Raw genomic sequence first — 72,089 nt, forward strand, 5'->3', positions numbered from 1 at the left:
CAATCACCATTTGTCCCATAGATAAATAAGAGAATAACATTTCATCATTAGAGTAGGAATAAATCCGCCACGTCCATTAGTACAGGAGTAATGGTGTCCCCTCTCCCAGGCCAGAGGGAAGTGTCTGTGAGGGCAAAGTCTGACAGAGAAGGACTTGAAAGGGTATGTGTACATAGGGGAGCTTCCAGTGGATCTGTCCTTAAGAAAGAGCCAAAGGTTAAAAAATAGAAGTCATCAATGAGCCACCCGAATTGAAAGAGCTGAGCAAATGTGGGCACAAAATAAAAAACAATAAAGGATGGTGGACATGGGAAATTAAAGCAGGTAGATTAATTGGGATTCAGGACATGAATTACAAAGGGCTTTATGGATGGCCCACCACAACTCTTTGGACTGAGGAAAAGTCTTAAGTAAAGTTGCAGGATAAAATATGTCCCAGATATTCCATGGGATACTGTGCCTCAAATATTCCATGTGATAAACTTACACTGAAAAAATGCTTCATTGTTTTTCCTGAAACTGGAAAATCTAACTGGGCATCTTACATTTTTATTTGCCAAATCTGGCAACCGAGTTTAAAGGAACAACCAGGATGGAAAAAGGGCTGGGCAGATCTGGTGGGATGAGATTATGGAAAGTTAAATCCCTTGAGGCTTCATGTGGCAAATTTATTCCAACTTTATTATTAAATAATCAAGAAGCCTCTCAAAAGACAAGGATGGATTTACTAAGATAATAATAACATGAGTCTCAAGTGATAGCAAGCGTTGTTGGGGTTTCTCCCCCTTTCTGAGTCTTTCACACCTGTGCCTATGGTCACCAGACCTTATAAACATCCCACCTGTGGCTTCTGTCCAGGAGCCAGTCACCAGATTCTACCCTCCAGAGGCTCAGAGGAAAGAAAATCTTTCCTCTACCTTCCCTGGGAGAAAAAAGGGACTGAACAAGTTTTCCACATGGTAGGGTGGGTTTACCTTAGGGGAAATCTTACACAGGCATTTGTTTTTCTTTACATAACAAGTCATTTGGAGGTGGGATGCTGTTGGCATTGGTTTAGTTGCTTAGCAACATCAAGACCACATAACTGAAATGCTCTCAGTTTCTGCCTCATAGTTACAAGATGGCTGCTGCAGCATCAGCCACCGCTGTCCTGTTTAAGGAAGGAAGGAGAAGAGGATGAGGTCATTCAACTGTTTCTGATCTTATTCTTCTCTCCTTAAGAAAATAAATGGCTTCCTGAACCCTGCCCACCTCAGCAGACTTTTGCTTCTATCTCACAAAAGACTTTTGAGTTTCTTTAGTGAGATAACTAGGAAGAAGAAAGTAGAGTGGCTATTGGGTGGTTGAGAAACAGTTGAAAGGAGTCTAGCCTGACCAGCCCTCTAGAAGGAACATCTCCAGGAAATACTGAAAAGAATCCAGACTCTGGAATCCAACAAACCTTGGTTTGGATGCAGGCTCTACCACTCACTAATCGTGTTTCCCGGAGCAAGGCACTTAACATTTCTTTTTTTTTTTTTTTTTTTTTTTTTTTTAGTTTTTTAATGTTTATTTATTTTTGAGACAGAGACAGAGACAGCATGAGCAGGGTAGGGACAGAGAGAAAGAGGGAGACACAAAATCCGAAGCAGGCTCCAGGCTCTGAGCTGTCAGCACAGGGCCAGATGTGGGTCTCGAACTCACGGAGTGGGAGATCATGACCTGAGCCAAAGTCAGATGCTTAACCGACTTAGTCACCCAGGCACCCCAAGGCACTTAACATTTCTGAAGAGCCATTTCCTCATTTGAAGCATGAGGGTAGTAATGGCGACCTCAAAGCAGGGCAGGAAGTGAAGGCCAGAGATAACATATGTAGGCACCTGGTATTATATGTGACAGGAGGTACAAAATGAAGAGCAGCCATTCTTGTTTGGAGACACCAGCCAATTAAGCATGAGGGGTTTTTTTTCCTATTTGGTTAAGTACATATTTTCGTTAAGTTCCAGATTATGTATATTTTAACTCTGCAACGTGTTTGTAATTCAACAAAACATAATTAAAACAGTGACTCGGGGTGATCATTTACACATTCATGTCATTAGGAAAAATCAGAACGTATTACAAAAAGATAACTTCTGTCGACATTCAGGTTTGGGGCACTGCCCTGATAGTTGCAAGTTGTTGTTTCTTTCTTAAATTACATGAAAAGAATGTTTAATTTGACGGATATTTAGTCCTTACATGAAATGGGTAAGTACCATCTTGAAAACCCTTCATTTTAAAATATATTTTCTAGGGGCGCCTGGGTGGCGCAGTCGGTTAAGCGTCCGACTTCAGCCAGGTCACGATCTCTCGGTCCGGGAGTTCGAGCCCCGCGTCAGGCTATGGGCTGATGGCTCAGGGCCTGGAGCCTGTTTCCGATTCTGTGTCTCCCTCTCTCTCTGCCCCTCCCCCGTTCATGCTCTGTCTCTCTCTGTCCCAAAAATAAATAAATGTTGAAAAAAAAATTAAAAATATATATATATATTTTCTATTCAGATTCCCATTGGAAGAAGACTGTAGAACTCAGGGTAATCAAAATGGCTTCAGGAGCCAAACAATAAGGCTTATGGACTCGCTGTGATGATCATCCATAAAAGGTCCTCAAAGACTATCAACATGTACCCTATTTGACAGTTGAAACCCAATGAACCCCTCATAAGGATGAAAGAGAATCATATAAGTTATTGGACTATTTGGACATTCAAAAGTCTAAGTATGGGATAGAGAAATTAGGACAAACTTATTACACACACAGATGTTTAAAATTTACTGGTAATGAGCTCTCCTTGGCATAAGAAAATGAAAGAAGAAATGGCATTAGAATTCTTTATTATTTGTGAAAACGTCTTCTAGGCAAGCCAGTTTAATACATACAGTGCAAATAGCAATGACTTGTCCAAGGAAATATTGAAATCCATTAGGGTTGCACGTGCATAATCTGATTCAACAAGTCGGTATATTTCTCTCAAAAACATAATATCTTTTCTGCATTGTGTGAGATGAAGGTTAGATTGCATTTCTTGCCTGTGCAATAATTCCCACATCATAAATTCTGATGAAATTACATCAATATATAAAGCAAATGGATGTCTGACCTACCATCATTTTCTACTTCTCAGCGAGAGAGGCTGCCATACAAGCAAATCCCCAGCTGCTTGGAGCTATGCTTACTACAGCATGCCTTTGCCTGGGAACTGTTATTAACTATCCTGACCAGGAGCGGCTGCTCGAGTCTGCGGTTTCTGCTCTGAATATTAAACTTGGGCATACAAGAGTCCTTATTGTGGGGAGCACTTGGAAATGGTAATACAAAATTGCTTTATATTTGCGGGATTTGATTGCTTTAGATGATACAGCCCTAGCTGGTGGGCCTCTCTTGCTGCTTGTATTTCCAGATTATAAATCATTCCTTTGACAGGGTATCTGCCACAACCAGGTCTCAGTTTCCGTGGTATCATTTTTTATATTACAGCTGGCAACTGCTCTTCGGGCTGTTCATAGAAGTGACACATTTTGCATAATTTATGAGAAGGGGGTCAAAATCAAAGCTAATAAAAGCCCTCCCCAACTTTTCTTGTACATGTCAAAGTGTCTCGGGTTTGGGGTTTTAAGAGGACGGGGTCATGGACGGAGGGTGTTTTTCTTTGGTGTTGGTAGGCACTGTATTTACCAATACCGAAATTCAGTGTTGCCAAAGTCAACATGAAGCAAAGCTGCACCCACGTGAGCCAATCGGTTACTGATAGTCAACCTTCAAGAGAAAAGTAGTATCTCCTTAAAATTTATGTAAAGAGACAAAAGCATTTAATGCATCTTCACACAGAAAAGGTAGCTAGAAGTGAGTGCCTCGTTTTCCTCTTCTGAAACTAAGAGCGTTTAAGAAGATGGTCTCCAGGCTTCCTTCCGGTTCTGACATTTTGGTGAGGCTGCCACGTTTCCTGGTGGAATCAAAGCACAGCGAACCCAGATGGTGGTCAAAAACCTATGCTGCTTCTCTGCTGCAAACGAGTTTGGATTCAGTCTTAGATTTAAGAACCAGAAGGTGTCTCTCGTTCCTGAAACCATGCAGATATACCAGCTATATGCCAGCTGCATAGCAGAACCCATATTCCAAAAGTTATACATTTTTAACTCCCGGATCACAGCTGACTCGCGGTTGTACCCAAGATGCCCTGGTTTTTCTCGATGTGAATCTAGGGAGACATTAACTTGAAAGAAGATACCCACTAAGCACAATGAAATCCAAGCAAGAGTGTGAGGTGCCTTCCAATTTATGCTCTTATGAATTTATGAATGAAGGAAATCAATAGTTTAAAAGACTGGAAAGCACCTCGACCGAGAAATAAGAAGCTCTCAGTCACTCCCCACAAGAAGCCCGGCTTACTCTGGGTCTCCTTGGTTGCTCTTATTAGATCAACGCTTCTTTGACATTCCATTAGTCATAATACAAAGCAGGAACTGTGAGTGGCCCAACGCCCGACATTAGCTGGAAGTGGTTTCCAAATTAAGCAAATTCAGCATTTCCTGAGCAATTAGGTGCCCTTCCTCATCCACCCTCCTCCACCATCCAAAGGAGGATTTGTATATATTTTCAAATACAGCCAAAACATAATTGTAGTGTAACCAGAGAAATCTAGTACGAAACTTCTGCTGGAAACCCACAGATGTTGTCCCCGAGCTAAGTTAATCTACTGAAGTAGCTTCCATCCTGATGGGCTGTGTATATGGACTGTGTTCCGTCCTGATGGATATACATGGTCTGCACATTTCAGAGCTCTTTGGGAAGTCATATCTTTCCAAAATGTGGAAGACAGAGCTTATCTATGCAGAATAATTTTTTTGTGTGATAATTGTTGAATGCTGAGATAGATTCCTTCGAGAATCTTCATGTCATCATTGGATTTTAGAACTGAGAAGACTTCATAGACAATTTCATTTTTCGGTTGAGAAACTGAGACCCAGAAGAGGAAAAGGTCTTGCCCAAGTTCATAGAGACAGCAGCAGAATCAGGACTAGAACCTGAGGACTCCTGACTCCTATACAGAGACGGTAACTTTCATGCTTTCTTGACCATGAACTGCTGTACGCAATGTATTTCTCGTTACGATCCAGTCAAATTGACATCCAAGCAACTGCAACAACATTTCAAGAAATGGTTCTTACCCTTATTATGTGTGTGACGTGCTCTGATCCATTCTGTTTTGTTCCTTTTCACTTACTTTTTTTGAACACTGGTCAGGAACGGCTTAGAGTCATAACCTACAGTTTTTAAAACCATGTTCTAGACTGTGTTTGCTCCGAAATGGCATATTAGATTTCCTTTAATAAAGACTTCCTACAAATAAAGCTCCTATTTTCCTCCCCGTCTGAGAAATAGAGTAGGACGGCATTCCTCACCCAAGCCCAGGATTCCACAGACCTGCTTGCATTTGATAGAAACAAAATTGACTCCGACAAGTTATATTCTTCCTTAATATTAGTGACTAGAAAAGCTTAAATGTCTGGAAAAAGACAACCCAAATAACAGAAGATCCAAAAGCAATCAAACGCAACGACCCTAGTAAAATACGAGTCGTTCAGCCAATAGGAGGACACTGCTCCGCAGAGATGCTTATGCAGGCTCTTGGCTGAGTTTAGGGCTATTGGCCTTGGAATAAATGGCTTTTGTTAATAACTGCTCCATAAAACTCAGTGTTGTGTTCAGTTCATTTGGGTGACAGTAAACACCCAAATTTATGAGTCCAGTTTCACTAGTACAGGGAAGGGTGTTTTTTTGCTAAGAAGCTAAGCCCAGGCTGCTAGTCTACCAAAACAATGAGGAGAGGAGATCTCTTCTGGGTGGTTCTTACATATTCACTTGCAGGTTTTCCAATGATGCTCTCAGGTAATCAGTACCTCCAATCTTCTCTCTAGCAAAGCGCATGAAATCCCAGTTTCAACATATCCATCGTGTAACGTGGCGAGTATTCCTTCCTCGCCAGGGTAAAGCACAGAGCCAGCGAATCGGAGTGGCAGTTGAAAACTACAAGTCCCCCAGATGCCAGCAACAGGAAACGTGGAAGCAGGTCTCAGAAGACAGACACTCAACACGGGCCAAGCTCCTGGCCCGTGTTGATCTGCATGCTCCCCATCCGAAGTGGCTGCAGGCCAGGTGCGTGACCACAACAAGCAAGAACTCCTTTTGTCCACTTCCTCCACGGGACAAGGCACGGACCTGTATCTCATCAGTTCACAGAATGTGCTGGATTCCAACGCTGGGTTCGTCCTTACAGACCGGGGATGGAACAGCTTAACTCCTTTTGCTGGAAACCCCCGCGCCCCCATCCTATGGTAATACGGAGCCAGCCAAACCTTGTTCCTCACTCGGGGCCGATTTCTGGCACCACTCCCACTGCAGGACTCCAGCACTGACAGAGGTTAATGGGTACCATTTAGCCACTCTCGGCAGCATTGGTTTGATCTTCTTGGCTCTGATACTCTTCCTCTTCTTGGCACAAGAAAATTCAGCTTTTGCCCTTTATCTTGTTATCCAAGAGCCTGAATGCCCATGACAGCCAGGGATGAAGATGCTGCCCCTTCTAAGTCCTTGGCAGAGCGGGAGAATTCAGCCCAATGCAGGCAATGTGCACTGAGCTCTTTCTTTCGAACCTCAACAGCCAGCTGGCCTGTTGCGGAAACCAAGGCCAATCGGAAAAGACACACACGCATATGTGGCTGTGTTTTCTCCTCCACCACAAAAGACAGAGGAGCAGACATGGGCCGGAGGAAGGAGTTTCTCACTCTCAGTAAGCAAAGATGATTAAACCTGCCCTGATTCCGAAGAACCCTCGGCCATCCTGAGTTCCTAAGTCCTCAGAGGTGCATCAGCCCACAGAGTTACACGTGAACGTGACTTTGGAAGAAAAACATCAACGTCAACATGACTGCTTCTCGGCAAACGAGTGCACATGGGCTCCAATCACAAACAATGGATCACTCCCTCCTGGAACACCGACTACTTTTTTAAATCCACTCAGAAGGCTCCTGACCCAGCCTCAGACTCAGCAGAGAAGTAGGAATGAGAGGGGCACAGAGAGGTTGGGGCCTGCAGTCATCATGGACCGTATAGATAGAGTCAAGTCCTATTATTCCCAAAGATGCCTTAAGTCACAATAGAGCACAGCACTGTATCGAACCTCTACTGAGTGCACACGAGCTTATCAGTGCATTGAGTGGAAGCAGTTTCTCTTATAGCACTGGAACAGATAGCTGTGACTTTGGTTGAGCACCAAATAAAGGAGTTGGTTTGTATTTAGGAACACAAAATGCATATCTTTTCACCCAAGACTCACACTCAAAGAGGAACTTCAGTGGGACCCACTGAGGACACGTGTCCCTCTGGAAGATGCCATGAATGGAGTGGCACACGGGACTGCTGAAGCAGGCAAACACATACGTGACTCAGTTTCCCTAGCAGCACGCTCCTGCCACCCTCCTCTCTTCCGCCCTTTCTCTCCAAGCATGGAGCTAAATTTGCCCATCTTTGGGAATGAATCTTTAGTCCCAAATATAGCTGGGAAGATGGCTCAACTTCCGATTTAGAATTCCTGTCCTTTTCACCACCGTGAAGATTCCAGAATTTTTCCTGAATAACTCCCATTTCTACCTACATGTTAATTCCAAAAGTTCCAAAAAAGTTTGGATGAGGATATTCAGAAATCAAAATTGTATTCATGAAATGCACAGGGGTGGACTGAGAGTGAACGGCTTCACAGGCAGCTCAGGGCCTCAGTTTAACAGCTCTGAAATGGGCGTAGTAGCACCCTTCTCTGTGGAAAGGGTGGGATCAGGTTAATTAATTGGCTTCCTCAGAGCAGAAGATGTGTCAACCTCTTCAAACCCTTAAGATGAAAGCTGTGAAACGGTGTCATTGTTTCATAAATTGCTACATCAAACATGGGACGCCCTATAAACTTGCAACACGTAATTATCATAAAAATAGCACACTGTTAAAACTTCCAGAAGAACACGGCATATTTGATGGAAAAGAAATACGTGTGGTCCTGAGCAAAGAGCCCCACCTCCAATCCATCTCCCGGGACCCACCCACTACTCCCTCTCCTCGAATTTCTGTGACAGCCTCCCAGAGACTCTGTCTCCACTTTGCCCTCAGTGATACTGTGATTTATAATATGAAATGTATATTTGGTCTTTATCTCCATTTGTGATGCAGAGCTCCTAAAACTCTTGCAATTTCCTAAGTGAGGAGAGCGGCAGAGATGACTTTTGTTATGCTCAGGAGGTGACTTTCGGACAGAGACTAAAGGTGGGGGCTGGTTGACTAATAAGAACAAACCAGGAGATTAGAGGGTAGGAACTTTCAGTCCCATATCCCAGGCTCTGGAGGTTGAATCAATCACCAATGGCCAATGACTTAATCAATTGTGCTTACATAACGAGGCCTCCATAAAAACCGAGAAAGACAGGTTGGAGAGCTTCCAGGTTGGTGAGCACGTGGAGACTGACAAGAGTGGCATGCTTGGAGAGGACGTAGAGGCTCTGTACATCTTTTCCATCTGGCCAGTCCTGAGTTATATCTTTTTATGACAAATGGGTGGTCTAATAAGTAATACGTTTCTCTACATTCTGTGACCTGCTCTAGCAAATTTATCGAACCCAAGGAGGGGGTCATGGGAACCTCAGGTCTAGAGCAGGTTGGTTGGGTCAGGAGCCTGGGTGACAACATGGACGTGTGATTAATGTCTAAAGAGGGAAGACGGTCGTGTGGGACTGAGCCCTTGACCTGTGGGATCTGACCCTGTTTCCAGGTAGATAGTGTCCAAATTGATTTGAATGTAGGACACCCATCTGCTGTTGGAGAATTGCTTGGTGTGGGAAACCCTGCACGCAGATTTTTTCATGACTTGTTCCTTCTCCTCCTCTGGGTCTGTGCTCAAGTGCTGCTTTCTCAGTGACACCTTCCCTGATCATCTTATTTAAAACTGTAACCCTCACCCCACACATAATCTCCTTACCCCTTTCCTGGTTTATTGCTCCCCATAATTCTTATCCACCTGACCTACTATTTTTTGTTTATTTTCTGCTTCCCACAGGACAAAGCCAACTCTCCTGAGGCCGGGATTTTGTTCTGGTTTACTCACTGCTACCTCCCCAGCACCTAGATCAGTGCCCGGCACATGAAGGTGCTCGATAAATATTTGTTGGATGAATAAATGAATGACAATTCTTCCACTTTTTTCACTTCCCATAAGATTATCCATAATCATACCTTCTTATAATTTCTGCAGCTGCCCTTTTGACTATTTTTAGATGTTCACAGCTGCCTTAGAGGGAATTATCTGGTAGAGACAGGAAGAGACAGAAAGACAACGTCATGGATAAGACTTGATTTGTTTCCCAAAAGTGGGAGCTATGCCTTCTATTCTTTTATGTTCCTTTTTTTTTTTTAATCTGATACAGTCCTGGGTGCTCATTAAGAGTTTCTCTGATAAACAAATGAGTCAACAAGTGAGAAGTTAGACTCTGTCTTTCCACCACTTTGTGTTGAGATCTAATGGACCCCTTTTGTGAAGATGGCATTGGGAGAGAACACCCATCTGTGTGTCTTCTTAAAAACCTTTCAGTTGCAAGTAGCAAAAATCCATTCCAGCTGGCTAAAGCAATTGAGTGGGTTTTACAGGAAAAACACAGGGATAGCTCAATGAACCTTAAAAAAGGAAGGACTCATGGGTGATTGAAATCATAAACTGGAACGCCAACATAAACAGTGTTTATTTTCTGGTTCCAGTCCCATGGTCTCTCCTCACAGCTGGTTTTTTGCACCTGTTTCATGCACCTCTCTGTCTCTCTGCGCACATGAGTGAGACATTGCTGCTCCAGGTTACTTTATGGTCCTTTCGGGTCAAGTGCCCTCCACACCCCACCCGAGGCCACAGTCCCTATTCCTAACTGCAGTGAGAGAAAATCAGCTGGCTTGGGAAGGAAATTCACCTGCTATAATTTTCAATGGTGATAGGGGTGAAGTCTTTTACAGATTTGTAATTCCTTATCTGAAATATATGGGTCCAAAAGTGCTTCGGATTTTATAGCTTTTCATATTTTAAAATAGTGATGTATACTGTACATTACATAACATCATCACTGGGTCTGAGGCCACATCCTAAAATTGAAAACATGAACACTTCTGACGGGAAATGGATGAATATTCATAATAAATGGAAAAAATTAAAAGTGCTCACAGTGCCGAGTCAGACCAGGTCAGCGTTTGCTATCAAGTGAGTTCAGATAGGGTTTGATATGGACCCAAATGAGTTGGAAAATCTTTCCATTTTCAGAGTCATTTGGATTTCTAATTGAGGATAAGTATGGTAATCATACAATTTATTGTGCAAACTTCACTTCTGAGAATAAAGGGGTTGCTGTTAAGGATTTAATTGGGAGGGAATGCTGAGGATACGCATGTGGCAATGTCATTTCCTAATCTCTCCAACCCTCCTATATTTATACACAGAGCCAGCAAGACAGTAAAACCAAAACCCATGAACAGCATCTACTAAAAAACAAAACAAAACAAAAAACAAACAAACAAGCAAACCCTAAGTGACAGGTATCCCCATAAACTCCAAAAGCCATTAAGTATTTAAGAGCTACCATATCCATACAGCATCTGTGTAGGAAGAAGCACAAGGAAACTCTGGGGCCTCGAATGGCCTGACTTGAGAACAGAAGAAACCACAAATCCCCATGAAGTCTGTACTGGAAATGGGGCAGGTCAGTTTGAAACAACAACTGAATCTGAGACTTTTCCACTGTCAAATTCTTGGGTGAATGCAAAGGTTTATGAAAATATCTTAAGGGACTGCATTAGCCTGGGCCCTAGGAACATCTCCCCCTTTATCCTGAAAGGAAGTTTTGCTTCCTTTCGGGATAAAGCTCCTCCCTAGGAGTAGAATCCAGAGGAGGACAGGGACAGCAAAAATAATGATCAAGATAAAACTGAGGGCGGGCATTACAGGGGCAGTTCTCTGAATTATAAAACCATATTTTTTTTAATCACTTTGTAAAGAAACAAACAAAACAGAAGTAAGAGCTCTAGAACCATGAAGCTAGAAAAAAATATTCTAAAAAATATTCCCCACCCAAAAGTGAGGGAAAACTAACTTTGCATGATAATAACCAAAAAAATATGATCACAGTCAAATCCTACACAGTTATCATTTTTAAAAAAGAGAATAAGGAAGAGAATAAGTGGCATGTCAGTACAACACACACACACAATACATAAGAAATGCAACCAATATTTCAAAATAAGCTAAAAGAAATAAAGATGATATAAAATTATGGAAAATAAGACAGAAAATTGTAAGTTGGGATTTTTTAAATTCAGACACAAAGTTAGAGAGCCAAGGAAAAATTTAGAAATAAAATAATAAATCATAAGTGAAGACCCAACTGTAAGAAATAAATAAGTCAACAACCTATAATATAAAGGCAAAAAAGCCAAAAATCCTTAAACTAGAAAGAAAGAGACAAAAAGGAATAAAAATAAAATGGTAGATGGAGGAGAGAAGTCAAAAAGAAAAAGAAGAAGCAACATATGTATAATAGGAGGTCCCCTCCATGTCAAAGGAGGAAACTAAAGTAGGAGAGCACAACAAATACTGAAAACTAGAATTTAAGAAAAATTCCCTGAAATAAAAAGTTGCTTGTAATAACAGTTGATCCTTGAACAACATGGGTTGGAACCACGAAGGCCCACTTGTATGTGAATTTCTTACAGTACAGTGCTTTAAATGTATTTTGTCTTCCTCATAATTTTGTTAATGACATTTTCTTTTCTCTAGCTTACTTTATTGTCATTTATTATTTTTGTATGATATACCAAATATGTGTTAATCGACTATTATGTTATCAATAAGGCTTCTGGTCAACAGTAGGCTATTAGCAGGTAAATATTTAGGGGAGTCAAACATTATTTGCAAATTTTCAACTGCATGTGGGGTTGGTGCCCAAACCCCCATGGTGTACAAGGTTTAACTGTATATATTAAAGGGACATATCATAGACCATAGAAACACACATACACAAGGACCAACATTGAAATGTCGTCTTAAAAAACAACTGGGCTTCAAGAAAAAGAAAAAGAAAATCCTATGGGCATCCAAGAAAGACCAAATCACTTAGAAGGAAATGAAGATTATCATCAGATTGCTCAATAGCAATGCTTTATGCCAGAAGAAAATGGACCATCATTGACATAATCAAGGGAAAATGTATTTTATATTTTTTTATCCAGTCAAATCAACATTAAAGTCTAAATACTGCAGGTAAACAATTATAACCATGCAAGAACTCCAAATATTTTTCTCAGGAGCTCTTCCTGAGGAATTTACTAGATGATAAGCTTCGTGTGATCAAAATGGCAGGAGGCATTGCCATGAGGACTAGCAACCCAGTGTTCCTGGCAGGAGAAAATGGAGACACAAAAGTACAAAAATAAGAGAAAAGTTTTAAGTAAAAATCCTGTAATCCTGAACTTGAATTGAAAGCATCAGCATAAACTCATGATATGTTTCATTTTTAAATTTCTCTCAGCTGTATACACTGAAAAGGCCTAGAAACATGACCAAATGGTAGAAATGAGCACACCAGTGCCCCAAATGTGCCCTCTAACTACCATGTCCTGCTGAAAGGCAACAGGGCTTCTCAGAGCCATGGCTGGTTCCAGCATTGCAGCAGGAGGTGTGTGAGTTGAACACAGCTCCTCTTGTTATATTAGAAGCAAGTTATCAAAAACTATTGAGATTTTGTCAAAGAACACAAGGGCCAACATGAAGACATTCCCACTGACCAAATAAGAGACAATTTGAGTACGAACAAGGATAAGCACTGTAATGAATTAAAACATTTAAAATACAGGGCACCTGGGTGGTTCAGTCTGTTGAGTATCCACCTCTTGGTTTCAGCTCAGGTCATGATCTCATGGTTCGGGGGATCGAGCCCCATGTCAGGCTCTGTGCTGTAAGCACAGAGCCTGCTTGGGATTCTCTCTCTCTCTTCTCTCTGTGCCCCTCCCCTGCTCATGCATACTCTCTCTCAAAATAAAGAAATAAACTTTAAAAACAAACATAAAATATACTTAAATCCATGAATTAATAATGGTGCCAAAATAACCAATTGAAGAAAAAGGCTAGAGAGGAAACCTACAACGGAAGGAAACTCAAAAGACTCATGAAAATATCACAGTGCGTGTCCTTGTTTGCATCTTAGTTTGAACAAACAAAAAGCTTTAAAAAACCCACATACACATTCATAACATTGACAAGAAAAGTAGAAAGCTTAACACTGCCTTGACATGTGATCATATTAGGGAAGGACAGGTCATTATTTCAGGTGTGATGATGTCATGGTGATGTTTTTGGTGAAGTTTTTACCTTTTACAATTACAGTGACTGGGACTCGTTTAAAAATCGTATGAGAGAGAAAATGGGGACACCTGGACCTTTATTATTCTATTCTGTGTAATTCTGTCTATTTTGGAAGTTTTCCATAAGAAAAGTTGCTATTTTGTTTTCATTTTACAACAGGATAACAGACCAAATTGGGACCGGTCCAGGCAAAACAAGCTATAGTTAACCCTCTGGATAAAGGATTACAAATATATGGTCCAGATATGGCTACAGGGACCCAGAGATCTGCTGACAGGCCTATCAAACACCCCAAAAGGTGTTCAGCATGATTATTTTCGGATCACTTAGCATTTTTTATGTCATCAGCTAATCTATTTTTGTTTTCATTTTTACCTGCATTAACCCACACTTTATGTGTGTAATAACAATTTCTTATTCGAGCAATTCTGCCATGTGCTTTTTTTTTTTTTTTTTTTTTTTTTACTGGCTCAGTTTCTCCAAAAGAGCCTCTAGCAAACAGGCCACTAAAATTTGGCAGCTTTATTGTTGAATGCATTCTATTATCATTTTTTAAGTCTAGCACCGCATTCCTTTAATGATTTAGGACCTTGCACGGTTTTAAATGTCTCCCAAAGCTTTCATTGTAAATTGTGTTAAACATCAAAGGAGGTAAGTGATGCCCAGATGCTGTTTACCTCCTGTGAAATTCTTCGCACTAAATAGGACGGGTAACGCTCAGCAGATTCAGAATTAGGGATGGGCAGGCAAAAATAACCTTCAATTGGGGGATGCTAATCCAAAGCCTGGCACTGAGTATGAAAAACCGCATTAGAGAATCTTTTTAAAAATCAGCCTTCTGCAAAGATCCCTCTGCTCTTATTCCCAGTCTCATCAAGAAACACAGTGACAATTCACATGTCCACAGGGGCAAGGGGGTCCCATGAGGCTGCAAGCTGACTTAGGGTTAGTATTACGGGTTGTCAACGGCATTTGTTTAAACAGGGCTCTTAAGCCAGAAGCCTTGAAAACTGCTCCTTATTCCTTAAGAACAGTTTTAAAACAAAAGCAAAACAGCATCTCGACACGTCCCTGCTCTCCTTTCTGCAATGTCCTGCCGGGGAGATACTGTTCCATGACACATTCTATTCCTGATGCTTCCACTTACCATCGTTTGATGTTGTTGGGATATTTTTGTAATTTTAAGAGGGCATGTGTGTGTGTGTGTGTGTGTGTGTGTGTGTGTGTGTGTGTGTCTTTTATGCTCCCAGGCCATATTTTTTTTAAGGAAAAACAAAGCAATTTCTGCTCATGCCCTACCACCATGCCATCTTTGCAAAATTTGACAGCTTTATGTCTCTCTGGATGGCTGAGTATTTTGTGACATGAAACCCTAGTATTGGCCCATCCAGTCTGGAATTCGTCAGGGGGAAAATTTCAATTGCACGGTTGCAGAGAGAGAGCCCTGCTTTTCTCTTCCGGTGCTGACATTTATTTCCTTCCCAGGGGACACCCCCCATCCCCAGATGTTTATTAAGGACCTGCCACGCTCCAGCATAGTTTTAAGCATCGGGGACACAGTTGTGCAGCACAGCTTCCGTTATTTCCTTCGGAAAGGCTTGTTCAGCGAGGACGAATCTGCACTGGTGAAGTCGTCCCTGGTTCCCACTCTCCGCGACAGCGGGACAGGATAACACAGGGTAAGAGCTTGGGCTCTGGGGCCAGGCTGCCTGCCTCTGAGGTTTTGTGACCTCGGACAAGTCTCTTAGATCTGCTATGCTTCAGTTGACTCCTCTGTGCTATGGGGATGCTAAATTCCTGTTTCCGTGGTTGTTGGGAGAATTAAGGAAATCAGTACACATAATGGGGCCTGGAACAGGAAGAAGGCTCTGTACGTGTCAGCTGCTTACCCAGAACGTGGAGGCACAGCTCCTGTAACTTTTCTCCCTCCTCTTTGGCCCTTGGCCACCCCCAAACCCCTCTGCTCCTCCAGGGTTCCTTCTCTCACCTTCTCCCCTAGCCCACTACTTTCCTGCACTTCCAAATCCTCCTCTTCCATCTCCAAAAAAGAAAGTACAAACTCTAATACCCTGAACCTCCTTCTTATAAATGACATCTAACAAGCAGAAAGCTTGATGGTGCTTCATGGACAAAAACAAACATGAAAGCATGCACACCGCTCAGTCCCCACTCTTCTCAGGAAGACAGTGTCCCTGGCACGTGGCTCCGGGGGCCTGCTGATCTGAGGCCGAGGAGGGAACCCACAGATCAGAAGCAGCTGAGACCCCGAGAACCTGAGGGAACCCACACATCAGAAGCAGCTGAGACCCCGAGAGCCTGCCTATGTTAGGGAGGGCTCAGAGCTTCACCCGGAGAAAAGAAAGCACCCAGGGGGGGCTGGGAGAGGGAGAAGGAGAGGCAGTGAGGAACTGGGATGGGCTGGAAATTTGGGAAGAAAGGAAGAGAAATTATTTGGGGCACTTTGGGGAGAAAGATAAAGAAGATCCTTAAGAAGTCTGGCCTTGTGCCGTGTATGCAGACTTTCTCTGCTCCCCGTCCAAGAAGAGATCCCGTGGGGACACACAAATTAGTGTTGAGGGTTCTGGAGTCTGATTGGAGCTCCTTTTGGAATCTGTGCGCAGGAAGGCCCGGATTTATTTGGGTTACAATTGCAACAGCAGCTACTGCCCTCCTCATCCACATTCTCAGGGCGGCTCTGCAAAGCAAGTGGGGTTATTCCCATGTTACTGGAACTTAGTTCCAATGAAGTTAACCGACTTGCATTGGGCTAATTAGAAGCAGAACTAGGATTCAAACCCCAAGTCTGGGCTTCCGAAGCCTGGAGTCTTTCCAGCACCCTGCTAAATCCAAACAGAAGCTTTTCATGTCTAAAAATTTTGTTAGATTATTATTTTTTTAATTTTTTAAAGTTTATTTATTTTTAAGAGAGAGAGAGAGAGAGAGAGAGAGAGACAGAGCACAAGCAGGGGAGGGGCAGAGAGAGAGACACAGAATCTGAAGCTGGCTCCAGGCTCCAGCATAGAGCCCGACGCGGGACTCGAACCCACGAACTGAGATCATGACCTGAGCTGAAGTCAGAGGTTTAACCGACTGAGCCACCCAGGGGTCCCATTATTATTACTACTATTCTAAATTTCAGAGGTGTGCCTAATGTAATACCATGCACATGCTAAAATGTGTTGTCTTTAGCTCCTTTGAATTAAGGTATGTTTTCAGAGTTAATAGATGCTTCTGATTATATAGTTATTAGAGCTTCATATCAAAACTTCCCATTCATGTGTCAAAAATGAGACTCAAGGAAATTGATCATTTTTCAAATATTTTAGTGTGTGTGTGTGTGTGTGTGTGTGTGTGTGTGTGTGTGTTCTGGCAGAGAAAGAAAGGCTCTAAGGAGGCTGTTTAAGATTTTAGTGCAGCTACTTAAAAATAAGTACATAATGTTGTTTGATTTCTGCGAGGCCTAAAAGAATAGTAAACAAATCGTGAAGCCAGTCCTTTACAGCTTACTACCTGGGAAAAGCATTGTTTGTTCACAGCAAATATGTAACTACAAAACACATTAAAATGCAGAAAAATCATCTGACCAAACAAAATAACGATAAATCAGCTTGAAACTTGTTGCCATTACAGGATATTAAATATGCTCATCTAGGGAAGAATGTGCCTTAGTCACCTATTTAATTGTGCACATAATTAAAGGGGTTGCCGCACTATGATTTATAGGTTGGATCTTCTAATTACTTAGCTGTAGCAATTAGGATTTTCTTTGTATTACACTTCTTCGGGCCAAAGATGCCTTCTATCGCTCGGGCCAGATTTAGGAGGGCAAATTCTGGCTTCTGTCCCATTCCCCAGTGATGCCTCCCAGTTGAAGTTGTTCCCCACTGGGGATCTTAAAGGCAAGTCTAATGCTGATAAAAGGGGAACACTTCTATTTATCTAATGTGTTCCATGTGCCAGGAACTCTGCTTAATGTGCGGGAGTTGGAAGCACAGACGCTAGGGTCAAAACACCTGGGTTCAAATCTCGGCTCAGACACTCAGTAGCTGTGTGGCATTAGGAGACTTAGTTAACCTCTCTGAGCTTCAGTTTTCCTGCCTATAAAATGGAGCTAAACAGGAGTACTTACCTCAAAGAGTTTTGAAGATGGAATGCGATAAAAATGTAAAGCAAGCACTTAACATAGCTCCTGGCTATGTAGTAAGTACTTAATGCATGCACTATTTTTAGTGTATTTAATATTTTCAACCCTATGAATCATTTATTCATTCACTTTTTCATTCATGCAGCAAATATTGGAATACCTATTAACTGATCCGGAAAGCCATGTTCTTTTCATTACCCTTCCTTGCCCTTCCAGGACGTAAACCTTACACTTCTGGGCACAGGAAAGCCATTTATTATGTTGAATGAGAAAAATTCAACTTTTTGAAGTGTCAAAAGGCTTGGATTTAAGCTGGTGTAAATCAGCTTTCAGATATCACAGAGCCCTGGAGAACACGCACAATCAGAATGTCAGCAGGGAGCTGAGCCATGTGGCTGAAACTCCTAGCGTCAGAACAGCATGTTGGGTTGCACCATGATGGTTAAGCGAAAGCTCAAAAGTACCTCCCAAGGATGATGTATGACGGCTAGGAGAAAGTATTGACCTCTTCAATCCAAGAAATATTGGCTGAGGTACGCCCCGTGCATGGGGCCCAAAGATGAGCAACAACCCATGGTCTCTGTTCTCGTTGACCTTGAGGCCCAACAGAGACACGATACACAAACCAGCATTCAACACACCAGCGATAAGAGCAATGGAAACTGAGGGAAAGAGTAGCTGATGTTGCCTGGTGACATTTCAGGAAGCATCCCAGGGGAGGGGACAGTTCAGCTAAGGTTCCAGCTAGAGTTTGCCATGAGGACAAATATGAAAGAATTTCATGGAGAACCGAAAGAAATAATAAGAACTTCTAATAAGAAGTTTGAATCGAAATAATAGAATTATAATAATAATAAACTTAGCTACTGTATATTTAATCCAATTCAAGATCCATATTAGGGGCGCCTGGGTGGCGCAGTCGGTTAAGCGTCCGACTTCAGCCAGGTCACGATCTCGCGGTCTGTGAGTTCGAGCCCCGCATCGGGCTCTGGGCTGATGGCTCAGAGCCTGGAACCTGTTTCCGATTCTGTGTCTCCCTCTCTCTCTGCCCCTCCCCCGTTCATGCTCTGTCTCTCTCTGTCCCAAAAAATAAATAAATGTTGAAAAAAATTTTTTAAAAAAAAAGATCCATATTAGACATCTTTGTTTTCATTTAAATAATCACATCTTTTAGCTATAGGAATGACTGCCCCCAATATGAAGACACCTCTCCAAAATGAGGTTCAGTTCATTAAAAGCAAGACAGTGGTCCCCATGATGTCTCAGACAATGAAGAATGCCCAACAGGCAGTCAGCAACACAGACTGAACACCCCCCACCCCCACCCCCACCGAAGAGTTGGCACCCCCTTTCCTCTACACAGCCTGAAGGGAAAAACTGTATTAGTGTCATGGCTTGTTTCCCTTGGCAAAGAGAATTACAAAGTGTGTACTCTTTCTATTTATGAAAAATCAGTACTCTAGAAAAGCATGCGATTTGTGTTGGCAATACAAGTCCATTGTGTGGACTTGTTGCCACCAAATAATGCCCAGGCCACGAAATATACACTCATCCACTTTCAATTAAATAAGCAAGACCCTTTATCAGCAGAAACAAAATAGTGTGGTCAGCTAGAAAGCTGCCTCGTTGGAAACATTACCCTATTTCATTTGGTGGCTCATGTCCCTTTCCATTAGGGTGTTTGAGATTCTGATAAGTGGTTGGAGGGGAGTTTTCCTTTCTAACTTCATTAAACAGTATTTCCTTGTGACGAAAGTCAGAGGTTTGATCTCAAGAATTAGGAAGGAAGTTTCTCTTTCACTGTGCTGGGGGAAGAAAATACTTCAGCTGAGATAAGACCAGCAGGAAATGCCACTTTGAATAGCAACTGAAAACCATCTGTCTCCCAGAAAACGTTTGTACCTGCTCAACACACAGCCAGAACGCGCCATAGTAGTGGGACTAAGGGGACCCTTACCTTCCTTTGCTGTGGAAGCCAGTGGGACTCTCATGCTCATTCTGCCCTCTGGTGGCTGTTTTCATGAAATGCATCTAAAAGGCTACTTTGGAAGCAGGCACGACTTCCTTCTCTTTCTCTATGATTTCATGTAATTCTTATCTACAATTACCGTGCCCCCAAAGCTGCTATCTTCTGACTAGACCTCATGTGCAGTTTTCTAATAAAAATGACTGAAACCCTGACTTTTATTTAATTAAACACAGAATGAGGGTTTAAAAATGTGTCTCAACATTCAGGTTTCGGCTAGTTCAGGTGAGTTGTGGATGAATCATTTTAATGAATGAATTCACCTGGTGGGTGAAACCCAGTACACTATTATGAGCAAACCCTTGAACATCGCAAAGATCAATGAGTTTAATTCATCAGACAAGTTCATTTTTTAGTAAGATTGCTGGCATGCCAAGGCTAAAATCCATATGACTAAGAATAACAAATGCCACTTGAAGAATAAATAAGCATGACTTTGGCTTATTATAAAGGTACATTAACCAAATCAGTATTGGCACAAGAAAAGACAAAGTTCAGAAACAAATCCACATATGCATGGAAATTTGACAGAAGAGAGAAGGGTATTATAAATCAGAGTAAAAGGATGCACTCATAAGAAATGCTACTGGAGGAAACTGGTTATTCTTTTGGGCAAAAATAAATGTAGCCTGTACTGCAAACTATAGAAAATATAATATTTCAGATGTACACTATGCCTAAGTGTAAAAACCAAAACTCAATAGTTTAGAAAGTATAGGAGACTATCTATAAATAATATGCAAAAGTACCTAGCCTCCCCCACAAAAAGCAAAGATAGATGTATACAATTACATAGCATATAACTTCTTTAATTTAAATTCAAGTTAGTTAACATGCAGTGGAGTCTTGGTTTCAGGAGTAGAACCCAGTGATTCATCTCTTACATACGACACCCAGTGCTCAACCCTAAAAGTGCCCTCCTTAATGCCCATCACCCATTTAACGCATCCCTCCACCCACCTGCCCTCCAGCAACCCTCAGTTTGTTCTCTGTATTTAAGAGTCTCTTATGGTCTGCCTCCCTCTCTGTTTTTATCTTATTTTTCCTCCACTTCCCCTACATTCATTGGTTGTGTCCCTTAAATTCCACATATGAGTAAAATCATACAATATCTGTCTTTCTCTGACTTGTTTCGCTTAGCATAATACACTCTAGTTCCATCTACATTGTTGCAAATAGCAAGATTTCATTCTTTTTGATAGCCACGTAGTATTCCATTGTGTGTGTGTGTGTGCATGTGTGTGTGTGTATATATGTGTGTGTGTATATGTGTGTGTGTATATGTGTGTGTGTGTATGTGTGTGTGTGTGTGTGTGTGTGTGTGTGTGTGTGTGTGTATACCACATCTTCTTTATCCATTCATCTGTCAATGGATATTTGGGCTCTTTCCATAATTTGGCTATTGTCGATAGCACTGCTATAAACATTGGGGTGCATGTGCCCCTTTGATTCAGCATTTTTGTATCCTTTGGGTAAATACCTAGTAGTGCAACTGCTGGGCCATAGGGTAGTTCTATTTTGAATTTTTTGAGGACCCTCCATACTGTTTTCCAGAGTGGCTGCACCAGCTTGCATTGCCACCAATAGTGCAAAAGAGATCTTCTTTCTCCGCATCCTCGCCAACATCTGTTGTTGCCTGAGTTGTTAATGTTAGCCATCCTGACAGGTGTGAGGTGGTATCTCATTGTGGTTTTGATCTGTATTTCCCTGATCCATAGCATAAAACTTTTGTGAAAGTCACCTTGAAATGAACAGAAACAATTAAAAGAAAATATTTATGGCACACATAACCAATGAAATCTTAGTATCCAGGCTATATAAAGAATTCTATAAATCCATTTTTAACAGGCAAATAACTCAGCAGAAAAAAAAAAAGGAAAAATACATGAACAGGCAATTTGTAGAAGAAAAAAACCCAAATGGCCAATATAACGCACAACCTATTAGCAATGAAGGAAATGAAGATCAAAACCTCAGTGAGATGGAATGCAGCTCCCATCATATCAACAATTTTTAAAAAGCTGCCACTATCTGATCCAGATGTAGACAAGGATGTGGAGAGAGTGGAAATTCTCTACATTTCTGATGAAAGTTTAAATTGGCACAATCACCACCTAATATTTAATAAATAATTATAAATAGACAATAGATATCTAATTGGCAGTGGACAGTAATTGACAAATGTCTAATACATATGTAACATATATCAAATATCTAAGTAATATCCAACCAAGCTGATGACACCTATCCTTTACAGCCAAGCCTTTGTGGGTCTGGAGAGTTGTTTGTACACATGCTGCAGGAGTTGGCAGTGACGAACGGACAAGCCCCTGAGGCTTAGAGCTCCTGTCATGCTTCTGACAGTCCAGCATGCCACATCCAAGCATGGGCTTTGGGGTTACATGGACCTAGAGGCTCTTACGCTTTGTAGTCGTGTGACTTCCAACGATTGCCTATTCTCTCTAGACACCAGTTTCCTCATTTCCAGTAGGGATAGCAACGTCCCTATCCTAAAAGTATTGGTGAAAATTAAATGGCAGATCTATGAAGTATTTCCGCACAGTGCCTAGCACATAGAAGATCAATGGCTCCTATTGTTTTCATCGTCATTATGACTGTGTGCACTGGAGATTACTAATCATTTATGAGGAAAGGTAAATTATCATTTCTGACCAGGAAGGCACGTATCAAGAAAGAACATCCAGTGACGTATGCTTAGGGTAATAAGACAGCAGTCAGAACATTCCACTGGGGAAATGACCAAAGCATCATGAACACCTTTAACATCTATTAGGTTACAAACCAAAGAATCTCATCAACCCCAAGTCATTCATCTACTGGGGGCTTTGCAGTGCCCTGACATTGGCAGTGGAGACCAGCGGAACGTGACAATAATGACCATACTTTGTCACTCGCTGACAGGCTCGGTGTCTAACAGTCCATAAGACACGGGCAATAAGTTTGTGAGGCATCCCGTTATTCCCTGAGGAAAGAAATAAGACCTGGTGTTGATGCTGAATTTCTGACCTGGCCCAAGGGAAGACCCAAACATCAAGAGCACCACGCGAAGCACTTGAACATGCCCACCGGGTTGACGTCTGGAGGACGTCAGGCCACATCCAAAGATATAAGACTAAAGTCAGGAAAGGACTTTGTCTAAAATGGAAAATGGGGCTTCCCACCATCAAGTACATCCCAGCTAAGAAGCAGGCGGGTGCACGGGAAAGGCAGGCGAAATTCTTCCAGTCACATCGTTTTTGGTGAGGCGAGGCTCTTTGAGAATCAATTTGCTAAATTGACAGACAAAAAAAGTCCTTTTGCTTTGGTCTTGGTTTTGATAGTCTGTGGCTTACCCTCAGAGGTCAGAGCTCCAAGGCCTCCCCAAATGTGAAGGCAACTGAGAAAAAGCATAATAGACTATACCTTCCACTCTAGAAAGAATTTTCCTTCCAGAGGTCATATATATATTTACATAAGAAATCCAAATTACAGGACTCTTTTCACATGTCTTTACCAGAAAGTTCATCTAGGGCATAAACCGAACCTAATAACATGCCACATGAGGCACTCTCTCCAGGTCTCCAAACCGCTCTCTCTCCCCTTTAAATGAAATCTAAGGCAAATTAGAAATGGAAAACACGGAGTAAAATTGCTTTAAGTTTAGCTTTCATTAGGAATTAATCATCAGCTCTGATTGCCCTGGGTGTTAAGACGTACAAATTCCAGAACTTGATCCTTGAAGTCATTTTTACTTCTCAAAACCTACATGAGTTTTTTTTTCCCCCTTCCAGCAAGGTTCAGACACAAGGTTACCCCCAAGGGGGAAGACGCCCGAGGTCCCTATCCGTCTACAAACAAAGGCGCTTTCTGGACTGTTGGTCATTGTTTCTGAAATTCATTTGCGGGACAGTTGGCGGAGTAGATTGTTAAGAGCAGATTGACAAAAAGAATGTAGACTTGTACATGGCACGCCAACTGTAACCGGCGAAGGTTTGACAAGCAGAGGAATCAGTACCAAGTCAGATAGCTTTACATATATGTAAATCGGCTGGAACCGCGCCTGGCAGCCTTCGCTTTCTGTAGCAGAGGCCCGAGTGCCTCTGAAAGGTACTCAGAGCTGGAGACAAGATCGCAGCAAATCACAATCACTTCTTTCGCAGCAACCGATACCCCCAATCCCCGAGAGCCTGGACTGCGCCAACCTCCACTGCCCCTCCGGAGTCAGGCACTTAACATTGTCGGTTTAACGTTGATACATTCGTGGATCTGTTCTTCGGTCATTCACTCATCACCTGTTGCGTGCAAACTCAGAGACATGGGGCCTGGATGAGATGCTTTGGCTTCACAGGGACGGATGCTCAGGCTAGTACCAGGACTCGTCTTCGGCACTTCCCAGCCAGTGAGATGCCACACCTGCCCTCTCACCTGTCGGCTCCAGATCGTCCGTACCCTCACATGACATCCTGCCCCAGGGAGCACATCAGTAGCACCAATGGTGTGGTTTCAAGATGAATCACCCCATCTGGTTACCCTCGCCTTGTTCTGTCTTCTGAACCTTCCAGCATGCTCTCCTGCCAGCTGACGCCCGTGGGTTCCTTAATTCTGCTGCTGCCAAACCTGGAGCACCTGCTGTCTGCAAAGCTTCCTTGTCTTCCCTCTTGGCATCCGCAGTCCTTTCCTGCCACTGTAGGGTGAGTTGTCTGGAAGGTGATGCATAATGGAGCTTGGGCTGCCAAGCTGGAGATCAGCACTTGTGAAAGGAAGGGTAAGGCCTGCGGGCCTCACAAAACTCTGCCACCTCAGGAGCTCTGGAACCATTACTGCCCGGCAGACTTGTCCCTTGTTGAGGTGAAATGGCCCAGCCTTTATACTCCTGCCTGAATGATCCCATCCCTGGATGTGGACGTCCGCAAGGGAGGGTGTGACCCTGGGCGGGAGCTGTCCAAGGCTGAGAGGCCCTGAAGGAGCTCACAACTGGAGGCTCTCTGCTGACCCCAGTCCCTGCAGGTGGGTGGCATATCCCCCCCCACCCCTGTGGGGGTCTAGGTGGTGGCACATCTCACGCCTATTACACCGATCATCTTTGGTGCGGACCCCTTCTGGCCTTGGCCTCACAAATCTGCCTGCCCAGGGCTCTGACCTGTTCTGATCTCTGTCTAGACTCTCTTTTGACTTCTGGTGCAGAAGCTTTGTCTTATAGCTCAACCCCTTAGAACTTAGGACTGTCATGTTAACACCTGGGAGGCACATTCAGGGATACTTTTGTGGCCATGGATACCGGAAAGCTCTGCTTATCAATTCTACTGCCCCGTCGGTGTGGTCCAGCCCTACCCCTTCCCCCTCAAACCACCCACGCCCCCACCCCTCTGAGCAGTCCTGCCTACACCACAGGTCCCGTCGCGTGTTGATACTCCTGAAGAACTCCCGGTGTAGAAATGGAGGCTGGCAGAGGGAGACTGTTTGCATGCCAAGTTAGACTCATCCATACCAATGCAGAGCGGATGCATTGTGGGGTAAATGGTACAAGAGAGAGAGTTGGGTCCTACACACTAATATCTTCAAGACAGCTTCAGCTTCCTGCAAGTGATGCTGTAAGAAATCACTAGATCCGGGGACTCAGGGGCCTGTGGTATAGTTGAAGAAATCAGTGGGGGCGGGGAAGCCAGTTTCCTGAGTCCTCAGGAAATCCTGCTCCTCCTCCAACACCATTCTCATTTCTTAGCCCAAGACCTCCACCCCACATCCTGGAGTCCTTGGCCTGGGACTTTAACCCCAGCCAGCCTCTCTCCTTCCTCTATCAGATTGCTGGCATCCCTTCCCACCGTGACTTTCACTTTTCCTGCCTTTTTGGCAGACAGTATGTTCCATCTCAATTTTCCTCCCCTGCCCAAAAAATAAAAATTAAAAGCTACCTCCACCCAAGAGCCTTCTCTGATTAACCTCTCCTAATTCTGATGCTTCCAGTATTAGGCTTCTATTAAAACCGAATGGCATTGTATAAAATTTCAAAGCATTGCCCCCGCTATTATTTTTATTGTATCAGTTCCTTTCTTAAATCAATTAACCAGCAAATAAGGCTGGGGAACGTTTTAGTGCCATTAGGGACACGTTAGGTGGCTGTTCTTTGCTTTTTATAGACTGGGTTTGTTGTAATGAGGTTTGACCTGGTGCCTGTTTACACGTGGTTATTTGCCGAACGTTTGCAATTGTTCCTAGCAAGGAATCTGTACGAAACTGGTCTGTTGCAGGCACAAAAGACCCTATCGTGACGTAACAGGATTTCTTGTAACCCTACAGGTGTTGCAGTAAAACACTACCCCTCATTAGGGACCGTTAGGATGCAAAGGCACGAGGGTTTTCCAAATACTGATCCATCGTCTACGTATGGTCTTCTCAACCAAATGGCGAGCACTTCAGGACAGTGGCCACTCCTTCCCCAGACACTTGGTGGCACCAGGAAGCATTGGGCATCCATCCACTCCATCCACGCCAGGCACTGTCGCAAGGACTCATGTGGACTAATGCAGTCCTTCCAGAGACCCCAGGAGAAGACGGAGTGAGGTTTGGAAATCTGTCTAAATCACACAGGTGATGAGACAGGGCAGGAATCCGGATAGCGGTTTTCTCACTAAATCCCACTCCTTTCCCACCAGCTCTTTGTTACTGCCCACGATAGAGTTTATACAGGTCTCCAAAACTCCGCGACTCAAAGGTGGCTAGCTGTAAGGCTCCTCAGCATCCTACCCGCCAAGAAGCAGGGATTTAAAGAAGTGCTAGGAGGGGCTCCTGGGAGGCTCAGTCAGTTAAGCGTCCAACTTCAGCTCAGGTCACGATCTCACGGTTTGTGGGTTCGACCCCGGGGACGGGCTCTCTGTGCTGACGGCTCGGAGCCCGGAGCCTGCTTCTGGATTCTGTGTCTCCCTCTCTCTCTGCCCCTGCTCCACTTGAGCTCTGCCTCTCTTTCTCAAAAATAAATAAACATTTACAAATAAATAAATGAAGAAGAAGAAGAAGAAGAAGAAGAAGTAGTAGTAGTAGTTTGGGGAAAGAAACAGGATCGTGCTCTCCTAAAACAAACAAACAAACAAACAAAAAAACCCAACAAACACGGGAATTAAAGGGATCCTACCCCTCCTAACCAAGAAAGCCAGGTTGACGAAGGGTATTTGCAACACGTAGCTTTTCTCTGCATTGTACATCAAGACTTCCTTGATGTCTTCCTGCCGTACAAATGTTGGGTCGCACCGAATGAAACGCAGAGCCGATCAGGAACACCATGCAATCTGCCTGGGTCTTGGATCTGAGCTTTCAGGAAATCCACGGGTCCCAGTCACAAGGTAAACCCTGGCAAGTAATGAGCGCGTCGCCTTTCAAGTCCCATTCAGTTAGCAGATGGGCCTTTGCCTGAAGTGACCATCCCTAAGAAGGACAGGCACTGTTTCACCAAATTAGCTCCCTGGGATCCGTAGTAGTTAGCGCCACGGAATAACCCAGGCTTCCGCTCCCTAAAAAACTCTGCTCAATGAAACAGTATAGGATGCTTCCGCTCCCCGCCCCCCACCCCCCACCACGCGAAGGCAGGAAAACTTTGGCCATGAATAAAAATCCAGCTCCTGCCTAATGCATTTCCCTCGTGGAGGGCCTCTGTGACTTCCCAGCCTTGCCACTACCTAAGCAAAAATGCAGACTTTGTCTCTTTTGTCAGTCTCGAGATAAAATCCTATTCTTTGTAATCCCTGAAGAAACAAATCAAATAAACTCGGGCTGAGCCAACCATTTTCAATCCATCAAAGCAATCAAATTCTGTTTACCTGAATCACAATGATTTCTAAAATGTTATTAAAAAGTAAAATGGAGTTTAACTATTCCAAAAAACCGAAAATGATGTGCAAACACCAAAGGGATAAGATTTCTGTAATTATGTAGACATAAAGTCCGTGCCATCATTTGAGCCACAATACATTGTAGCTATGGCATGTGAAGATAAAGAGCCCTTTGTCTAACACGGCTGCTCTAAGTGAAGCATAAACATAATTAATGTAAGAAGTCTTCAAAGAGGTGACTATCCATTTAGTTAGTTTTATTGCTCTTTCGGGCAAACAATGGTTTTATAATTTAATAAACCAATTAACTGATTATGCCTCGCCCAAAATATTTGTATATCACCCATTCCATCATCTCAAAAGTCCCCATCCCATTTCTTAGCCAGACAGTGTTGTCGTAAATGTGACTAATTAGTACATTTGGCAAATGTTTGCCTGGCAGGTTATTTTGAAGCAAGTTCTCCAGGATTTTGTCTCCGTGTGCTTTCGCAAACATTTGTGACTACCGAAAGCCCTCTTTTTTTTTTTCCCGTGTCATTAAAAGTTCAGATACCACATTATTAGGACTGTTTAGAGCCACTTTGAAAGAAATAACGATTGTGGCCCCGCTTCTTTCTCGTAACTCTTCAGCTATTCTGTCGCGAGGACCACCCAGTCCTTAAGCGTCGCCTGCTTTATCGCCCCCTCAAAATTGCTTCTTCTGTTCGGTCAGGAGTCATCCCACGGGCTTCAGGTACCCGTCACCGGCTGCATTATAATGGTGATGCTCACCACATTACAGCTGATGGATCTGGCCGCATTTCCATTATAACCCTCCATTATCAGGTAGAGAAAAGCCGGCTGGGGGGAGAAAAATGCATCCAGGAATAAAACATGACATCCCGGCAAACAGCAGAAAGTCTCAACCTCGGCACATTCTCGCAGCACTTTGAAATGTGAACTTGTCATGCCAGGTTTTCAGTAGCAAGAATATATGGCAATGAAGGCACAGAAATGGAGTCATTTAAGAGGATTTGCTGAAACCCTCAGTAAAAGATAGCATGGTCAGTACAAATGGTACTTCCTGCTGTAGTGCCCAAACGCTACCGTTGATCTCCAGCAGGGACCTTGCTTGCGAGAACTTTTATATAGTGAGTGCTATTGGGACCTGCAAGGCCCTGGTTCCCACCTTTTCAGCCAAGTATTCATTTGTTTGTGGGACCAAAACTTGAGAGCCTCCAACCTATCCATCACGAACTGGAAAAGGTCCCACATTGCCTAGGAAGGTGAAAGCAAGTGCAATAAAAGCAGAATGAATACAGTGAGAGGGATGGTCCATGGTGCTGCTAGGCCACATGGAAGGCACTTAACTCAGACGAAGAGGCTCAGGGAAGCCCCTTTCCGCAAGAGGTGACGCATAGGCTCCTGCATTAGGGAACAAGGACTGGCCAGGCGATTGAGGAGAGGACAGAACCTCGGAGTTGAAGAGAAGATCTTGCTCGAAGCTGCAGTGGTACGAGAAAATGCCCATTTGAGGTCCTGGGAGCCCTTGAGTATGGTAGGAGCCTGGACCACGAAGGCCAACGGGTGGAAGAAGGCAGACAGACCCAGACTACGCACAGCTTGAGGTCGCAATAAAGGCATGTGAACTTCACCATAGGAGAAATACAGAGCCATTGAAGGTTTTAAGCAGAGGAGTCATATGACCAGATTTAGATCTGGAAATATACACCTATACTTCCAACAAACCCCTCTCTCCTATACAAAAATCCTAATGATTTATTGTTAATATGGTGAATGCAGGCCCATGATTTATGGCTTAGTTTCCCTTTGAAGAATAAGTCGGAGCTATTGGTATAACGCTTACCATTAAGCATTAAGTGCACCACCAACCTTCCAGGTTACCATTCGTGTGTTCATTAGCTCATTCAGGGCATAGATCTCCAATAGCGTCTATGTGAAGTGAAGGTTGGGAGAGAAAACATAAACCTCAACAAGAGCCAAATAAACAGAAGACTCCCGAGGGTCCATATACTTAAGGCACAGACACGAAGTCCTGGAAGTTCATGGAGGGGCTGACTATGTGCTGGGGTGGCCAAAGAAGGTTCCTGGAGGTGATGCGTTCTGAGGTCGCAGGAGAGGGCAAGCTAGAAATGAACACGGGAGCGCAGAGGGACGGTCAGTCTGGTGAACAGTGAGGCCAGGAGGAGAGCGTTGAAATGATAGGGGAAGTAGCTGATACAAAGCGAGGGAACGTGGCCTAGGTCCTGCGGGTGACGGCAGTACCTCTGGTGTCCCCCCTGACACCACGGCAGGTGACGTCTACTGGGCACTTCTTAGCTTTGCAGTCTCTGACTCTGGACCCTGGTACTTTCCAGCACACCTCACTGGTCTTCCATGTACCAAGAGTGCTGGGAGAGCTGGAGATAAAGGAGTGATAGTGACACAGACCCCGTGGAATGTTCCCCGAAAGATAGGTTTCAACAGGATTCCAAGGAGCAGCAGGAACTTGGGATGTCAGAGGAGGCACTTCATGAACTGGCCTCACCAGCCCCAGCTTCACCTCACCCTCACACTCCCCCAAACCCAGACAGTCCAAAACACTGCAGATCCTGGCTTCCCACCTCCCCGTGCACCACCCTAGCCTGCCTGCTGAATCCTTATCTCAAAGACCCAGGTTTCCCTGCAAAGTCCTGCATAACCACTACCCGTGCTGCCTGTCCTCCATCTCCACTGTTGCAAGGAAATGCTCAGTCTAGAACTTTGTTTTATTTATCCATTTACTTGGCCTTGCCAACCTCTAGTCTGGGAACTTGAGCTCAGTCTCTGGTAGGGATCCCCAAGACCTCCTAGGACAGTCCTGGAATGTAGAAGAAACTCAGCTAACACCTGACAGATGTAAGTCTACACGAATAAACTCGGGAGGGGAGGAGACCCCATCACATTCATCGCCAACTCAAGGGATGCCTCTACGTGCACATCACAAAAGCTTGAACACTGAAGGAATTGCATTTCCCAAGCTCCCAAAACCTACAGGGACTCCCAAAAAAGTTCTCACTTTAAGGGAGCCACTGTTTAAGACAGGACTTCAGGCTGCACCTCCACCGCCCCCCTAAGCAAGCACTCACGGCAGACACTGTGCAAAAAAAAAATTTTTAAGTTAATTCAGAGGGGGAAATAAAAAGTCAACTCGAGTGGTTGTTTGATTTCTTTGGCCTTCCAACTCAATCAAAAAGGTCACTCTTGGAGCCCTGGGTAAATAGAGCCTGGTTCTGAGTGTCTTCAATCATGTGACAAGGTTATCTCATCAATCCCTGCAAAATCCTAGGAGTAAGATGACAAGTATTACCCGGAGGGCCTCGACCAGTGATTCTCAAATTTCAGGAAGCATCAGGAGCAAAGACAGCCACTGGACCCCACCTCTGGAATCTCAGATTCAGTATATTTAGATGGGGCTCACGAATTCACAAGTTCCCAGGTGATCCTGATGCTACTGAGCAGGGTCCACACTTTGACAACCACTGCCCTAGACCGTGGATGGTAACTTTGCATAAGAACTCATCCATCAGCTCTCAGCCAGTTGGTGCCAGGCTGGCTGGCTGCAGCTTAGCAAATGCCCAGGTAGCAAAATAAAGTGAAATCCGTGTGCTCACCTGGCCCAGTTGCTTCTCCTGTAGTGGATGAAGGGAGTGGCCACTGCCGGCTCCAAGCAGTTCACCGGGCTGGAGGAGGCCAGATCGGGGCTGGGGGGTGGGGGGGAGGGGCTTATTTTTTCAAACAAGAATCCTTGATATCAACTGCATGCAAATTATCCCAGTTCTCTCTCTGAGATTCTCATGGTAGGGATTTGAAAAGAAGGGCAAAGTAAAATTGAGTTCTGACTCAGATTTCACGAAAACGGGTTTTCAAATCAAATCAGATGAAACCTCTAGGTGCATGGGACTGCTTTACCCCTACCCAAATGTGACCTCTCCGATTAAGACGGGGGGAAAACGCTTGAAAAACCTCTTAACATCAAATAGCAACCTAAGAGCATTTTCTGGTGATTTAAACTTAAGCGAATCAGAAACATCTGGATTAGATTTTACTCAAATTCTACACAATCTAAACAATTAAGGTGGGGGAGGAAACATTTGGCAAACTGTGCCTTGGGTTTAATCAAGCCTGGAGCATTCGAAAATTGGTCTGAGGTGTTGATGAGCTCTGAGTGAAGCCCTAAGGCTCAGCATTACCACTCTGAGGGCTCAGAAGTGACACCGCTGTCACCTTCCCCTCCCAGGACTCCTTGAGGGGCCCCCCTTGCATCCATTTTCTCCCTAGCCCCACTTGGAAAGCTGGTTCACAATCTGATGCTCTGGACAAAGCTGGAGGCCTGATGACCAGGGGCCAGGGGGAATCACAAGGAACACGGGGAGGGGTTGAATCTGATGGTACTTGTCAGGATACTAAACACTACCTGCTACATGGGACGAGTCCTGAAATCTCAGTGGCTTTGCACAACTCATTGTATTTTTTTTTTTTAGTTTAGTTTGAGAGAGGAAGAGAAGGTGCACACAAGCCGGGGGACAGGGGGCACAGAGAGAGAGGGAGAGAGAGAATCCCAAGCAGCCTCCACACTATCAGAGCATGGAGCCTGATCTCACGAACCACAAAATCATGACCTGAGCCAAAATCAAGAGTCCGACACTTAACCGAATGAGCCACCCGGGCGGCCCACTAAGTGTATTTCTCGCTCATGCCGTCTGGGGTGGGTGACTCTGCAGGCCACCTGGCCTCCCAGAAGCCACTCAGGAACGCAGGTGGCTCCGGTCTTGCCACTCCGCCATGCATCAGCCCCACGGCTGCTACCCCGGAGGGAAGACAAGGATGGGAGGATGGAATGTCTCAATCTCAGACCCGTCGTTTAAGAGCTGTGACACATTCTGCACGACACTCGACCTCTTTAAGTGTCGATTCATGTCTTCCTCTGTGGAACGGGATCCTCGGTGGCACCGAGCTTGTGGCCATTCAAGTGGGGCTTGGCACTGGACCCTTGCTACTCCGAGTGCGGTCTGCTGACCAGTAGCATTGACATCACCGGGATCCTACCTGAAATGTGGACCCTCAGGCCCCACCCCAGGCCTACTGAATCAGACCCTGCACTTTAACAAGCTCCCTGGGCCATTTGTGTCTCCACCACAGCACCCACACATAGTAAATGCTCACGGAACGCCAGCTACCCTTACTGTGACCTAAACGCCAGCGGCCTTTCCCGGCTAAACAATCACTGAGTCCATTAACCCCGCACCCACTCCCAATCAGCAGGGACATCAGCGGAGATTATCGGGCTTAGGGGACTGGCTTCTCCTCCTTCGAGCAATGACACTTCCTACTGATGTCCTTTCATGAAAGGGCGGAGACGGGGCCTTGATTTTAACTGACAAATCAAAGCAAGTCAGGGCTGAGACTGCAATCATTTTATCCTCATTATCCCAAGGAATTTCAGCCCATATGGCACACTACCCTCATCATTACACGCTGATCACAGACCCTGTGTGTTACCTGGGATCAACCCAAAAACATAAAAGGTAGGGAACAGACCCAGATTTCTAGACAGGCTGTCACGGAAAATTTCCTTCTTGGGGGGGGGGGGGCGCGGGTCGGGGAGGGGAGGATTAGGACCAGTGTCAAGTAAATCATCCCCCCCCCCCTCCCGGTAAAACACATTTCCATGGCTAGCCCAGCGTTCCAAAACGAGTCCTGTCCAGCTCACTTAGTTGATGGCGCTTGTGCTCCGCGATGTTGAGGGATTCTTCTGGCTGACTGCCTGCATGCCTAATTTCCGTGATTACACCAAATCGTCATCCAGAAAGTGCCCTCCGCAAAATGACTAAACTCATATCAGGTGTCTCTCCTCCACCCCTTTCCCTGTTTCCACCTCCCTCCACAAAGGCCCTTGTCTGAAACACATGACACCTGAGTGCTTTCTCTCGGTAATGGATCACACAACTTCTGAATCTCAATTTCCTTTCCTCAGCGCTGTGTCACCTCAACCACATTGATCAATATGAAGCCAAGTAATGCTCCTAGCAGCTTACAGGCTGCCTCTCCCTCCCTCCTTCCTCTCTCTCTCTCCTCTCTCTCTCTCTCTCACACACACACACACAAACGCTCACACAAAATACTCAGAACATTAAAGAAAGCTGTTAAGCTAATCTGGTGCATCTAAATGGGCAATATATATTGAACCCACGCTCCATTGATCATAATTATTGCAGTGCCCTTTATCAAGTAGCCATCTTAAACCATTATTTAGAGATCATTTTGCTTTCCATTACTGTCACTATATTGCAAAATTCGCTGGGAATTGGATGCTTGGTGATAGAGGGGTGTGCACAGTATTAGCTGGGAATCTGCCCATGCCATCCAGGAGTGTTTCCAAACGGAGAGACTTAGCGCCACAGTCAGTGAACTTTCGAAGAGCACCCCCCCCCCCCCACTCCGCCCCATCAGCTTTATGGAGGAAAAATAAATCCTCCACCCGGCTCTGATTTTCCTCCTTGGCTCCTCAAACAATATCACCATTATTCTTGCCTTACGATAATCCCCAGTAAGACCCTCGACATACAAAGCCCCCGACTCACACTGGGCATTCTGCACATGAAATGCCGTTGCCGCAAAGTGCCTGAATAAAGGCATCTGGCCTGTGGGAAGGAAAACAAGGGCTCCTTATCTGGAATGCCCCGGCCTCCAAACTGGGAACTTTTATGCCAAAACCATGGCTCCCTTTCTTCCCCATCCTAAAGATGCCCACGGAGATGGGCTGCGTCATCTCCTCCCAGGCCCTGGTCCTACATCAGCATCATCTTTTCTCCAGCCACCCTTTGCTGAAGACGCTCCCCAGAGAATGAGTCTCTGCAGGCTTCTCGACCTGATGCGCAGAGGGCGGCTGAATAGTGATTAAGGCCATCGAGTCTTTCTGAAGGGCCGGGTTCAAACCCAGACTCAACCACCTGCTTCCTGACGAGCCTCAGGCAATCCATTCACCCTCTGTCACGCTCCAGTGCTGCCTGTGCAGAAGTAGGAATTACGATGATTATAAACCCTACCTGGTAGGGACTCCCAGAGGAAGGGTTCGGATCTGGTGTGGAGCGAGTTCTCAGTACTAGTTTGCAGTCATTACTGTTACCTAGGGCAGTGGTTCTCAAACGCTAACACGCATCAGAGCCACCTGGAGGGCTTCTTAAAACAGACTGCTGGCCCCACCCCCTGGGGTAGGTCTGGGGTGCGGTGAGATTGACGCGTCTAACAAGTTCCCAGGTGATGCTGTGGGTCTGCAGACCACATTTTGAAAGCCCCTACTCTGCAGACTGGAAGCTATGAGGTTTCGACAGTGCACACACCCCTCTCCAATCAGGGACGGTCTGAAATGAGCAGGCTTTACTCCCTCTCTGGGTCAGCGTGCCATCAGTGAAAACTGGTAAGTGAAGCTCACCTAAGACCGTCCTGTTGTCAAAAAGGCTAAGATTGGGGCGCCTGGGTGGTGCAGTCGGTTAAGCGTCCGACTTCAGCCAGGTCACGATCTCGCGGTCCGTGAGTTCGAGCCCCGCGTCGGGCTCTGGGCAGATGGCTCAGAGCCTGGAGCCTGTTTCCGAATCTGTGTCTCCCTCTCTCTCTGCCCCTCTCCCGTTCATGCTCTGTCTGTCTCTGTCCCAAAAATAAAATAAAACGTTGAAAAAAAAAAAAGTTTAAAAAAAAAAAAGCCTAAGATTTGGGGTCAGACTGACCTGAATCTGCCTCCTCGCTCTATCACTTACCAGCTGTGCGACTTTAAAAGACTTTCTTAACTTCTCTGAGCTTGTTTTCTCACCTGTAGATTGGGATGATAGTCCACACCTCATGGAGTCGTTATAGAAAGAAAATTATACGGCGTGTAGAAAATTCCAACGCGATGGCTGATACCTAATAGATAATAGTCATTATTTAATAATGTTAGGTTAGATCACATAGCTGACCATACTCTACCTATAAAAATGGCAGTTTCATATGGATCAACCTAATAATTACAGTAGTCGTAATAATAGTAATATCACTGAGCAAATTCGAGCCACCGCAGTTTGGTAAAAATAACTAGCTAACAGCGCCCCCTGCAGGGAAGCTGAGGACAGCAGTCCGTTCGATTACACCTTCATTTTAGCTACTGTGTTCATCAACCTGGATGCCTGATTTACATCCCCACCCCCAACACGTGGATGTGCACAGTTTTAGTAGGGTTTTGTTTTGTTTTGTTTTGTTTTGTTTTGTTTTGTTTTGTTTTGTTTTGTTTTGTTTTGTTTTGTTTTGTTTTGTTTTAAGAGATCCTTCAAGAGACCCAGTGAGTAAGCAGGGTGTGAACTGTAGACATACATGTTCTGCATGTTCTGTGGTGTTTCCTGGCCACCGCTGAAGGACAACTCCTGCGTCTGTCCAGCCATTCCTCTTTCTCTTTGGCAGCCCCTATTTGCTGAGAGCTGGGAAACCAAACAACTTAGCTTTTCTGATTTATCCTTGTGTCTCTGTTTTTTAGTAAAATAACTAGTAACATACTAGATCCTGAACAAATGGTAAATTGAAAATAATTGTGAAATAGGGCAAGGGCAGAAATAGTACATTATCACCTTGATAGATCCTGAAGGCACATTGATAAAATGTGATGTCTATGTTTAAAAAAAAAACTCTTAGCAAATCAGGAATAGAAACTACAACAGACATGACGGATGGATGGATGGATGTGTGTGTGTGCACATGTATACATATACAGATATATAAAATATGCTTTTTTAAGCTAACAGCCAGCATCATGATTAACTTTTAAATGGAAACACTGCCATTAAAAGGCAGGAAGAAAACAAAAATACCTACTTGTGATGACTGTTTAACATTGTTCTGGAAGGTAACAACTGGTACAATACAAAAGAACAAGAAACAATAGGAATAAATGCTGGAAACTGCAGGTGAAAACAATCATCACTGTCCTACTTGAAAACCCCATGAGGGGGGGCGCCTGGGTGGCGCAGTCGGTTAAGCGTCCGACTTCGGCCAGGTCACGATCTCGAGGTCCGTGAGTTCGAGCCCCTCATCAGGCTCTGGGCTGATGGCTCGGAGCCTGGAGCCTGTTTCTGATTCTGTGTCTCCCTCTCTCTCTGCCCCTCCCCCGTTCATGCTCTTTCTCTCTCTGTCCCCCAAAAAATAAATAAACGTTGAAAAAAAAATTTAAAAAAAAACCCATGAGGAAATACTAGAACTGATAAGAGGCTTCAATGAAGTGGATAGTTATAAAATTAGTTTATAGAAATCAAGAATGTGTCCACAACCACTTAGAAAACATGTGCTTCATAGCAGTTATAAACATATAATGCCAAGAAATTAAGGTATCATAAAATGACTGACATCTATATGATAAGAACCATAAAACTCTATTCCAGAATGCAAAAGGCTATCTGAATAACTGTACAAAGCATAACATGTTCCCCAGTACAAAGATGTGATATTTAAAGATACTAACACTGACAAGTGACACTATGAATTTAATGTAATCCAGGTCAAAATTCTAATACTTCTTTTCAAACCTGACTAAAGTGTATTTGAAGACAATATGATATGCGAGAATAGTCGGGAAAAAGAGTCTGGGGGAAGGAAAAGACTAAAGAGAGAGTATTTGTCTTCCATGTATTAAAATTCTGAAAATCAAAACTAACTCCAGGGGCGCCTGGGTGGCTCAGTCAGTTAAGTGTCCAACTTTGGCTCAGGTCATGATCCTGTGCTTCCTGAGCTCAAGCCCCGCCTCTGGCTCTGTGCTGACAGCTCGGAGCCTGGAGCCTGCTTCGGATTCTGTGCCTCCCTCTCTCTCTGTCCCTCCCCAGCTCACACTCTATCTCTGTCTCTTAAAAATAAATAAATGTTAAAAAAATGTTTTTTAAACTGACTCCAGTAGAAAGAGATTAATTAGACCAAGAAATTCAAAAGCAGATGCAAGCCATAGAAAACTGTATATATAATAAGGTTCGAATTGCAGTTCAAACAGGAAAATTAGGACTAGTCAATAAAGAATCCAGGGACAACCATTTGGAAACAAAAGACAATTTACAGCAACAAAAATTCCACAAAGATTAAACAATTTAGAGTAAAAATACTGAGAAATGATATGTAAACATTTATATAAAACTTGATGGGAAATCCTGTCAAAGAATGTCACCAAAATAAAATTTCATGACATTAAAATGTTAAGCTTATTCTAAGTTAAAAGGCAAATAGGAGCACCTGGTGGCTCCGTTGGTTAAGCGTCCGACTTCAGCTCACGTCATGATCTCACGGTTTGTGAGTTTGAGCCCTGCATTGGGCTCTGTGCTGATGGCTCAGAGCCTGGAGTCTGATTTGGATTCTGTGTCTCCCTCTCTCTCTGCCCCTCCTCCGCTGCACTCTATCTCAAAAATAAATAAACATTTTTTAAAAAGTCAAAAGGCAAATAAACCAGAAAATCTATTTTCAATATACGTGATATTCAGTGGTTAATATTCTTACTATTTAACAATATATTAAATTCTACCAGAAATGTATATATGAAAATTCGATAGAAATTTGGGCAAAGAGCTTAAACAGGATATTAACAGATGAAGAAATACAGTCAATAGTCACATACAAATGATCGATATCACCAGTAATCAAAGAAATTTAAGCTAAAACCCAATGGTTTTTACTTGTGGTATTATTATGGATTTTAAAAAAGAATGGCCAGAATTGTCAAAAATATACTGCAATATATAGGCATTCTCATATATGGTAGGTAGGAATGCAAATTAAGAAGGTCTTGGGGTGTCTGGGTGGCTCAGTCGATTAAGCATCTGACTCTTGATTTCAGCTCAGATCATGATCTCACGGTTTGTAAGATCGAGCCCGACATCGTGTGGACCCCGCCTGGGATTCTCTCTCTCTCTCTCTCTCTTCCTCTCCCCTCTTCAAAATAAATAAACAAATAATTTTTTTTAAAAAGAAGGTCTTGGGGCGCCTGGGTGGCGCAGTCGGTTAAGCGTCCGACTTCAGCCAGGTCACGATCTCGCGGTCCGGGAGTTCGAGCCCCGCGTCGGGCTCAGTGCTGATGGCTCAGAGCCTGGAGCCTGTTTCCGATTCTGTGTCTCCCTCTCTCTCTGCCCCTCCCCCGTTCATGCTCTGTCTCTCTCTGTCCCAAAAATAAATAAATGTTGAAAAAAAAAATTAAAAAAAAAAAGAAGGTCTTTTGAGACCTTCTTGGAAATAAATATCTAAATAAATAAATAATAAATAAATAAATATCTAAAACCTTAGACTTTGACCCAGTACACACCCTTCTGGACATGTATCAGAGGAAATAATTAAAGGGCACAAGGATAGCACAGGGATGATCCTTGCAGAATTACTTATAGTAGCCAAAAATTAGAATATCAGTCATGAAAAATTATGACAGGAATCCACATGTATTTACACACCCACACAGTTAAGGCAGAACAGGGGTTCCCGCACTCAACCATGCATCAGGATCACCTGGAGGGCTCTCTACAGCAAGACTGATGGCCCCACTTCCAGGGTTTCTTATTCAGGAAGCCTGGGATGGGGTTCTAGAATTCGCACTTCTTTATTTTTTTTTTAATATAATCTATTGTCAAGTTCACTAACATACCATGTATACAGTATGCTCTTGACTAAGGGAGTAGATTCCCGTGATTCATCGCTTACATACAATATCCAGGGCTCATCCCAACAAGTGTCCTCAGATTCGCATTTCTAAGTGCCCAGATGATGTTGATGTCAGTGGTCCAGGGATTTTGCATTCGGAGGGCCCCGTGACAGAGTGTTGTTTAATGAAGAAAGCAAATTACAATAAGAGATAGCGTGGTCCAGTGTCTCCATGTACCTTATACATGCATAGAAAAAAAATTGTCAAGGATAAGCCCAAAAATGTTAACAATGATTATTTCTAAGTGTCAAGACTATGGGTGTTTTTAATTTTTTATGATCAACATAAATTATTTATATAACTTTAATTAGTCAGCCATTTCTCCCCCTAATAAGTAAATTTTATGAAATCCGCATGTGCCTGAGTCTTCTCAAGCTGCCTCTGCCTTGAGACGGCGGGGGCCAGACTCAACACTTCATGAGTTTTTCATTATTAATAACTACTTTATTAAGATATAATTCACTACCATACCATTCACCCATTTAAAGTGTTCCCTTCAATGCCTTTTAGTATATTTATAGGGTTGGTTGAGCAACCATCACCATGGTCAATTTTAGAGTATTTGCCTCAACCCCAAAAGAAACTCCTACCTCCCAGCCGTCATTCCCACTTGCCTCCCCTCCCCCCCAGGCCCCGGCAACCACTAATGTACTTCCTGTCTTCATGGATTGCCTATTCTGGATGTTTCATATAAAGGAAATCATACAGTATGTGGATTCTTTCACTTACATGTTGTTTCCATACACCTGGTCTTACATCCTCTACTCAAGCAAAGCACAAGCTCCCACCTCAGGAAGATTCTATGGACGTAGAATAAAGTGCATGAAATTTAATATACTCTAGGGACCACATCTCCTCTCGCCCTGGGTAATTTTCACACACAGTTGGGTTCTTACCTCTGTTTTGGACTAGGTGAACTTTGAGACACAAATCGTCTCCTGACAGACATGGTAAAGAGGCTGTATAACCTTGGCAGCAAGAGGGCTGGCCCAGGATTCTCTCCCTACATGCTCTGTGACCCCAGGCAAGCCGCTTGCTTGCTCTTGGCCTCTGTTCCTCTTCTGAGACTGCATAACATCAGCACCTCAGAGTTGTTGGAGAACTCAATAAATTAACTCACATCTGATGCTCATGGCAACGCCTGCTACCACATAAATGCTCAGCACATGTTAGCTATTAGCATTATTATAATAGTTAATTGGATTCCAATACCTGGCAAAAATCTCTTTGTCATAAAACTCAAATATGGTCACAGAAGCAGATGCCTGGAATAGATTTTAGCAAAATCTTCTCTTATGAAAATGTCCTGCCTCCTTCTCTTTGGGTTGAGAAGACTTGTGGCTGATTCTGCCCCCAAGCAGTTGCCCCATGCTAAGAAATTAACACTCCGGGAGTGCTCTGGGAAATTATTAGGTCATATACAAATGACAGGCCATAACAATAATCACAATACCAATGCAATAAAAATGAAAGTCAAAATGAACCTCATTGTATCTGTGTTTCTCCCAAAGACATGCCTGCAATTGTTCCTTGTGGTGCATGGGGGACACCAGTAATGTCTGCGGGCTCCTGGCATGGAGGACTGGGAAAAGTCAGAGACAACTATGTGAGACAAGAAGAAACACACAATCAAGCATCACAGAGCAGTGACCAAGACTTACCAGGTTGGCCTTGCTAACTCAACAGCATGAGTGGAACACAGCAAGGTTATGTGCACAGAATTTTTCTTACACTATTGAGAGCCCCTTACCATCTCTCTATTGTTTTTGTTTCTTCTCTAGCTCAAAGGCACCACCGCCGTTAACTTTTAAAATTCAGCCTAATCAATAAATAACTTCAGTGAAGAACCATGTTGGAATGGTTGGGAAAATTTGAATTTCCTGGGCACATCTACTCTTTTTGATGAAAATATCTGAAATATTTAAAATAGGTTGGCCCTGGGGCACCTGGGTGACTCAGTCGGTTGAGCGTCCCACTTCGGGTCAGGTCACGATCTTGCGGTTCGTGAGTTCGAGCACCCCATCGGGCTCTCTGCTGTCAGCCTGTCAGCGCAGACCCCACTTCAGATCCTCTGTCCCCCTCTCTCTGCCCCTCCCCTGCTTGTGCTCTTCCAAAAATAAATAAATAAATATTTAAAATGGGCTGGACCCTCCTCCAGAGGGACGGAGAAGGCAGTGTCATTTTCCTAATCTGTATGGTGTCACCAGAGAAGGTCCTCCATGCGTACACCCACCAACAGCCACAATGTATTCTCTGGAACTGAGTCTATACTGTCGCGGCATAGAAAGACTGGCTCCAGACTTTCCAGAACACTTCATTGTCCCCATCAGGACAATGGGAGCAGCTGCTGGGCAGACTCAACCTCTGTTTACACCAGTCTCAGGTGGGAAAGAAAAGTTCCAGAATGCTCTTTGCCTCTCTTCCTCCTGCTACTCCCCTCTTGTCCCTGCTTTCCCTTTCTTTTAATCACTAATAACACCTGCTCTCATTCTTGAGTATACACTCAAGAGTATAGATATACACGCTTCTAATGCCTACTGGATCCACTTTTTCTTTTTCTCAATCCCCCAAAACCAGTTCTAATTATTTCAGTAACTGGTACCTCACAAGTAACACCCAACAGCCCTCCAATGCGCCGTGAGCTACTAAAAATACAAAATCGCAAAAACAATAATTGTGAGGTCATTCAGTGCATGGACAAAGAGTTCTTTCATGCCTCAAAGGATCTGAACATGTTACCGTAAATGTTGACTCTTGCTTCCCATACACGAAAGCATAACATGACGTTCAGCATTTTTTGTATTTTTCAGTCTGGTCTAAATAATAGAAAGTGAGTGACTATATATCCCCATCATATTTTTAAAAGTTAAAATGATCAAAGTTTTTGCGATCAAAAGACCTAGGTTTAGTTTTTGGAAAAACGTGCACGCATTAAATGGTCCGTTTCCAGTGATAAGCAGATAACTGAAGTATTGCCGCACTTAGTTTAACTAATAAAATGCAAATGTGTCATTGTTTCCCTTGAGTCATTACAGGGTCTTGTTATTAGTGCCTTTCAGAAAATTAAAAAATTTATGAAACCCAGTAATACATAATTAATATTTTAAGACATTTTCCAGTTCTGCTAAGCTTCTCCTTTGCCAGTGTGAAACTGACTTAGTCAGTTACCAAAAAAAAAAAAAAAAAAAAAAAAAAAGATGGTGGTGTATCTTTTCACTCTTAGTGCTGGGAAAACGTTTCCTAGGGGCCTGGAGAATGAATATAATTATATTTATTTATTCAAAACAAATAAAGTTGAGACTGCTGGGCTGTACAAATAATTGCCACCAAGGGTTAGAGAAGATTGCTTGATGATCCCCTCGGTTTGTGAATCTAAGGATAGAAAAGAAATGAATCAGCAGGGCTTTTAACTATTTTTGCTAGAAGGACTTTTGGAAACACCTGTCACAAAGCATTGCTCTGAGAATGAAATTTATTTTATGTCTCCCTCTCCAACACATGTAGTGCTTACCAGGGGTTAGTCATCAACCTTGGTCCAAATATTACCTAATTTAATCCTCCTAACAGTAGTTTGATATCAGTTTTATTATATTCACTTTATAGATGAGGAAATGCAGGCTAAAAACGTTCTATCCTCACTGGCTACAATGTGTAGCTCATGCCTAGAATTTAACAAATGCTGGGCATCGTTTCTCCCTGGGTCACGCTGACCATCCATGTTGAAAAGTGAATGGACTCATCGTGAACATTTGTAGGTCTAAAGAGAAAAATTGGATATTCCTAATTTATCATGATTTTAGAACCCAAGTAGAAAATGGCATACACCCAGGTCAGCCTTTCTGCTATTTCCTAGTCAAAGGAAATAGAGACATTTGTTTGTTTGTTTTTAATTTTTTTAACGTTTATTTATTTTTGAGACAGAGACAAAGCATGAACGGGGGAGGGGCAGAGAGAGAGAGGGAGACACAGAATCGGAAACAGGCTCCAGGCTCTGAGCCGTCAGCACAGAGCCTGACGCGGGGCTTGAACTCACGGAGTGCAAGATCGTGACCTGAGCAGAAGTTGGACGCTTAACCGACTGAGCCACCCAGGCGCCCCAAGACATTTGAAAAGAATAGGTGAGTGCACAGGTCGTTGATTTAGCAACGTCCTCACCGGGTACCAGGCATCCCCTTGTCAAATCCCAGTGACTGTCCAGATACGCTCAATTGGAGAAATCTAGACAGAAATATTTACTACTGAAAATCTTTGGACATGTTGCATTGGCTTTTAATCAACCTATTGAAGTTATTTTAAGGGAAACAGTTGTAAATGGATGTGTTTGTCCAAACAGGGTCCTAACAGTGGGTGGCTCCGTGATAACCATCTACTGCCAAAAGTGTTGTGCATGCAAAACTTCTGCTCACAGTCCCAACTGCAGAGAAAATTTCATCGCGAGAACTTGAAATTAATCAACCAACAAATATAGGAGTATATCCAAGCATACAACTACTGTGTAGCTGCCACATGTAAGGATTTCAGCCTAGAGCACTGAAGACAGGTACAAAGACAAAAGGACCTTCAAGAGGTCTGCAGTGTGAGAAGGAAGCTGAGACGAAGGCGTGTTCACAGGTAACCAATGGAAGAAGCAGATACCAGCGAGGGCAGAATGTGATGGCTTAGAGAGAGCAGAGCTGGGGCAAGACCCCAGTGGATGGGGCTGGACTGGACAGGAGTGGGCAGGACTGAGCAGGAGAACCTGACCATGACTGGCTCCCGGACTTCTGCACGATCACACAGGAGGCGTGGGATTCGACTACGAGCAAGAGAGCAAGAGACAAGGGAGCAAGAGAGAGGGCAGTTTAGGCTGGTCTGTTCATTATCACTCCAGCGCACATTACTATGAGCCCTCAGTGTGATTTATGTTTCTTCCAGTTAAGTAGAATAATCCAGATGTAATTTTTCTGCCTATAATGCTCTGCTCTTCTGCTGTATTTTGTGGCTTAGTTTCTCTTTGTGTGCCCCATCCATCTCCTAAGTGGCTGTGTTTACTTTGCTCTCTCCCTCCCTGTATGTCTCATGAGTAACAAAATTATGGAAACAGGTCGAATATGTTTGAAACCATTCATGTTGGTCAATTTCAGGTTGACTGTCTCACAGACATTATCCCTTTATCTTTTCTCCTTTCTCCTTTTCCCACTGTGCCTCAAAACATTAATGGCTAATGGGCAATGGCAAAATAGCTTTTCCTCTCCAAAGAAATGTCACAATAAAGAGCTCAAAAGAAAACGTTACAATGTTTCATTGTCCAATGTTCTCTAGGTCTTATGGTGTTTAAAGACGGATCTGGGTTTCCTTTAGTGTTCTTTATTTTTTTTTTAATGTTTATTTATTCTTGAGAGAGACAGAGCATAAGCGGGGGAGGGGCAGAGCAAGAGAAGGACACAATCCGAAGCAGGCTCCAGGCTCTGGGCTGTCAGCACAGAGCCCGACACGGGGCTTGAACTCACGAGTCATGAGATCATGACCTGAGCTGAAGTCGGACGCTTAACCGACTGAGCCACCTAGGCACCCCTAGTATTCTTTCTGATAGGGGCACACGGAAACACAACAGCTGATGGGAGTGAGTTATCCCACTGCTGCATGGCTGGGGGCTTGTCAATGTGACCCAGTAAGGAGTGAGAGGAAGCTGGGGCCAGTGTGTAGGGGCCACCTTTAGGGCTGCTTCTCAGAGTTCCAGAAGTCCAATATATTGGTGTCAGGAGACCCTGTCAGTAATCAGTTGGGGTCAACCAGGCAGTGGGCACAACAGCAAGAAGCTCCAGGTAATGGGGGTTCACATAGGTCACACAGACATGGTAAAAGACCAGTCCACCCAATACCTCATGACTATAGGTGTAGAAGATATGGTTCAGGTACCTGGGAAGAAGATGCTGGTAAGAAAGGCATGGAATCAGTGCCCCCCGCAATGGGCCTGGCTTCCAGGCAAAGCTACAAGCCCAGTGGGAATCTGCTCACGAGCAAGTATGACATGACCAGCATGTTGAGGAGTCACTGGGCATGAAGACACCAAGAATGAGCCACAGGCACCCCAGGTACTGGATCCCTAGCAATATGACTGATTCCATACATTGCTGATGGATCAAGGCTGCCATCTGGGTCAGAAGTGACTTCAGAACAATGTAGTAGGAGGGCTCTTCAAGGGGCATCCTCAGAGCCCTTGGGTCTACCGGCAGGGGCCAGCACCAACTCTCAACAACCCCATCCCCTTGTGTGTTTTGTTGTTGTCGCTGTTGATTTTTTTTAATTGTGCACAGATCTCAAGTGATAGATTTTTACATATGCGTACACCCATGTAGCCAGATCAAGGTATGGAATGTTCCCAGCACCCCGCAGGCTCCCTTGCACCCCTTCCCAGTCAATAACCACCATTTTGACTTCTTGACTTCTTTCATCGTACATCAGTTCGATCTATTTTTGAACTTTATGTGAGTGGAATCGTCCTGTACATACTCTTTAGTGTCTTTTTCTCTTGCTTAACCATATGTCTGCAAGACATTTCCACGTTTTTGCATGTAGCTACAACCTGTTGATTTTCACTGTTAGGTAGTATTCCAAGTTATAACTTGAACACAATCTCTTGTTGTCAGTGGACATTGGGGTTGTTTCCAGTTTTTGGCTCTTATGAATAAAGCTTTTGCAAACATTCTTATATACTTGTTTTTAGTGGCCATACGCACTCATTTCTGGTGTTATATACCCAGGTATGGACTGCTGAGTCATCACATAGCTATCCCCAAGCTTTAGTCCCTTGAATGCTTCTTTTTAAAGACTTTATTTTTGAGAGAAGTTTTAGGTTGACAGTAAAATTGAGAGGGAGGTACAGAGATTTCCCATATACCCATGCTTACACGTGTAGTCTCCCTCATTATCCCCATCACTCACCAGAGTGGGATGAACCTCTTTCAATACGTCATAATCACCCCAAATCCAGAGTTTACCTTATGGTTCACTCTTGGTGTTGTGCATTCTATGGGTTTGGACAAACGTACAATGACATGTATCCATCATCATATTATACAGAGTATTTTCATTGCCCTAAAAATCCTCTGTGCTCTATTTATCCCTCCCCCAGATCCTACCCCTGGACGCTGCTGATCTTTTTATTGTCTCCATAGTTCTGCCTCTTCCAGAAGGTCATAGAGCATAGAGTATGTAGTCTTCTTAGGTTGACTATTCTCACTTAGTAATATGCATTTAAGTTTCTTCCACGTCTTTTCATGGCCTTGATAGCTCACATTTTTAGCACTAAATAATATTATGTTGTCTGGATATCCTTGAGCATTTTTATTATTTTTTTAAGTTTTTTTAATTAATTAATTAATGTATTTATTTATTTTATTTATGTATGGAGAGGGAAAGAGCTAGCAGGGGACAGGCAGAGAGAGAGAGAGAGAGAGAGAGAGAGAGAGAGAGAATCCCAAGCAGGCTCTGCACTGCACTGTTCAGGACAGAGCCCAATGTGGGGCTCAGTCTCACAAGCCATGAGATCATGACCTGATTTGAAATCAAGAGTCAACCGACTGAGCCACCCAGGTGCCCTTTCCTTGAGCAGTTTTAAGAATAATTCCCCCAGAAACCCATGGGGGAGGGGAAGGAAAAAAAGTGGGGGTTAGAGTGGAAAAGAGCCAAAGCATAAGAGACTCTTAAAAACTGAGAACAAACTGAGGGTTTGGGGGGTGGGAGGGAGGGGAGGGTGGGTGATGGGTATTGAGGAGGGCACCTTTTGGGATGAGCACTGGGTGTTGTATGGAAACCAATTTGACAATAAACCTCATATACTGAAAAAAAATTCTTTCAAAAACCAAATTATAGAAAGAAAAAAAAAAGAATAATTCCCCACGGGGGGCACCTGGGTGGCTCAGTCAATGGAGCGTCCAACTCTTGATTTCAGCTCAGGTCATGATCCCAGCATCATGGGCTCGAACCTCATATTGGGCTTTGTGCTGAGCCTGGAGCCTGCTTGAGATTCTCTCTCTCTCTCTCTCTCTCTCTCTCTCTCCCCCCCCCCCCCACCCCACTCATGCACTCTCTCTCTCTAAAATAAAAAAATAAATAAATTTTAAAAAAAGAATAATTCCCCAATTGTCATTTTAGACAAGAGATGGGGAACTAGTAAGGCTGGCCCACAAAGCAGGTTTTGAAGCCAGCACAACCTTGGATACTGGCTTATAGACTAAAGTAATCTGTCACTGGTGTGCAAGGCGATAAGCATTTCATGAAGGCAACTCTCGTTCAGAGGAGCTCTAGTCACAGCAGAGGAATTGGGGGCTGGGGGAGCTGGCCCGTTGGGACAAATGAAATGCAGCAGCGTCGCGTGGGGTTTCAAGGTGGCATTTCTGCCCTGTGATGTGCTGTAGAGACGAGGAAGCAGACCCAGGCTCCCCTTCTGGCACTATCTGTTCCCAGAACCTGGTCTTAGTCAAGGCACTTCACGCCTCCACGCCCATTAGGAAAATTAAAATGAGGAATGGACCTAGGTGTAGAACGCATCTAGACCATTCCACATAATGCCGCCGTTAGTAGAAGAAAAGACAGTGTCACTAAGACAATAAAATACAGCAGCCTTTCTAAATGAGGCCGTGGATCTTGCCAGGCCACGAGATGGAAACGGGCCAGGATAAAACTCAAATCTGACATTTCCATGACTCGTACCTGGTCTGGCTACAAAATTCAGAAGGAAAGGAGGTGAAAAGTCTCCTTCGTTAAGTTCTGGTGAATAGTCTGTGGACTCTAGTCCATCGGCCCTGTGAATTACAGATGAACCGGAAGCAGTGATTTTGTATCAATACAAAAGAAAGATCCACCATGTTGGACGAACACCAGACATGTAAACACTTGATTATAACCCTAGGAAGGCAATGTCTAAGGATGAGAAGAACAGGGGACTCTGGGAAGATTCACAGTCTGGTTACTCCCAGACGTTCCAATGCGGGTGTCCTGCACCTGTCAACCCCTCCTTAGATACCAGTCCTAACACAGGGAACCCACCTGCGTGACGCCATGAGGCCCCATCAGGAATTGAGGGTGGGGAAAGGGACTTTCCCAGACCTGAAGGAAAAGAGCTTCAAAGGGGCTTTTCAAATTATCTCAGGCATCCAACTGCTCCTGTGTCTAATTTCCTGTAAATGAATTACGGCTACAAGAATTAACCTTTCCTCAGGGAGAAAAGCAAATTCTAAGAGACTTCATACAGGTTTTTTGCTAAGGTGAAGAGGAGGGAAGACAAAGAGAAGAAGGAGGAAAGAAACAATGTTGGCAGGACCAGTGTTAGCTGAGACAGGGCCTTTGTGTCCACCTCTCCTCTAAGTGGACATGGCTCCAGGCCAGAGCACACATTTGGACAAGTGGAGCGTGGTCTGAATTTCAGCCGTACCCCCTTCCTTTGCTGCATGCCTGGTAAAGTGCACGCTCTATACAGCTGTACACAGCAGCCCTAGATGTTGCTTTTCCTCCTTTTCTTTCTCATTTTGTGAGCCCAAGCACTAAGAAAAAAAAATTACCTGGGGGTTGGGATGGGGGCTGGTTGCAGGGAACAAGACAGCATTTGTTTTGGTCAGTTCTTCAGGGGAATGTGAAAAAAAGGAAAGAAATAGCCATCCAAAGGGCATCCTTCCCAGAGCCAGCCATGAAAGATTAAACAAGCTTCTCCAGATAGGGCAGTGGGTTGGTTCTTTACTAATTCATGACTTAGAGTGGATCAAGGGATGTGATTTAGCTAAGGAAACACAGGGCAAAGGGAGGGTCTGGGTCTGGAGAAGCTAATAGAGAAAACTCAGGTCACCCTGCAAATGCCACATGAGTTTGCATTCTTCAAAGGAAGTGAATGTCAATAAACTCCACCAGGGCCATGGGGCCATGCCTCCATTTTTTTCCCCAGTCAAACAGATTCAGACCATGTGATGACACTGCAGTTGTCTTTATGAAAATGTTTATGCCATTTGGACATCATCCAGTAATTCCAGGTGGCCTGTGCTAAAAGTTGACCCACTTAGAAAAATTATTGTGGATCCATTTTATGTGGATTAGTCTGTGCCATAAAACTTTATCTGTAGAAAAATGCTGGCGGCAGGGAATGGGGGAGGGAGACTCAAGTTAAAAGGAGACTCAAACTATTTTCCTGGAAAATGAGAAGTACAGCTACAAGGTAATAAGGTAGATTTTTGCATACGATGTCTTAAGTTCTGTTTTTAGTCACGTCTTATTATTTCCCTTGAAAAGAAGCTAGTGGACCTTGCTTGTGGGAAGCCTAAAAGGAACATATTCTTCGTAACTGTATTATTTCCAAAATGGCTCACTCACACATCCTTGGCAGGAGGTCTCAGTTCCTTACCACGAAGACCCCTCCACAGGACTGTGTGAGCATCTTTATGACATGGCTGCTATCGTCCCCCAGAGTGAGTGATCAAAGGGAGAGCATGGGGGAAGCCACCATGTCTTCTGTGACCTAGTTTCAAAAGTCACAATCTATCATTTCAGCAATACCTTACTAGTTACACAGCTTGTCCCTGTTGGTGTGAGAAAAACCACACAGGACTTGAATGCCCGGAGGCAGGACCATTGGAGGCCATCTTGGATGCTGTCAGTCATGCCTTCCTCTCACCAGATGCAGGAGACGACTGTCAGTGCTTCTCTCATTTTCCATGAAGCTTGTTCTCCCCCTTTCTCTAGACTCTTTCTTCTGCCCCTTCCATGGCTCTCCCTCTTCTGTCTGTGACTTCCATAAACGACATTTTCCAAAGTGAGGTTTTCCCATGAATATATCTATAATCTCGGTATTTATCCTAGATTTCTCTTGGAAGCTCCAGGCCTGTATTAACAATTCGTCACTGGAATCTACTCCTGAAGTCATCGTTGCACTATATGCTAACTAATTTGGATGTAAATTAAAAAATAAAATTTAAATTAAAAAAAAAAACCAACTCTTCGCTGGATGAGAAGGGTCACTGGAATGCATTTCACCCAGGAGATGGTGGAGGGGGTGGAATTTGGGGGGCAGGGAGAAGGGCCAAGCTCATGACCTTTGTCATCTCCAGATGATACCAGCTTTGGCTATAAGAGAATCATGAACAAAGATTACAGCTGTGCCTTATGTTGTGGGTGACATATGCCTCATGTTTCTGGGAACAACCCAGTGTGATTATTAATATCAATCCATTTTAGTCCCTAAAAAGTGTCCCTTTGGGGATAATTTATATGGTCACCCTATAGCCCTTTTACACCCCTCGACCATTTGTCGTTTTATAACAGGTAAGTGTTAAAAAGCCATCTGTAGACTGGATATACACTGAGGCAGGGTTATCAACTGTACCAGTGAAACTGGCCATTAGAAACCATTAGATGATGTATTATGGAATGTTACTCTCCGAGCCTGTTCGTGGTATTTAACATCCTCTGGCATTTCGATGACCTTTTATGAGACATAACACAAGTTGAAGGATTCATTTAGCCTATGATCCTCGTACTGCATCCAAGAGAAAACGAGAGACCCAAAGCAGGTGTCCTGGGCTGAAGGCATATAGCGTTTCAGAACCTATTGACCGAATGCTAATTCCTGCCATTTGCATGGGGGCCTTGTGCTATCGTTCCTATCACAGTATCCGTGTCAGCTCAATTTTCAGAGCAGCTGTAACTGAAACACTGACCCGCCCCCGATTACAGCGGTGTAATGACGTGCAGTGGGCCAGTAATTATCCTACATTACCCTGATCAAGTAGCATATGGCCCGTCGTTATCACAATGAGATCCCGGTGCTTGGTCAGAAGGGAAAAAAAAATGGGCCATGAATGTTATTTAAAGGGTGTCATCAAAAATGAGTCTGCAAGGCTAGAAACATAAGAGGCCCTGGTCCCAGGATGTTATCTTGGAGTCCGATCTCGTAAATGCCTCGCAGCTGGTGCACAGAGGACCCCTCTCATAAACTCGTTTCGAACTTAATGAAAAGTTAAATTTAAAAGCCGCCTGAAAATCAAGAATGATATTTTGGTTAGAAAAGAGGTCTGGGGGCCAGGTGGGGGGGGGGGGAGAAAATCTAGTAATGAAAGCTTAAGTAACTCCCAGTCAAATGCATTCTGGCTCACTTGCTTAAGCAAAGAGCCTGAGTGCCCCCCAAAACTGAGGGGGCTGGTGGCATGGACCCTTAACATCCCCCCCCACCCCGAGTATGGCTCTCACATAAAACAAAGCCCCAGCGAAAACTTGCTTTCAAATGAGTGGTAAGTGCAAAGACTAAAGCAAGCTTCAGGAGTTTACTAAACGCCCCCACCCAGCTGACAGGGTTGACTATTTAACAACTGGCACCTCATTATTTAAAGACAATCCATAGTTCAGCTTCCTCGAAAGCACTGGATTGGTTCTGGAGATTGCTACAGGTTGGGTTTGCAACCTGTTGAAAAATGTGGACCCGTAAAGCTGTAATTGCAAAGAAAGGGAAAGGTACACGAACTCAAGTGCTTCTGCCACAGGCACAACCCCCAAGCGACACCTTCATCTGCCACATGCGCACGTGTAGGTGCACATGCACATGCATACACACACACACACACACACACACACAGAGTTGTATCCTCACAAAAGCATAAGAATGAGAACTCAGGTATCACCCAGAGTCAGCTTCGTGATGCATGGGGTCCACTGTCCTGTGACTAAGAGCTCCCCCTGCTCCCCTCCCAGCCACACTCCCCCTCCTCTCCCCTGTTGTCTTCCTTGTCCCCTGTCCCAATGCCCCAGTGGGCTGTGCCCTGTTGAACTACACCCCCAGCCTCTCTTTGTAGGAAAGACCGAGAACAGGCAACAGCTGGCAGAATGAGCTCTGCCTGGGGCTATTCTAAGACATTCATAGGCTTTAGCTCCCACACCATATCACATATTTTTTAAATGTTTGTTTTTGAGAAAGAGAGAGAGCACAAAAGGGGGAGGAGCAGAGAGAGCAGAATCGAAGCAGGTTGCAGGCTCCGAGCTGTCAGGGCAGAGCCCGATGCAGGGTTCGAACCCACAAACCGTGAGGTATGACCTGAGCTGAAGTTGGACACTTAACTGACTGAGCCCCCAGGAACCCCCATATCACATATTTTTAACCGTACCCACACACTCTACTAAGTGCAAATTTTTTTTTAAAAGATTCTTCTCCTGTTATGGGTGAAATTATTTGGCCAAAAGCAACTCGTCTGATTCTTTAATGGGCTATAATTTTGCCACAATCACTACAGACGATGGCAAGTTCATGTAAAATGAGAAACTTTAATTGCTCTGAATCCTAAACTTAACAATGAAGTGAATATGATGCCACATGTTATGGACATTCCGTCCTCCATTTATCAAGTTGGAGTTTGAATTTGAACTGCATGAGTTGTTTCATTTTGTTGTTGTTGTTGTTGTTGTTTTTTAGGTTTTGAATTTTCCACGAGTCGTTGCAGAGCTTGAAGGCACCACGTGCTTTGTCCACCATGCCCAAGTGCAAATCTGTCCCTCTGGTTGAGTAAGTTATTTGATATCTTGGAGCCTCAGTTTCCACATCGGCAAATTAAGGATAATAGCAGGGACCACCCTGCTAAAAGCACGGAAAGTATTTAGCACAGGGTCAAGTCAAATAACATTAGCTATTATTCTTAGTCATTATTTCTAAACTTTTTTTTGCATAAGATTTATAATAACAATAAAGGATATTTAAAGGAAAAATGTGTGCTCTTTAATCATTTTCCATGCTTCGTTCCATGCATATATAATTTTGCAAAGTTGTAATCTTTTCATATTTGAATTTTTGTATTCTGAGGTTTTTCTTGCAACTTTGGATCAAAAACGCTTTTCTACCTTGTTTAAGTTTTCATATAATCATTCTTTAAAGCTGTATAACATGCGATGATGTTAATTTACCATAATTTGTTTAACTGTTCCCATATTGCTAATCATTTGGATTATTTTCATAGACATAATTTATGACTATGTCATTTATATTTTTTAATCCATTCATATTCAGCCCTCTTCCCTTTTGGAATGAAGGGTTCCATGAGGTTACTTTGTACTCAGTAAAGTAACATTTCCTTTCATTTGTCTGAAATGTAACTGGATCCAGTTTCAAAGGGTCCCTTTCCGCTGGCTCTCCTCCTCTCTGGACCTCAGATAAAGGCTGTGAGCAAAGGAAGAAGAATAAAGAAAAAACTCTTTGCCTCTTCCAGGCTTAACGAGTCGAGTTTCCTGTGCCTTTTACATGTGCAGGGCACAGCCCGACCACAGACCCATGTTGCTGGGCATGGCCCCATTTGACTTTGTGTACAAGGCAGCCAGTCACTGCCTTGACCCAGCCATGCTCTCCGTGTGACCTCACCCCTGGGCGAGGCCGATTAATCCAGAGGTGGCCCTCCCAACCTGCTGGGATGTCTGAGGTAGCCAGGAGCAAAGGAATAAGATGGGTTGATTCTTTCTCTTTGGAACTTGAACACAGAAATACAAAGAAAATGAGCCAAACTCTGTAAAAGTCTGGGCTGGAAATGTTGGTAAGGAGGACCAACTCTAGGGTGGCCCTATGCCCCACTTCCTGGCATTCATGACTCTGTGGACCCCCACCCCCACCCCAGCATGGGCAGGGTCTGTGACTTGCTTCTAATCAACGGAATACAACAAAGGCGACAGAAGGTGTGTGATTTCTTGTATGTGGTTACATGGTTACACGTAGAAGATTTTCCTCCCCATCTTGGGAGGAGGTTTTACTTGCTGGCTTTGAAGAAGCAAGCAGCCCCTTGGGAAGGTCCACCTGGCATGAAACCGAGGACAACTTCCAGCCAACAGCCAGAAAGAACTGTTGGTTCTTCTGAGGTTCTCAATACCATAAGCTGCAAGGAACTAAATTCTTCCAGTAAGCATACAAGTCTGGAAGCACTCTTCCCCTTTGCAACCTGGGTTCAGACCACAGCCACGGTCAACACCTCGACCGCAAATTTGTGAGGCCCTAAAGCAGAGGACATGCCTACGCTTGACCCATGGAAATCACGAGATGACCAACGTATATTATTTTAAGCCACTTAGCTTTAGGTAATATTGCTATACAACAATAGAAAACGAATACTATTAGTACAGAGAGAAGACAGTTCACGTAAGTCAGAATCATGAAGGTGCAGAAGCCAGGAGTAAGCAGAAACTTGAAGTGATTAAAAGAACCCCAGAGTAGAGAACAAAGACACCAGCTGGCAGATATAAAAGGGAGAAATGTGTGAGAAACCGAGTTCCATTAGAGGTGGAGCATGTGAGCCAGCATCGAAGGACTTCTCTGAGGCTCCCACATCTCAGAGCCCTGTCGTCCAATGTGCTAACCACTAGCCACTTGTGGCATTAAATTGAAATTGAAATTAATTAGGGGCTCCTAGCTGGCTCAGCCGGTTAAACGTCTGACTTTGGCCCAGGTCAAGATCTTGTGCTTCCTGACTTCGAGCCCCACGTCGGGCTCTGTGCTGACAGCTCGGAGCCTGGAGCCTGCTTCGGATTCTGTGTCTCCTGCTCTCTCTGCCCCTCCCCCACTCCCTCAAATAAATGTAAATGAATAGTTTTTTTAAAATTTAAACATAAATTAATTAAAATTACATAAAGTTTAAATTTTTTTAATGTTTATTTTTGAGAGAGAGAGAGAGTGTGTGAGTGGGGAAGGGGCAGAGAGAGAGGGAGACGCAGAATCTAAAGGAGGCTCGGGCTCTGAGCCATCAGCACAGAGCCCAACGCAGGGCTTGAACTCACAAACCGCGAGATCATGACCTGAGCCGAAGTCGGATGCTCAACTAACTGAGCCACCCGGGTGCCCCAAAATTAAATAAAGTTTAAAACTCAGTTCCTCCAATACACTAGTCACATTCTAAGTGCTCAATAACCATATGTAGCTAAGGGCTACCAAATTAATGTAAAAAAGAAATCTTCCATCATTCCAGAAAGTTCTATCTGCCGGTGTTGCTCTAGGGGTTCCTAAGGCTGTGGGGGTCAGCTCTGGTTTCTGAGAGGCTCTGCTCTCCCACCGTTGCTGCCTTCCCTACCTGACACTCCACCTTTTCCTGGGTTGCTGAGCATATGAACCTGAGGTAATGTCCAATGTTTTCACATCTATTCCTCTACCCAGATGACCTACCATACACACAACACTTCTTCGGCGACAGCAATTGCCGTCCTGTCACGTCCCACACACCAACACTCACGAGCCTTCCTTTCTTGTTGCCCAGGCCACTCTGGCTTCTCCCCACCTGCCCTCCCTCCCTTGGGGTAAGTCAAGAGACATTCTAGAAGTCAACTGACTTTTTCCTTTCTAACCTCCTGGGAAGAAACTTGGGAGGAAACTGACAGGCACATTTCTTCCCTCATGTGGGTCCCCGAGCTCTGGCTGAGTTACCGGGTTGGCTTTCCCTGTTGACCTCTGCCCTGCCAAGCATGGTTAGCTCGTTAACCATTTTGCTATTACTGTACCTTTAAATCAGTCACCAGAAAGCTTATTCCCTTGCCACTGTAGGTGTCTGGTGTAAAACTTTATCTCTCCCTCAGCTCAGGTAACAGGATATTAAAATATTTGTATCAAGCATGCTGAAAAGTTCAACTGTCAAAAATGGTAATTTTGTGTCAAGTTCAAAATGAAATAGACAGTCCCAGAAGGACAATTTTGAAGAATCTGCTTTTGTCAAACCTGGGGGTGGGGGGAGGAAATAGCAACAGAGTGAAAGGGGTGCGGGGAAGTGGACAGAGAAAGGGGTCTGCGTTTCGTAGGGGTGGATTTTCACATCCAGCTCGTATGTAATTCACACCTAGTAACTCATGGAAAGCGAAATCGCGGGTGATGGATCGAGTGGCAGGTAAGCCAGGGGGATTTACTGTCTAATTGTCCGCCGCTAAAGGTTCCATTTCCAACTTAGCTCCAGTCAGAAAGAGAAATAAGATGTAAGAAATGAGAAACAAGGGGCACTGAAGAGGAGGGAAAAGGAGAGGGGACCCTGAATAGGGAGCGACGGGAAATTAAACTTCTATTCAGCCCAGGGTTGCATGTGTGTTCAATTGCTCGTGTTATCTCCAGATGCTGAGGGGTGAGGTCCCTCGGGCAGGGCCTGAGTCTTGTGCAGTCTGTGCTCCAGTGCCAGGCATATGCCAGGAGTGGATAAATGCTTGGTGTCAACAGATGTGCACCAATACATTCAAGAATGGCACTGACGTAAGCCCCGGACACTCCCAGGTTTCCCCCTTGTATCCCTCTACTGAAAAGTTTCTGGATCGTACCTCCCATCTGGAACATACATGACTGCAGTCTTTGCCGGCAGCCCACCCCTAGAAATTAAAGGGCACAAGTTCTGGAACCAGCCTTTGGTTCGAGCCCGGCCGTGCAATTTACCAGCTATGGCCCTTGGGTGAGTTTCTTCATTGTTCTTGTCCTCGTTTCCTTATCAGTAAAACACAGATATAATAATTCCCACCTCATAGGATTTGTGGAAATTAAATGAGATAATTGAAGATAGCACTTATTACACAGCAAGTCAATAAATATTAGCTGTTGCAGTGGTCGGGGTAGGTCTTTTTGTCGTCCAGATCATCATTATAATTATTCCTCAGACTCAAAATCCAATGGAAGTGGTACCTCCACTATCTAATAAATCATCCCTCCCCCGCCCAGGGCCACACCTAAAGTTTCCTCTCCTCTGACCGTAGCATTTTTGTGCGAGGAAAAGTTTTTTTGCCCATGTTTACCTTCATAACACACACTAGACCTTGAAATTATATAAATTACGGAGATATATATAATTTTACATTATGTTAGTTCTTCACCAATTCATTGTCTGTGTTGTCTCTATTTAATAGAACAGAAGAGTCCTGTCTTATTCATCTCTTGAATCACATCACTTATATTAAATTTTCACCCCAGATGACTGGGGAATCCAGATGGCATTGCTTGATCCAGAGTGCAAATGAAGCCATCAAGGCTCTTGCTCTCTTTTATCTCTCAGCACTCCTTGCTTTCTTCGCCGTAGCCTCAGATACTCCCGCTCACCAAAGCACCGTGGTCCCTGGCAGTTCCAGAGAAAGAAGGAGATGCTTTTGCTGAAAATTCTCAGGAAAAGTCCTAAGGCAGACTCAGATTGGCCCATTTGAAGTCACATGCTCCTGGCTGAACCAATCATAAATGCTGTAGGTCTGTGGCGTATTCTAATTGGCTAGTCCGAGACAGCACCCACCCTTACGGGGGAGAGGGCGGGGTCCCACGTGACCAAATCAAGTAGAGGGAACAGGAATGTTACAGAACGGGTGAGGGGCAGTTTCCCAAAGAATACTGAGCCGACAAACAATAAGTACCACTCAGCTATGTGCACCGTGTCTAGCCAGGGACAATCACAACACACGTGCTCACTAAATATTTGCCCAACAGTTGTAGGATGAATATGTCATGCATGTGTCCACTTCCTGTCTCCCTGATGCCTAAAGAGGCAAGGACATGAAAATGCACGTGAGGCCCTGTCCCAGGATTCAGAGCTTGCTCTAGTAGCCAGTAGTAGGGTGATTCTGAATATGTTTTTCCCTATGCAGTGACACAGAAAATGCTTTGTATCTTTCGGGATTGTTATGAGGAATAAATCAGATAAGACGTGTAAAAGGCATCTTACCTTACAATAGTACACACATGGGTGTGGGTAATGATGAGCCTGGAGGCCAGCTGTGTTTAGGAAACACCTTCAAGACTTGGCACATGATGGTGCACGTAAAACACGGCGCCACTAGGACCCTCCGCGCCTCTTCCTTCAATATATCTGTGTAGTGTTTATATGAACACGTCGGCTAAAAAAAGAGAAGAAGGTGTGAGTGTGTGCATGGGGTGTGTGTGTGTGTGTGTGTGTGCGTTTTAAACCAAGACTTAACGAAACCTCAGGAGTTTTCAATCTGTTTTCCTAATAAAGTTTACTCAGAACCATTGCATCGGCAGTGACTGTCGAGAGACCCCAGGGCTCTTTGTGTAAATTGAAAAGACTCCTGAGCTCGCTCCTGTTTTTATTATGGGAATCACACTAAATGTGATAATTTTTGTGAAGCGTGTTTGCTGTCAACTTCTAATTGTGCTTGTTCATAAGCAGCTGAATGGGAACAAATCGTCTCAATCCATCTGTGATTAGTCACCAAACATAGAAATCTTCCCATCGGACCTGAAATAGAAAACCCTTGCCTCTAACGATTTCATGTCGAGCAAATGCTGGGTTCACAGACTCTCAGAGGGAAAGCGGTATCTGAACGTTCTCTCCCCAGCTGCCTCTCACAATTCAAAGTTGTGTGTGATTTGAGGTCTGATTTGGGGCTGCGTTCTCAGCAGCCCCGTTCCGATAGCTGCCCCAGATACAACACCCCCAGAAGTGTATTGCTGACCCGTGCTTAACAGCTACTATTTTGAACACAGAGTGAAGCCGGTTGCTGGGAGCATGTACTCGGTTATATCTTGTTTTATATAAATTTTCTCACAGTGGAAGTAAAATTACCCTCCTAGCAAAACTCTAAGCTCATTGAGGATTTCCTCTAAGTTTAGAACTTGGGGGGGTGGGAAAGACTTAGAGGCCATTTAGTGCAATCTTGATTTAACAGATGGGTAAACTGAGGCATGGATAAATTAAGGGTCCCCACCCTGGTCGCAGGCACAGTGTTAAGCACGTAGCTGATGCTTAATGAATCCTCGCTATGTGAACTGAGTTGAACTTCAGCCTGCCATTACTTTTTGGCGTGGTTGGCGGTTTGCAACCAAAGGGACACAGGGGTCAGACTGGGCATGGCGTCGGTGGCATCACAGTGATGAGGTAACATGGCTGGCAGCAGCATGGCCCTGCATGAAACGCACGAGGCCAGCAGTCCGCAGCTCACCCTCCAGTCCACACCTGGCTCCCAGCTTTCCGAGAGCCCAGATGGGCTGAACCAGGAGCTCAGCAGAGGCTGGAAAGTACGGGGGCGGTCTGAAACCGGACGCCTTCTTGAGATCCAGAAAATTGCCTAGGAAATCTAGAAAGGGGTCTTCTACAGGAGTCTTGCACCCAGTATTTCATGTTTTGCCACGCCTGTGCTGTTTACCCTGTCAGAAATGCTCCGACTCCCTGATCCTCTCCCCCGATCTCATTCTCTCTCCTCATCACGTGCACAAGGGCAGACTCAGAGCGCATCACTCTTCTCCCTGGAAGGATAACCCGAGAGCCTGCTCCCGTTCCGGAGAGCCTGCTGGGGGCCAGGCCACAGACAAGTCCTTTTGCATTAGATAGCTCCTATACTTATCCACAAAACCCCATAAATACATAGTATTTTAGTCCCTTTACAGATGAACAAACTGAGACAAAATAAGTAAATTTCCCTAGGTGACACAACTAGTAAGTTGCCAAAACGAGTGTCAGCCCTACGTGGTCCGACCCGAAGCCTGTGTTCACGATCCCGCTCAAGGCCTAGCATGGCCTGGGTAAGACACCTTGGAAGACTCACTTCACGGAGTACTGGTTTATCTGAGTCTGGAAATTGAGGTTCATGTGCAATTTTTCACAGAGGATTTGCTTTGAGCCAGAGAGCTTATCCGGTCCTTCTGAGACCCAAAGCTCCAAAGCAACAAAGGCCCAAAGGCTACAGAGGCTCCTGGGCAGCTCAGTCGGTTAAGCATCCAACTCTCTTGATTTCGGCTCCTGTCTTGATCTCACAGTTCGTGAGATCAAGGCCTGCATTGGGCTCTGCGCTAACAGCGGGGAGCCTGCTTGGGATTCTCTCTCTCTCTCTCTCTGTCCCTCTCCTGCTCTTGTGTGCCCTTTCTCTCTCTCTCTCTCAAAAGAAACAAACATTTAAAAAAGGCTACAGGAGTGAATCCGTTGGCTGGGAGCAGGTGCTAAAAGCATGAGTCACTGAGGTTTTACCCCCTTTGTGCTCTGCAGATTTCCCCCACCGTGTCAAGTTATTATTTTTGGAGTGTGGAGGGCCACTGAGCAGCCGGCGTCCCATTTTGGCAGCCGAAGCTGGGCTCTCTGTAGGATTCAGGCATGTCCAGGCATCTGGGAAGGGCTGTGAGGCAGGCCTGCCAAGGGTCTGTTTGCAGGAGGGACCAGGAGCCTGTTGGGAAAGGTCTCACCCTAAGGGAGACAGAGTGCAGGTACAGAAGCTTGGGTTGGAGGAGGGAGGGAAAGTTGAGTGCAGTCCCACGTGACATGGGTCCTCCACTTTCCTCCCCACCCTCAACCACCAGGCACTCATGCTAAGTTCAAGGCAGAGGGAGCTTCAGTAAAGGAGCAAACGAAAGCAAGAGGAGCTCACTCACTAAAATGTCCATGAGTGGGTGAGGGCCCAAGATGGCACCCTGCTGTTCAGCTTCCCCGCCTAGAGTGGCATTGCTACTTTACTGTCACGGAACATGACAGCCAGCTTGGCGAGCAAACCATGAGTCTCTGATCCAGTCACAAGCAGAATGTGCCTGTGTCTGAAAATGTGCCCCGATTGAATACCAAATTACCACCCTTTTTCATACATCTTTGTGTCAAGTTTGTTTTTCACGTTAAATATATTATATTTTTCTCAAACCAGATTTTTGCAAAATTCCTGTTGGTTTTGTGTGGAGCTTGCCACCAACCATCAGTCCTTTTTGGAGAGTGGTCAGCCCGGTGTGATGGACACGTGATGCTCAGTAAGAAACCCAGACATGCCTGGGATTCAGAGGGCCACTTGGCCTGTGGCTCCGTAGGGCCCCTGTTCTCAGAGTGGGACAGCAGCTTCCCTTTGCCAAGAGGCCTTTCTCCTTGTGAAAGGCTCCGGCAACCTTACCCGGAACAAATATGATTCCTATTCTTCCTGTTTTCTAAACAAATTACTGGTAAATAACACCATCAAAGGCAGTTGGCTTTAACGTCACCCTAAGACTTTAAAGATTTTGTGGTGCACCTGGGTAGATCAGTTGGTTAAGTGTCCGACTTGGACTGAGGTCATGATCTCTCAGCTCATGAGTTCAGGCCCCACGTCAGGCTCTGAGCTGTCAGCACAGAGCCTGGATCCTGTTTCGGATTCTGTGTCTGCCTCTCTCTCTGCCCCTCTCCCGCTCACGCTCTGTCTCTCTCTGTCTCTCAAAAATAAATAAGCATTAAAAAAAATTTTTTTTAAGACTTTAAAGATTTTGTAATGTCGTTTACTTTTTCATCCTTTCTGGGCCCTTCTGGTTACATAATTATAGGCAATTGTTACGAGTATGCGTCCTGGGAAAATGCACGTGTATTCACGTGTTTCCACACCTCAGAGCCTTTGCTCATGACTTCCCCTGTGCCTGGAATGCTAACAAGAGCTGACATTAGCCGAACCCACACTCTGTGCCAGGCACTGTGCGCCAAACGTGTCACGACACCCTTAGGAAATAGAAACCGTGATTAGCCCAATTTTGTGCCTCAGGGGAACTGAGGCACAGAGTAATAAATGACTCGCCCACGTTCACACAACTAGCGAACAGTTAGAACTAAAATTCAGGACCTGTCTGCCTGACACCAAAACTGAACTCTTGGCCGTTCCAGCAAACGTCTTCCTCACTGAATATCCTTCCTTCCCACCCCCTTATTCAACTGTTGAACTTCTATTCAGCCTTCAGAATCCTGATCCAGAATCACCTTCTTTATGGAACGCTTCCTGACTCCCACAAATGGAGATATCCCTTCCGTCTGGGCCTCTTTAGCACCCTGCCCACACATTCTTTTTGTCGTTAGAGTTATTTGCTACTGCGTCCGGGTTTCACATGAGACTATATATTTCTTGAGGTCAGAGAGCATACCTTATGCCTCTTTGAACCCCTCCTACGCCTGGGACATAATAGGTGCTCAGTACGTGTTGATCAACCACCTATCTGACAAACAGATCACAGGGAAACATTGGACTGCTATTCTCAGGAACGTGAGGCTCTTACATTTCCTCACCCCTTTGAGACTTCCTGCAACATGAAGCACGCAACAGAGCATTATTTTAGAAGGCTCTAGAATTCACCTCGGAAAGCAGATTTTTCTTGGCCTTCTTCTGCTTAGAGCTACTACCATTTAGGAAAGGAGGCGGGGTTATAAATTTGGTGACCACTCTCTTTGTCGCTAGTTCCCTTTGCTCCGTCACCTGTTACGCCCTTTCCTTGTGGGTGCCGCAGTCAGCTTAAATTTAAAAAAACCTGAGCGTGCCACAAAGACAACAGACTCTAATTGCTGTTTTTCATTCAAGCTTAATGATTCTCTCCTTACAGCTAACCCATAATTGCTGTTCAGAGTTCAGCGCATTCATTCACTCGTAATGACTGATGGATCTCTCCCTTGCATATCTAATTTAAATGGTCTTTTCTAAATGGTAGCTACGACACGGTGACAAGATAGTACATAAGCTCAGATTTCTGTTGTTGTTAAGTACAAATATTTTGATAAGTGCAGCTAATATGAGATATTTCCTCTTAGCTGGATATGATACACATTGAAATATGACATTGGTACCATCTGTTCTCCATCATAAATATAAATGAAGTGATAATGAGCAAAACGTGATAAGGACTATCAGGATGATTGCACTTCGATGGTTTAATTTGGATCTTCATTAATCTAAAAATAAAACAATCTACAAACGACAAATGAACACATTTTTACTGACGCGGTACAAGTATCTTTCAGGCTGTGGACTATGTTGTTGCCGCTTAAAATGAGAAGTGAATAATGCAAAGAGGTCGTTTGCTTTTTTTTTTTTTTTTTTTAAGCTCCCATTGAGTTTTCTGTTCAAATCATTAACACACTGTTCCCGAGGGTCTGGCCTGAATCCCAGTATGGCCTGGCAGCAGCGAAAGGAGGGCAAATAAGATGCCGGTCCAGGCGCTTCTTCACTGTGTGACCTTGGCCGAGTTACTTCACCTCTCTGGGCCTCCGCCTCCTTCCCTCCCAAGGTTGCAATGAGAACTTTGAGCCAGCCCACGTTTGGTGCCCAACATAATGCTTGGCCCTGCATAGTACTTGGCAAATAGACCATCAGAGGACATCAGCAGGCATTCACTGAGTGTTCCGATGCATCCTCCAGAAAACAGTATCTGTTCAGCACCATTTTTCTCTGTTTCGAGGCACAGAAGCCTAGAGAGGTAAGGGACATGCCAGAGGTCACACAACTTCAAATATCAGTGCTAGGATCCAACCCAGGCAATAGGCGTTATTTTTTTATTTCCAATTATTAAGGGGGAAAATCTATTATTTTCTAGCAAGGCAACAGAGCCCAAACAGAGCACTGCATCATGATGGTTAACTGGGAGCCTGCTTATCATGGACAACTTTCTAGTGTTACACGGATTCCACCTGGGGCACTGGACTTGGTCGATAAAGTACCTTTTCCAAGCGCATTAGCTCGCTTCATGGGGGATCCTTTATCTCCTTCTGGTTGGCTCTGCCTTCCAATCTGCTCTTCAAGGGAACAGGTGGAAACTTCCATGAGCCTGCTCAGGTTTTGCTGGATCATGTACCTCAAACCCCCAACAGCTGATAGAGGCTCTCCCAGGCTCCCAGTCGCCTCTGGCGACAGTCCAGTCCCCACCTGCTGCCCACGCCCCACGCCCCCACTTCTGCCACTACCTGTAATATTTGAGTCCTGACATGGTCAAACAAGCCTTATACCTGTTTTCTTGCTTCTCTTCCTGGTTATCAGGGCTCCCACCTGCCGAGGGCCTACTGTGTGCCAGATGGCCATTGCAGACAACTGACATGCTTTATGTCTTTAATATTCATGGCAACCCTGAAATTGTCTCCTACATTTTATTTTTTTTAATGTGCCTTCATTTATTTGGGGAGAAAGAGAGAGAGAAAGATCACGAGCAGGGGAGGGGCAGAGAGAGAGAGGGAGAGAATCCCAAACAGGCTCCACACTATTAGCACAAGAGCCAGACTCAGGGCTCGATCTCACAGCTCGTGAGCTGAAATCAAGAGTCGGACACTTAGGGGCTCCTGGGTGGCTCAGTCGGATGGGCAGCCAACTACAGCCCAGGTCACGATCTCAAGGTCTGTGAATTCAAGCCCCACGTCAGGCTCTGTCCTGAGCACTCAGAACCTGGAGCCTGCTTCCAATTCTGTGTCTCCCTCTCTCTCTGACCCTTACCGGCTTGCTCTCTGTCTCTCTCTCTCTCTCAAAAATAATAAAAAATTTAAAAAATTTAAAAAGAAAAGACCCTTAACCGACTGAGCCACCCAGGGGCCCCATGCCTCCTCCATTTTAAGAAGAGAAAGCTGTGGATGCAGAGGGTCGAAACAACTTCCTTATTTTGCATCTCATGCCCTTTTTCCCCTCTGATCTAACCAATACATAAGGATCTCTTACTCTGGAAGCTGTTCCCTGATACCCCTTGCTTCTCCCCAGTCCACAATCTGCTTTGATGCCCTGTTTCTGGGCTCACGCAGCACCAGGGCTGGTCATTCCTCCTAATGCTCATATCCCCCTGTGTTAGAGCCATTGGTATCCTTGCCTGTCTTTTCCAATGTCATTAAGCTCCAGTGTGCATGCCATGCCTAACGGAGCATCCCTGAAGGAATAAACGAGTGAACAAGCTCATGCCCGAGTTCACATAGAGATCGTACACCTGGTGGTAAAGTAGGCCCTTCAAACAGATCACCTGGTACCTATCTGGCCCTCATTCTATGCTAGCTGGGTATCCCTGCACAAGTAGCTTAATTCCTCTGGGCCTCACTTTCATCATCACGGAGACAATAGCAACTGCCTCGCTGGTTGTTATGAACGTTAAATTTGTTCAAAGATGTGGACTTCGGGCATGTAGCAAGAGACTAATGAAGAATAGTGATTATTACTGACCTCGTCGTTACCACTGTCCTCGTCGTCAGAGCTGTACCGGGAAAAGCTCTCCAAATCCCAGGTTCTCTGGCCTTAAAGTTCATACACATGCCTCGCTTAGGGAAAAATCATCAAAATTGTAAATCTCGGGAAAAATTAAATGACCTCATTAAAACATTGCAGAGATACAAATTTAACAAAACTGAACTTAGAAAAAAAATGAACTTGGTTTCGATGGTACCAGAGAAAAGAAGGAAAGAGCCCATCACTGCTTCTCAGCTGGTCTGCCCAGCAGGTTTCTTTGGGAGCCCAGGGAGTGACCAGGGAGTGATAAGGCACAGGGCTACAGAAAGGGCACAAACCTGGGTAGGGCCTGTCCCCCTGACCTTGCTCTTCCCACTAAGAGTCCTTCTTCTTGTCTGAGCCTGGGGAGTCCAGTGGGTGGTGAGGGGAGAGTGTCCCCACTGAACCACATGGGCCACCTTGTTTGCTCTGCACCGGAGCCCTAGGGGGCGGGCCCTCCACCCTCGCTAGCCATCCTATAGGAACGCCATCCGTCAGAGCAGACGTGCCAAATCCACCGGTGCTGTTTGAGAATCAACCCCAAAGGCATAGCTTCCAACAGTCTTCAACAATGACATTCTCGTATCTGAAGAACGAGTCCTCTCTAGATCCAGCAGATGGCCCGTTCCCAGGCATTCCTTGCAGATCCCTCCTCTGGGCCTTTGCTCGCGCCGGGCCCTTGCCCTCAGGGCCCTTTCTGCGTCTTCCCATCTTTATTCGCCTCTTCCATTCCCCAAGGAATGGATACCTTCTCTGAAGCCCCTAGCAGTGACTCTCACGGGACACCTCTCGCATCCAGCCAGCATAGGGATGTAACTGTTCAGGTCTGTCACCTGCGTCCCCAGATGCAGCTTGAGCTCAGCGTAATACCTAGGAAACCGTTCTTCCTCTAACCCCGTGCTGTGAATGCTGCGGGCCCTTAAGAAGTGTGTATGGAGTAGAAGATCTGATTCAGCGGCAGTGGAACAACTCAGTGGTGCTCAAAGAAGATTCGAGGCTAACATAAAGTTCACGTGATACTGAGTGTTGGGAAAATCGTTTTTCTAGCGGGAAAGGCTTATGGCATGCTTTTATCACTTAAACTCTGTGTTGTTTTTCTTCCCACAGTATTTTACCTCTGCTCACCATGTGTGAAAGAATAACTCTGTAGTCTGTGGGAGAGGTGTAAGCCAAAGTCCAAAATGATGAAGTCAAGCACAAGAAGATATTTTGAGCTCTAGCGAGTAAAGTACATGAACCGTTTGGGGGGAAAGGCATGCATAATTCACCAGTGTTCCACATGGCTATTTATTCCACTCAAAGCCCTGCTTACTTGGATGAAAAATACAGATAATACAACTGGCACATGCCACAGTTGACTAGATTCAAAGATGTTATCCTGTTTCCTAATGGAAAAAAATACCAAGTAAATAAAAAGAGTGTGTGATAGATTATCAAGTTTTAATCTTTTTTTTTTTTTTTTTTTTCGGTTCTTTTTGTTTGGGGCAGGATCCTGCAGAAGGTTTTATATTCATTAAAAAGCGATCTGAAAAAACCGTGAGCAAATTAAAGAAAGAGAATATTGGCTTAGTGATCTCTTTAAAGGTTATTCAGCTGCACCTTGATTCCCAAATGCACTTAGCTCATCACTCTTGTTAGGATGACACTTCTTTCTAAATGCTCAGAACATTTACATCTTGGAAAGGGGGGCTTAATGAGGGCGGGGTGCAGTAATCGCAAGGAAATCTGTCTGTCTCCGTATAAACTACATTACAGTTTGGTGATAAACAGAATCAAGTGACCCTGAATGAATGACAACCATTTTGCTACATTGCCTCCCTAGGGACCGGTTTCTTACCTTGCTCCCTTATAGTTTTAGGTATTTTGATGTATAGCCTTTAGAAGCTGTTAAAAATAAACAAATGAAAAAAAATAAAATAAATAAACAAATGAAGCCCTCGTGACTCCAGCATCGTGCTATAATTATTCCTCATAACTTATGAATAGATGTAAAGCAAGCATTAAAAGTCAGAAAAAACAGGGGCGCCTGGGTGGCTCAGTCAGTTGAGCATCCGACTTCAGCTCAGGTCATGATCTCACGGTCCATGAGTTTGAGCCCCGCATTGGGCTCTGTGCTGACAGCTCAGAGCCTGAAGCCTGCTTCGGATTCTGTGTCTCCCTCTCTCTCTCTGCCCCTCCCCAGTTTGCACTCTGTCTCTCCCTCTTTCAAAAATAAATAAACATTAAAAAAAAAAAAGTGAGAAAAAACTGCCAATCACAAACACTGCCAATCTCCTGTTCATGCAAACCAGAAAGTTCGGTCAGGAGCAACTCTTCTCATGCGATGCTGATTATTTATTGGAAGAAGGTAACATTCTTATTTTCTGCAATTAACTATTTGCTTAAAGAAGCAACAGGCGTAGAAGAATCACACATCTACGGTAATTTTTTTTTCAAAGAAAACAATTAGTACCCATATCACGAAAGCTGATTCAGATTAATTAAAGAACACCCACATCAGTTAAATATAATACTTCCTCTTTCACTTAACTCACTGCATACAAAGTGTTACTAAGAAGTGTTGCGTTTCAAGATAATAAAAAATGACAGTTGAAGGGTCTAAAGCTTGGAAGAAAACTTTAGGGTCTGTAACCATTTTAATTGTACATAATTACGGAGAAGAAAGTGGAACAATTTAATTTCCGGGCCTTCATGCTGTTAGAAAGCCTAATAGAACAGCATCAAAATTGGTTATTTAAGTAAAATCGTAAGAAGCTATTTTTCATTCCATGATATAAATGGAAATTAAATGGATTGTCGAATAACGTCTGTTCCATCATTTCGTTTGTAGGATATAATAGTAATTCAAGATCTGTTGGAAATTACTGGCGGAGGGTTAGAACCAGTAAAGTGAAACATCATTTTGAAACATTTGTTTTATTTTTTGATACATAAAAGTATGAGGGAGAAAATACAAATCCACCCTTAATGGGTAGAGAATGTCTCTAGAAGGGAAGGCAAGAAACTGGTATGGGTTGCAGCTGGGGAGGGGAGCTGGCAGTGGGGGTGGGAGGGGTGGGGGAGGAGTCGTAGCTTTTGCTAAATACCTTTTATTATGCTAGAATATTTGTGTTAATTCAATTCAACTAAGTCTTTAGGAAATGACTCATAATTTTACCAAAGAATAGACTGTTAACACTGAGGCACATGCCAACATTTTTCTACAGACTCACATACTTTTCCTGTTTGTAAAACAAAGTCGGGATCACTGAATATTTTATAACCTGTTCTGTTCTGAGCTTTTCTCATGTTAAAAAGTGTTCATCTGAAGTTTGACTATCAATAAATTAACAGTGTGCATTTGTAGAGGTATCATTCGTTTAACTAAATCCTCTGTTGTTGGACATTTATCTTTCATTTTCCATTGATGTAAATGGTTCTGCAGTAAACATTCTTACCTCTGTACCTTCCTGATTATTGCCATAAGATATATATCAATAAGATACGAACAAAAGAATTGAATTATGGAGTCAATATAAGTTACATTTTAGAGCTTTGGACACACATTGCCAAAATCTCCAGGAAGCGATGATCAGTTAATGCTCTTGCCCCAGTGCGCACGGGACTGCCCCTTCTAGGGCACATTTCCCAACACTGGAGAGAGACATTTGGGTCTGGGTCTACTAAAATTTTCTGATCAAAATAGGGACTTCCAAATAGCAATGAATTGCATAAACTTTTTATTCAAATACTTGAACGTTGCAGGGAAGCTGCCATAGTTTAATTCCACAAAATACGTCTCTCCCTTTGGGGTCTGGAGGGAAGTAGAATGAGTCCTAAACTTCCCTCTCAAAACTCAGACTTCCCAAAGGCCAAAAAATAACCGATTCTCTGCCTTGAATCACCAAGTGTTCCAGAGTAGTAAGTCACAAATCCATCACCCGAGTCTCTGTCATCGGCATCTAGAGAGAATTTGGAAGACTGAGGGGCATATACTCCCGCTAGGAACTCAATTTCCAGAGGTACAGCCAGTTCACTCAGGGATCTCACGTCCCTTAAGGGTTTGTCACCTCCTCAGACTGTCCCTTTTGAAAGGTGCAGCAGAACAGCCAGAATATGTTGGTTGGAGTCCCCATAAAAGATTCACCAGAAGTGACTCTAATCTGCTTTTTAGCTTAGAACTAAAATGTATCCTTTATGATAAGACAGAAAGAATGCTTGTTCAATATAGATGAATTTTGAAATTACAGAAAAGCACAGAGAAAATAAATATTGCCTTTAATTCCACCATTCAGGTATAAACTCTGTTGATATTCCAGTATATTTTAAGTAGCCTAATATCCAAACTTCTGTGCATATGCATTTTCTGATTTTGCAAACGTGGGACATTATTATGCTTGTCACCTAAATGTCCATCAACTGATGAGTGGATAAAGAATATATACAATGGAATATTACTCAATAAGTCAGAGAAAGACAATACTATATGATTTCACTCATATGTGGAATTTAGGAAATAAAGCAGATGAACGTATGGGAAGGAAAAAAAGAGGGAAGCAAACCATAAGAGACACTTTTTTTAAGTTTATTTATTTATTTTTGAGAGAAAGAGAGAGGAGAGAGAGGGAGAAAGAGCATCAACAGGAGGGGCAGAGAGAGAGGGAGACAGAGAATCCCAAGCAGTCTCCATGCTGTCAGCACAGAGCCTGACGTGGGCCTTGAACCCATGAACCGTGAGATCATAACCTGAGCTGAAATCAAGAGGTGGACGCTTAACCGACTGAGCCAACCAGACGCCCCTAACATTTATTTATTTTTGAGAGAGAGAGAGAGAGAGAGAGCATGAGTGCAGGAAGAAGCAGAGAGTGAGGGAGACACAGAATCTGAAGCAGGCTCCAGGCTCCGAGCTGTCAGCCCAGAGCCCGGCACAGGGCTCAAACCCATGAATGGTGAGACCATGACCTGAGCCAAAGTCGGACGTCCAACTGACTGAGCCACCTAGGCACCCCATTTTTTAAAAAATTCTATTAGTGATGGAGGCCAAAACTCTACAATATGGGCAAAATTACATCTAGAATAATCTTACTTCATAATTACTTTGCTCTAGTTGAAAGAAATTAACTCTCCAAATGATAGGCCACGCCTTATTGATTTGTTGAATGTGAGAAAACCAATGCGGAATATGCAATCAACAAGCCCACACTCACAGAAAAGGCCTCATATGAAAATATTAGTAAATTAATGCACATTTATAAGTTTTAAGTAAATGTAAAATATTTTGAATACAGTCCTCATATGCCATCTTTTATAATTCCCTACTTTATTCAACTGTTTCAATTAACTGACTGATAGCCATTGTTAATTGCATTGGATAAGAGAATGTCCAATCAATGGATAACTTGCAGAAAAAAAAAATCTTTATAAACAGGATGGATGACTTCTTTAATTTGTTGCTGAAACAATGAAAAGTCTTGTTGGTCCAAATGCACCATGAAAGCAAGCTGACCATGAGTAGCTTAAGCGATTCATGGGACATCTGGGCATTTTCTACATATCCTTCTACACGTGGTATAAATGGCCATTTTTCTTCTTATATAAAATCTTTTTCTTGGGGAAGCCCTGTTTTAGAGGTCTTATTCTGTTATCTGTAGTTAGGAAGGCTGCTCCTCATTTTTGGAGACATATCTAATGCATCAGCACTCAAAAACGTCTTACCTTTGTGTACAGAATGACTGGACGGAAGGACATTTGAATGTAAACAGTACTACGGAAATGTCACATCAGGAAAGATGGTATTCTTTCTTATTAGAAACAACCAGCCATGAAAATAAAAGGTTAGAGTGTTTCCCATCTGCCAGTATCTCTAAAAGATATGGCAGCCCCAGGTCATCAAAGATGCCATGTTTTTGTTTTTTTAACGTTTATTTATTTTTGAAAGAGAGAGAGAACACAAGAGGGGGAAGGGGCAGAGAGAGAGAGTGACACACAGAATCCGAAGCAGGCTCCAGGTTCTAAGCTGTCAGCACAGAGCCTGATTCAGGGCTCAAACTCACAAACCTGGAGTTCATGACCTGAGCCGAACTCGGACGCCCAACTGACTGAGCCACCCAGATGCCCGCAAAGATGCCATATTTTGCCAGTAGGAGCTCATATAGAACTTGCTGCATATAGAGGGAATTGACACCGATTTGGAAAGATACCAAGACATCGTGCGATGTGAGAAATAGTTTCACAACGATAGCTTTCCAGACTATAACAACCAAGTGTGCTTCGTTTAAAGTTGTCTGAGAACACTGGTGATTGTTCCAGCTCGAGCCTTTAGAAGCAAATCACCGTTACCACCGTTAATATTATGAGGAGAAGTTTTTTTCCTATTTGTTTGTATCCAGTTTGAATTTCTCTTTAGATTCTCTTTTTCTTGGTGGGTCACTTAATTATTTTCCATCTCCACAGTCAAACATCTGTTCTGATTCCTTTTCCACCCAGAATCTCCTTGTGTTCTTCCTCTTTGGGCTTCAATTAGAAGTTTGCTAATGTTAGTATCTCCACTCAGATCTTGGACCTTGCAATTAATTTTAATCAGGCTTGTTAACACTTTTTTAATATGTAAGAAATAAGCAAATATGTAACTAAAAAGCCATTTATGTCTTTTATGAAGGTAACAAATATGCAATTAAAAACTCCTTCTCCCGGTGACTTTGCAATAAATTAACTTGTTTTGTCACTATTGTGCCTGTATAATGTCATTTTCTCTGGAGTTTTGACAGTCAGATTTTTTTTTATCCTCGGCAAAATTAGCAAGTAATATTAAGATCTAAGAAATGACAATTAGTTTGTGAATTAGGTGGGATATACAATGTGTTAATTATTGAGGGACCAGGCTGCATGCAATTAAAATTTAGCATCCAGATAATGATAATGTAGTAGGCTTCTGAGTATCTAATGAAGTTGAAAATGTTCATTACCAATAAATTAATTCTCAGTTGCTTAACCAGTATTTAAAATGTCTATACAGAGGAAGGGATCATGATAATCATTATTGTTCACAAATAGAATAGTAACATGAAATCTTGAAAGTCTTTCAGGACTG

Source organism: Prionailurus viverrinus, chromosome D2, assembly GCF_022837055.1.
Source record: "Prionailurus viverrinus isolate Anna chromosome D2, UM_Priviv_1.0, whole genome shotgun sequence".
NCBI lineage: Eukaryota > Metazoa > Chordata > Mammalia > Carnivora > Felidae > Prionailurus > Prionailurus viverrinus.